Consider the following 60,972-nt stretch of genomic DNA (forward strand, 5'->3'; position numbering starts at 1 on the left):
TGATAATGGCAGGTATTCAAACCCAGCTAATCCTTGCTCAGCATAATGGTAACCATCGAGCTATCATGATGGGTAAAAAGTTTGGAGCAAGGATGTTTATCTTGAAGCTGGACTTTAGGCATCCATATAATTCGGTCGATGTCCTTCAGTATGTTCTCTAATTTAAATAATGAAATAATAATCATCTCCTCTTCCTTTATTTCTGTATGTTTTCCTTTTTTACCTTTTCTACATCAAATATATATGCTGTACTTTTGAATGAAAACACTTAATTGCTACTCAACACCATTCTAGTTTTTGTGACTGATTCCCTTCCTTGTGATGTTAAGGGCTGTCATGTCTTACATAAATATGCGTGATTCTAGATTACAGAAATTCACATTTGGCACTTACCTGTTGTGCCATGTGTGCCGTCTATGCAGAGGCGGTCACTGCCAAGCTTTTGGAGCAGCTCGTGCTGCGGTTTTGTCATTAAAACAAGCATGAAGTCGTCATCCTTAAGCAAGTCAGTCGTGTGACGCTGCAGCCTTGTAGCACTGTCACTCATTCCTTGCTGTTTGAAAAATACAGGATTATCACCCTGCATTTTCATTTTCTCCACCCACAGCAGGACACTTGTGTAGTCGTCATTATGTAGGCGCTCATTGCAGTTGATCTTGAAAGCCCCTTGAATGTTGTACAAGTCCTGCCTTGTCAGCAAATGCAGGCGCTTCCATGACCCATCCACACTGTCCGTAATCGAATTCATTATTGCTCCCATCGCTGTGCCAGCTTTCAGTTTGCCTGAATAAGAAAATGAAGGTGACCAATGTATTATGTCACAATCAGTGCTTCTGCAATAGTGGGTAACAATAGTGTGGCAATTGCATATCAGAAATATTTTTAATTTGTGCATATACACTAATTTGTTGAAGTGACGTAAAGATGACAGATATCTCTGCAATATTTCAACATGCGGTGTTTCATTTCTAAACCATTTCCAGCCATCTCCTGCAAAGTTTTCTGGTCCAGTCATCCCTTTTTCATTTTCCGGATGAATTAATAACTGGCTTTTTAGTGCAATGGACGTAGCTTGAAAAAGTATGTGTTACAATTGATAATTGCCTGTTGACTTATTCTAAACGGCCCACCACTCTTGGTGTCGGTAAGATTGTAAGCTAGAGCACTGCATAGGCCTCATTTTTCGGCCCGGGCGTTCATCTCCAAGCTTAGCCAGGGCCTGTGTGTGCATGGCCAGGCTTTTCCCGGCACGATGGAAGAAAAGGTGATCAAACGAAAAGTCCGGTGCACATGCATTGAAATGATGCTTAGTTATATGTTGACGGTTACCCAACTCCTTCAACGATGCATGATTTTGCCTTAGCCTTAGACAAACACTGTCAATTATTATCTTTTTCGGACTTCCAGAAGGTATTTGATCGTTTCTCCCGTCAAAAGCTTCCAATAAAATTCAATCCATACTAAAAATAATTCACTGTTGTCATGGTAAAGGCATATTTATCATCTAGGAGCCAATGTGTATAGATCACAAACTCGTCACACCCGACACAAGTGAAGTCAAGCATTCCACAGGGGTCGGTCCTTGGGCCATTATTCTTTTTTATTCATCAATGACATTGGGAAAGAAATACCTGTACAAATCAAATTGCTTGCAGATTATTGCATCCTTTACCAGGAGGTAAATAATCTTAATGACCGGAGATTATTGAGTAGTGCTCTAGACAAACTCCAGATTTGTGTGAAAAATGGCATATAAGCATCAATACACAAAGAACTGTTTCTATGACAATATCAAGAAAAAAAGGTGCCACTGACCTTTCCATGTTCATTTATTGGTTGCCGTCTTATTGCTGTAAATCATTATAAATACCTGGTCGTAATAATCACTTCTGACCTCCGGCGGAATGACCACGTCACTTTTGTAGAAAGAGTCATGAGACAACTTGGATACCTAAATAGATCCCTACGCCAGACAACCCAGGAAATAAATTTATTGGCTGATAAAAGCTATATTCGTCCAGTTTTGGAATATGCCTCCGTGGTTTGGGATGTGTGCACTAAGAAAAATATTGAGAAACTTCAGAAGGTACGAAGAAAATCCGCTCGTTTGATCTTTCCCTCGTACAATCACCATACTTGATTTAGTGCCCTTCTTCAGATAGCGAACTTGGAATCCTTGCAACTATGATGATGCCATGAAAGATTAAAATACCTGTACTTGCTCTATCATGATGAACTTGGCATGAGTGCATAGGTAGAAAATGTTACGCAACGGTCCACGTGGGCGTATTATAAAAAATACAGATTTTTCTTTTAGGACTAACACCTACAAGGATTCTTTTTTCCTGTGAACTGTATGCAATGGAATGGTCTCCCGGGAGATGTTGTGGATGCATAAACAGTGCCTTCATTTTTAGCGCAGCTGAAAAATTTCAACAATTTTTTTGCCACTGTATCTGTTCTTATCCTTTTTTGTTGTTTGGATTTTAGTACGTCTTTCAATATATGTTTTGCATTGTGCAATTTTATTTGTATGTTGAATTTCACCAATTATGTTCCCAATTGTGTGTTCAGAGTATTTTTGTAACACTTCTGTATGATATTACAGTGTGCTATAATGTATTTTGGTCAATCAAAGAGACATAGTCTCGCTGTCTACTCTTGCTTACGGCCTTATTTTAAGGCCAGCAGGTACCTTGTAAATAAATGATAGCACTAGCTCGTCAAACAATGCCATAATGGGCACATGGAAAAAATTAAGTCGCCCAAAAATTTCAATTAATTTATTTGTGTAGCTCACATTCGCCCCTGAAGCTTAGCATCTGCTTGGCTAATGCATCACTCATTATTGAGCCTGCGCATCAGAACACATTTAAAGTAAAAACATCATATGCCCCATTACGCGAAAATCCTCAGTGACCGAAAGATGGTATCGAAAATGGCTGATGACGCAAAGGGTGAAAACACATAAAAAATGCTCAGAGTGACGTCAAATTTCTCGGGGAGGTTCCTGTAAGCAAAGCAAATTAATGTCTTTCAAAAGATTAGGTACATTTCGGTCTGGGTGGGAATCGAACTCGGCCGAGCCCTTGGGGTGCGAGACAAGCACACTTCCTTGACAGAGTGTGCTGGGTGATTAAAGGTGTGCCTAATGCGTATGTTGACGCCCATGGAAAGATTGACACTATACGAATGCAGCCAACCCATCAGCAACAATCCTATCACATCTGCTCTCTACTTACATTTAACCAAAATGACTATAATGCTTTCGCATTTTCACCCGTAAGGAGTCTTCGCCGAAATTTTCACCCCGTTTTGCTAAGGGGGCAGGGAGTAGCGTTTCTATAACAAGTGCTATGGGTCCTATTTAGGGCAGTGTATGAAGACCAACATTATTCAGTGCAGAACTGAAAAGTGACACTTGTTTATACAAATTTTCTTCTTGTTAAAAACCCAGGAAGAGGGTCAATTGTTTCCCGCCATGAAAGAGCAGTAATGTGTTCGTCACATTACATTCACCAGAAATTGAGATATGTTTTGATCCGGTTGGACTGAACTGAGGCGCGATTGGAGACATTTGTTCGAAACTCGTTCTGTTCAGTTGCGTCAACGTCACAAAATGGCAGCATGCAAAATTTGGGAGAACGGGAGGGAGATAGCAGTGAACCATTCCGTAGCCGCACCCACCGTTTTGAACCAATCCACTCCACCAGACGTGCCATGCGAAGCCGGTCTCGTAGCGAGCGGACAACCGCTCGAACTTCACAACTCGTGTCGCGTTCTGCTCCTAGCATACGACGTGTTCGTAATCAAAATGATTGACAGGAGCGTGTCGTCATTTCGATGTCGCCGAAAACGACTAACTACCCGGACGAAAAACGTCCAGGGAGTTCACCGCTTGCCAATTGGCTGCTCTCTCCCTCCCGTTGACACAGATTTTACATACTGCCACTTTGTGACGTTGCAGCAACTGAACAGAATGCGATACCAACAAAGATATCCGATCGCGTCCCTGGTTGTGACACCTCTATTGCTAGTCAGGGCGTTTCATGAAGTGTGGCTGCACTCTTACCCGCAACGACTGCTGGAATTTTTCTCTACTGATGCTATAAAATGCTAGTTCAAAAAATTTGCCGCGTATCTGCGTGCTTCGCTGCAAATGTCGTCGAAAGACGATAGTCTTCTGCCGGCCGTACTACATGAGTGCTGGTCTGATCCGCGGCCACCCGTGCCATTCTCGTACCATTTCCGTCCTGGCATGAAGGTTTGTTTGAACAGATTTCCTTTTACCGCATTATTTCATCAAGCGGCCATTTATGTTTTGCCCTGCCTCAGACAGCGCTTCCTTTATGTTGAATCGGCCGCATCTGGCTGGCATTGATAAAATTGAGGAGGCGCTGCGTGAGACATGGACGCCATCTGGCAATACATCGGGAAACATGAGCTTGTGCAGAGGGTTTCCTTCCTCCATGGCAGAGGGCGCTCGTCGGCGCGCAGTCGGGGAACGTCGTTCGTCGGCGCGCATAGCATGGCATTTTCAGCGCAGCTTAAGAAACTAGGGTCGTTAGAGTTACGTATCTATGTATTTTCTATTAAAGGAACACACCTCCTAATACTTACCTAGTGATGTTGCGCCTCAGATATGCGTAATATTTACTTTGTGATCGATAACGTTCGCAAGTATGAACAGCCGTACCAGTTTAAGTAGTGTGGGCAGTAAGCAAGTGGTCCAACTTTGGCCGGGTGGCTGAATCGGGTGACAGACAGACAGACAGACCAAATTTTCAGCGTTTAAGTTCCGCAAGAAAGATTATCGTCTTTAATATTTCAATACTTATAGGAATTATGGAATTATACGAATTATGGGAAGGAACTTGCTGCGGAGCTGCAGCACTCGCCGAGCTGCGGGACAGCAATATCCGTGAGAAAATTGCAGCCCCGATGGAGTCGCCGTATCCCGCCGCAATGTGCTCGGCGCGAGTGTAATTTTCTGCGGAGGAAACGATAGCGTTTCTAGCAATCATAGGTGAAATGAGAATAGGAGAGTTGCTGGATTCTCGGCGTCAACGCAACCAAGTCCATTTTGTCCGCCTGGAAGAAGAAATGCGCCGCCTAGGCTACACTTGGACGTGGCAACAGTTTAGGACGCATTGGAAAAATTTGAAGGGGAAGTACAACAAAGTAAGTGTATCTGTTTATTTCTTCTTTACCCAGTTCGTTGAGCTCGCAGACGACGTCGCCTGCTTAGTAGCCGTGCTTCAGATATTGGTATTTTGTGTATACTACAGGAAGTGGAGTTGCAGAAGCTGAGTGGCGCGGCGCCGTCAAAGTGCCTCTGGTACAGTGAAATGAGTGCTATCCTTTCCCACCGTTCTATGGTTGAAGCCCAGGAATACGGCGTGGATAGCGACGCACTCAGCGAAGCTCAGAAGAGCCAAACACCAAGTAAGAAATCATTTCAAAAACTGCTAGGCTGTTACACATTCCGCAACGGCAGCGACAGTGGCTGCACTGACAGCGCACTGGCGCTCTCGTTTCATTAGCGCTTGCGCCCGCGCGACGGCCAAATGACTTCGAGTAATATTGTAGTATGCGAGGATGCCGCAACATCTTGGCGCGACGCAGCAGGTGCCGCAGTGTTGTTGCAGGCGTCGCACGTCGATGGTGAACGAGCTGAGAGTAGCTCGAGAGCGTCGGGCGTGCAGGAAACGCGCCAAGCGTTGTCCTTATCTAAATACATGTAAAAGAAGAATTCGTTTTTCTCGCCAACTAATACATCAAATTTGACGACGTTTGTTGCATTTAAAGAAAACCTAAAATGTATTGATTGTTGGTTTCGAATTTTTGTTTGGGTCGTCAATTTTTATTAAGAACTGACAAAAATCACAAGTTTTATGCAAACGAAACTATCAAGTTTGCAACTCTAACTCGCAAATGAAAAACTATATCAAAATTCTGTGAAATGCATGTAATAGTACATCTAAAGCGGACAAAAAAGATAAGTTACACATGAATCTAAAAAAAATTGTAACATGGAAGTACAGGTTTTGCAGAACCATTGTATCTACGTAACAAATTCACGTAAGATATTAATTGACATATCGAATTAGCCCGCTTTGAATGATCTAATAGATGCCGTTCACATAACCGCGCTATCGATTCTTGATGGAGAGCTATTAATTTGTAAACTTCGTGCGTCTATTTTTTACCTTTTGAATTTTGAAAATTCTTTTGAAAACTTCAGGCCCTAAATTGATATTCCGCTTCCAACAGTCATTAGAATTTAAAATTTCTCTCTCAAACGCAATACATGTCATTAAAATCGGTCCAATAGTTATCTGCCGGTTATTATTCTACATTTGATCGCAGTTTCCCTCTTAGCAAAGTGTATCTGAAGATTTGTAGCAGTAAAATTTACTGCACTCCAACAATGTTTGTCACTGGTTGCTAACATAATTTTATGCTGCATTGCAGAAAGAAGTGATGCCGACAACTGGCAGCCTGCATCTGAAGGCAGAGCCCAGTCACCTGACGACACAACTCAGTCGACTGAACGCATTAGCGGCCACTCGCCTCAAGGCAGTTCAACTTGTAAGCTGGGATTGTTCAATTATTTTTTAATATGAAACCTGTGCGTATAAGATAAACACAATGGCAGGTTTGATAGCTGTCCTTGGGTTACATTACATTTAGTTTCTCTTGTAGAACCTGCAGTCCACTGCAATAGTGTGTTTTGCTGTATGCCTGCAAATTAGTATGCTTACACAGTAGAAAGTTTGGAATATCAAGTGTACCGCTAGCCAAGGGCAGTGTATGACTGTCATGCACCTGCAACCAGACTAGATACATACATGACATGATAATATCTTATAAACTTGGTATGCACTCCTCACCTCTTTTTGTTGCGTACATATTGACATGAAAAAAAGTTATTTCATTTGTACAATCCAGAAGCAAAATTTCCTACAATTTCTCCCAGAAGCTTACGTCATTCACTATTTTTTATTATGTACAGCAAGCAATGATTGGACCAGTTCTGCGCCACCAGCAAAGCGGCCCAGACGGGGAAAGTTAACGGAGCTTGCTGAGCTCATGCAAGAACAGCACAGCACAAATGCCGACATGCTTATGGACCGTGCTGAACTTATGTTCGAGCAGCAAAAGGAGTTGATGAAAGAAAGCAATTATTCTTTCAAAGAAACAATGACAGGAATAACTGCATCGTTCCTGCAAGGAACACAAGATATGTTAGCACAGCTAATCAGTCAGCCTCCACAGGTATCTGTGCAGCTATCGCCAGCGTTTACGATTCCCCCGGTGTTTCAGAATCCCACATGGGCTTTTGGACAAGTACAAAACCAATATAATCAGCCTGCGCAGTGAAGCAACGCCACAGCAAGTGTTCGGACAATCTGAAGAAGCTTTACACCCGTTGAGCGTGCAAGGTCATCCCGGAGTGGTTACAAACGTGGAAGTTTCCAGCGACACCCACACAGGAAAGGACCAGCCAAAGAAAATTTTCATATGATGACATAATTTTTGTTTTATAGCACGAACAGTGGGTTCAGGCTTGTGAACCGACTAGCAAAGGGGATGCTGTATGTACGTCGCCGCCAAGTAAACTTGTTCTTCAGTGTACATCTCTTAATTATACGCTGGTGAATATACCAATAAGATTCACCACGATGCAGATCGCAGTGGAACATGTTGTGCTAAGTAATCACACAAAAAGTTTCGCGCTCCACAAGCAGACCTTGTGTTGACAGGTTTCGTTGAAGGCTGCTGAAATAGATTTTGCTCAGTCTCTCTCACATCTGCCATCCAAACATCAGTAACAGTGTCCCCCCCTCTCTTCACAAAAATTGTGCAATATGCACGCTGTATGACTTTAGGCATAAACTTGTAGTGGATATCGGCTTGCTTCAAGGTCACACGCCAGCGCCCTTTCAACCTTCCAGAATCGTGTTCCACAACATTGCGTCCCTTACTGTGATACACATTAAACGATTCCTGTTCTCTAGACAGCTGTCCCTCGGAGGAGGTGTACCCTTTAAGTATCCATGGCAGAGAAGGATACGCCGGATCCCCTAGCAGCATGAAGGGAAGTGTTCTGCCTTGGAAAACCTTTTCTTCTTTTGGTAGCAGTTGGTCGCTCTTCTGGTACACAGAGGATGCCCTAAGTACGGTGGCATCGGCAGCACTACCTGGCACTGCATGTTACACTGCGAAATCTGAAAAAAAAACAGAAGCTCATTAATTACGACTGTTACGATACTGTAGTTATCCTAATCTCGTAACGTCTTACACTACTACAAAGCAAGACATGCATAGTAATTATGACGCTTAACTAAGAACTAGCTTCTTCTAGAATGAGCTTAAAGGGTTCAAAATGGTTCAAATTACACCGAAATTACACCTACCTTCCTCGATCGTCCACTACTGCTTGCATATTATACGACATCCACATCTTCATATTCACGAAGTCACGCTAACCCTTCTTGGGTGCCTTAATTGGAATATTTGAGCAATCAATGGTCCCGAATATCTGTGGCAGATGGCATCTCATTTCGAAATTTCTTGCTATAGCTTCCGCTTCTTCTTTGGAAGGCAGCCTTATGAATTCTTTGAGGTAACGATCCACAAGAGTACGGCATAACATATAAACATTTTTTTACACTGCTCTTATGAACACCGAACAAATTTGCAACGACTCGGTATTCGCAACAGCTCGCCATTTTATACAAAGCTATTGCCACTCTTTTTTCCAATGGAATTGGTTGTCGCACACAGTACTGCTTAGGCGACAAATGGCGCCATCAGTGCGACTAGGTGGTTGAATGAAGCACGACTCGTCCTGAAGTTTTCTTTCCAATCAGCATCGGTGAACTCTTTTGCAACTATTCGATCCCACCAGTCTGCATAACGCGTCTTCATCCACACAATTTTCTTCTTCTTTTCCATTTGCGGTGAAATTCCTGCTAAATAAACAAGCCATTATGGTATACCTTTTGTACTGGAACCAGCACTACTGCAATATCGAACCAGCACATTTTAAGAATAAAACTTAAGTTACTCTTCGAGCTGCTTATCAAGTGTAAAACCTCATTGTAAAACACTCATAACAGCAGGCATTCAACAAAGTCAAACGAATGCACCACAGACCAAAATAATGATTGCCCAAAGCCATTTATTCTTATTTCAAAAGGAAAACAAATAGGAATGAAATGTACAGTCGCGATCGAAAGTTTGGGGACCACGGCACCAGCAAAAAAATTAATATATATTCAAGCGCAGCTACGCGGCCTGTAATTGGTTGAATACATTGTATTGGCCAAACGCGCGTGCGTACGCTTTCGCACTTGATTTCAGCCGAAATGGCCTGGCTGCGAAACAAAAATGAAAAATCGTGGCACCTTTGGTCCCCAAACGTTTGATCACGGCTGTGCATGCATGGCACCACGCATGCTTCAAGCAAGAAATTAATAACCGTGATGCGCCTTACAAAACCTGTATCGAAAAACTCAGACATCACTTCGACCCATAATAACAAAATCCACTCGCCAGAGCTATTAACAATAGATTTCGCGAGGCAAGCTACTTTTAAGCTACCTAAAACAACACGCTTGACCACCGAACCCGCGAAGACTGAGTTGTGAAGCTACAACAATTGAATTGAGCTTATTAAAAACACACTTTCTTCGTAGCTCTACGAGCGCAAAGATACGTTCGCATTTTGCATAAGAGCCCACTGGTTGACGACCGAACTCGGCGCAACTCCCGCTGCGTGCAAGCCATAGGCGGGAAGTTTTCATTTTTCCGGGGGGGGGGGGCGACCAGCTTTCTGAAACCTACCCACATTATATATACCCTCTGCTACAAGTTTTCTATTTCTAGCTTTATGGCGAGCGCACTTATATCGACACTTAAGCCAAATTGTCGCGGTTGTCGTCGCCGTGATGCCATATACATGAGCGACCCATACCCTGTGCCCCGCAGGGGCGTCTGCGTAAGCAGGCGTTTGGTGTGTTGCGACACCACGGACCCGAGCACATGAGGGTCGGACCCTCTCGCGTTTAACTGTACGTGGCTTAGCCGTGTCCGGGGAAAAGGGGAACCTGGAGGTTGAGCCGAAGCCGGGTGTTTGGACCTTTAAGGCCCCTCGGCGGAGGCAACACACCCCTTTGGCCTCGGCTTCACGTAAACGGCACCCCCGGACTGACCCACCCGGGGGAAATCGGTAGTTGCCTTTTCCTGTCCTCCTCTTCAATCTTCGTCTTCCTCACTTTCAATCTATCCTGTCTTCTGTTCACTTCCTTTACTTCCAATTTCCCAGGCAGCTAGGGTTAACCTTGTGTGGGTAGCCAACCTCGGATACTCCATATTTGGTTATAGTGGTGACGTACAGCTGGCGTCTGTAGGTCTTGTGTTTACAGAACCTCCAGCGTCCCCTTGTTGGGCTCCATGGTGGGTGGCTGGCGTTGCTGCCGAAAAATCATATATACCTATGGCAAGTTCATTCCCTCCACTCCGTGATCGCCGTCTGAAACGAGGGCGCACCGATGAAGTCTTCCAGTTTTTTGGCCACCAAAGAGAATCTTTTCCCCAATTCCACGTAATCCACTCAGAAAAGCAGACAAATCAGTACGAACAATCTCACCCTTCCTTGTGTCAAAGACTTTGACTGATATTTTTGGACCAGGCTATAAAGCATCCAGGATGGCAAGCGGGGATCTCCTCTTGGAGCTCCGTCATCTGAAACAATATGAGAAACTGCCTAACCTAGTGTCATTTGGAGAAGCTCAAGTAACAGTAACCCCGCACCGTACCATGAATACCACCCGTGACGTTGTATCAGATGATGATCTGTTGCAGCTGAGTGAGGCTGAACTCCTAGAGGGTTTCAGTGAGCAGAATGTAATCAATGTTAAGCGGATCAAGATGAGGCGCGACGGTAAGGAAATCCAGACCAAGCACTTGATACTTACTTTTAACTCAAGTGTTCTGCCAGAACAATCGAGGCCGGATACATCAAACTTCGTGTGAGGCCATACGTGCTAAATCCTCTCCCATGCTTCAAATGCCAGCGGTTCGGCCACAGTTCACAGAACTGCCGAGGCCGCCAAACTTGTGCGAGATGCAGTGCTCATGAACACTCCTCCGAGTCTTGTGAAAGCTCTCTACATTGTGTTAACTGTGATGGGGAGCACGCCGCATACTCGCGGCCGTGCCCATTCTGGAAAAAAGAAAAGGAAATAGTAACTATTAAAATAAAGGAAAACATAACTTTCAAGGAGGCACGCAGGCGGGTATCGTACCTGTCGAAAACCAGCTTTGCCGAGTGGTGCGTCAGGGGGCAGCGCCACAACGGCTTCCGGCGGCTGTCTGGCACACGCGTAGTGAGCCGGCGGTGACGCCATCCGCCCCCTCGGCGGCTGCAGCTAGCGCTGCTCCGCCATCTCAGAACAAGGGGCCATCGACCTCCGGGCTGGTGGCCTTCAAGGTCTCGTCCCTCGAGACGAGGCCTTCACATCAAACTAACCGCTCGCAAGAGCGCGTGTCCAGCGCCTCGCAAGATGCAATGGACACAACAACCGGCCAGACGGCACCACCAGCGCTTAAGGAGCGGCGCGATTCTATCGACCGCTCCAAAAAAGAAAAATATCGTGTCACGGCGCCTGGAAGAGGCCCGTGAGCCAACATTACATTCTTGAACATACAGCATAAAAACACTATTCAAATGGACACACAAATCCTACAATGGAATGTGAGAGGACTTGTCCATAACCTCGACGATATCACAGAACTTCTCTATAAATATAAGCCAAAATTGCTGTGTGTTCAGGAAACGCATTTAAAACCCCAACAAACAAACTTCCTCAGGCAATATGCTATCTTCCGGAGGGACCGTGACGACGCGGTCACCCCGTCCGGTGGAGTAGCAATAATAGTAGAAAAGTATGTTGCTTGTCAGAACCTTTCTCTTCAGACGTCCCTTGAGGCGGTATCTGTGCGAGCAATTCTCTTTAAAAAATTTGTAACAATCTGTTGCGTTTACATACCGCCTCATCACCAACTTAGCAAAACAGAGTTCTACAAGCTGACTGACCAGCTCCCGGAGCCCTATATTATAACTGGTGATTTTAACGCTCACAGTACTTTGTGGGGAGACTCCCGGTGTGATGCCAGGGGTCGACTTATTGAAAACTTTTTGGTAACATCTGGTGTGTGCCTCTTTAATAAAGGAGAGCCCACGTATTATAATATCCACAATAATTCATATTCTTCTATAGATTTAGCGATTGGCACTGCGAGCCTCCTTCCTTACATAGACTGGAATGTTGTCAAGAACCCATTTGGGAGCGACCACTTTCCTGTAATGCTTAACTTAATACAGGAACATGACAGTCCACCGTTGGAAAATACCGTCCGCTGATTGGAAAAGTTTTAAAGAGTCAACATACTTATCACAAGATTTTATGAACAAGTTTAGTATTGAAGACGCAGTAGCGTATTTACTGGTTTTATAATCGACGCAGCAGAAAAATTCATTCCACAAACAAAAGGTCTCTCAGGTAAAAGACAGGTCCCCTGGTGGAATGAGGAGTGCAGACTGGCACGAAAGAAACCGAACAGAGCGTGGGGTGTACTGCGTCGCTCCCCTACTGCGGAAAATCTCATAGAATTTAAACTGGCAAAATCACAGGGAAGACGGACGCGGCGACAAGCAAAGAGGGCTAGCTGGGAGAGTTTTCTGTCTGGCATAACATCTTACACACAAGAGTCTAAAGTATGGAATGGCCTTAGAAGGCTAAAGGGGCAGGAAACCCATCCATTACCGCTTGTCAATGAACAAGGGAACGGCTTGGAAGACCAGGCGAATGCTCTCGTTGAACACTTTCAGCGTGTGTTGAGCTCGACCCAGTACTCCGAATCATTTCTTAAACACAAACAGATAGCTGAACGCAAGGCACTCGACCGCAAGTGCACAAAGAACAACGCTTATAACCTTCCTTTTAGTATCGCTGAGTTAAAATCTTCTTTGAACATGTGTGTAAAAGCTCTGCCCCGAGGGCCGACAGAATCATGTATTACATGATTAAAAACCTCCACGCAGACGCATTAAGGAGGCTCCTAGTACTTTTTAATAAAATTTTTACTGCCGGGTACCTTCCAGCTGCATGGAAAGAAGCTGTTGTTATTCCAGTTCTAAAGCAGGGTAAAGATCCCTCCTGTTTAACAAGCTACCCCCCTATTGCGCTTACGAGTTGCCTTTGTAAGCTTTTCGAAAAGATGGTTAATCGCCGTCTTCTACATTTTCTGGAATCGAACAAACTGCTTGATGCGTGCCAGTGTGGTTTTAGGGAAGGCCGGTCGACGACTGACCATCTCGTACGCATTGACGACATTATTCGTGATGCCTTCATTCATAAACAATTCTTTCTATCGGTATTCCTCGATATGGAAAAAGCATACGATACTACCTGGCGTTATGAAATATTAAGAGACATTTCCGAAATGGGAATCCGTGGAAACATGTTTAGCTTAATGGAAAGCTACCTTTCTAACCGGACATTCCGTGTTAGAATTGGAAACATTTTGTCTAGGCAATTTGTGCAGGAAACTGGAGTACCTCAGGGTGGCGTCCTTAGTTGCATCCTTTTTATTGTCAAAATGAATTTATTGCGCTCTTGTATTCCGCGAAGTTTATTTTATTGCGCATATGTTGATGACGTGCAGATAAGATTCAAGTCATGTAACCTGTCCATCTGTGAGCGACAAGTTCAGCTAGGCCTGAACAAACTGTCTAAGTGGGCTAATGAGAATGGATTTAAGCTCCATCCCCAAAAGAGCTCCTGTGTCCTGTTTACACGAAAAAGATGCTTGGTCCCAGAGCCCATTATTGAACTCCATGGAGAACGGGTTCCTGTGAATGCAGAACACAAATTCTTAGGCATCATACTAGATTCAAAGCTTACCTTTATTTCTCACATAAAGCACATTAAAGGTAAATGCCTAAGAACGCTAAATATCCTTAAAATCCTATCGCACACATCGTGGGGTAGTGACAGGAAGTGCCTCATGACTCTGCACAAAAGCCTTATATGGTCGCGGTTAGACTACGGTGCTATAGTCTACCAATCCGCTTCACCCAGCGCTCTGCAGATGCTAGATCCTGTGCACCATCTAGGTATCCGCTTCGCGACCGGTGCCTTCAGAACAAGTCCCATACAGAGCCTGTATGTAGAATCAGATGTGTGGTCTCTTGAGCTGCAGAGGACATACTCTAGTTTCTTATACTTTCTGAAAGTGAGTTCCAACTGTGAGCATCCATGCTATTCAACAATAAACGATACATCTAGTATACTTTTTCGCAACCGACCTTCAGTGAGACAGCCCTTTTCACTGCGTGTAAGGAAACTGAGTGAGAACATGGGTATTCCGCTCCCTACACATGAAATAATGGCTCCAGCAAAGCCGCTTTGGCCATGGCTGTGGCAGGAGATAGTTTTTGACTTATCATTTGAGGAAATCACGAAACACGCTTCAGAAGTACACATTCGTATGCACTTCCTTGAGCTCCAGTGGAAGTATTGTCCACAATTCTACACAGACGCATCGAAGTCACACTCCGGCGTATCATATGCAGCTGCTGGTCCGTCGTTTTCAGAATCCGACGTCCTGCACCCGGAAACCAGCATCTTCACTGCAGAAGCTTATGCAGTGATGGCGGCTGTGAAACATTAGAAAAACAAATCTTACAAAAGCCGTTATATTCACAGACTCCTTAAGTGTAGTGAAAACTGTAAAATCAATACACAAACATAAAAATCCTATAATCAACGACCTTTATGCACTGCTATGCAGAACCTACATGTCAAACCAACATGTTGTATTATGCTGGGTGCCTGGGCACAGAGGCATCGAAGGAAATGTACTAGTAGATGAAATGGCTAAAGCCATGGTAACGAAAGCTAGCAATTTCTCCATAGCAGTCGTAGCCACAGACCTAAAGCCATTCCTTCGTAAAAAACTCAGGAGCCATTGGCAACACTTGTGGGATACCGAAACCTTGAATAAGCTGCACGCAATCAAACCCCAGGTAGGGAATTGGTCGCCACTATCAGTCACGGCGATGTGATGTGCTCTTTTGCCGACTGAGAATAGGGCACACCTATGGTACCCATTCTTATCTTTTAACTGGTGCTGAACCTCCTAGCTGTTGTAGATGTGGCGAGAGGCTGACTGTCCTCGACGTCCTGGTGGAGTGTCGGGAAGCTGAACCTGAACGGAAAAAGCATTTTCCTGAAGCTTACCAGCAGCGTATCCCCCTCCATCCCGCACTGTTTCTGGCTGCAGAACTATTCGTCGGGTCTAAAGCGGTGCTCAATTTTTTAAACGATGTGGTGTTCCACGTTATTAGCCCAAGGGATTCGTAGCACGCCCTCTTATAGAGGGTGCAGCTGCGATAGTAGTGCTGTAAGGCACAGGCCTCTGCGCCCTTGCTCTTAAGGGCTCTGGTGAGGCAGCTGTGCCATTATTGGCTTGCCACATTTGGTGTTATCCAGACATAGAATATGTTTTATGATCATAGCCCATATCACTTTTCATTCTCAATATTTTAGTGTCTATATATTTTACGTCATTTACAGCGTATGTTTTAGGCCTCTCTACAGCCCATGTGCAATCACCATCTGCCATTTACCACTTCATAGACTGCTTCATACTATCTTTCTTGGCGCTCTTTGGTCATCCCTGGCCCTTGCGCCAATAAAATCCATATATCATCATCATCATCATCATCATCCATACCCTGTGGGTGCGGGAAAAAGCAAGTAACAGGGAGCCGAAAAGGATTGCGGCTTGATGGGCATTATTTCCCACGCGCTCAATATTCGGGTTAGTTGTAGGTCACGTAATCACACGCGAATGGGAAGGAGAGCACGCGTCTTCTCCTGTAGCCCTGCCGCAGCTGCGAATGACTGTGAGCAGCTGACGCTTATAGGGCCCGCGTGCCGTATCTAATTGTTGGTAATCATTGGTGGGTGCAATGATAAAGGGCGACCAGGGATGGCTGCTAACTTCATGCATGCTGTCTTCCTTGCCAGGTTGTCTTTCTGCGCCCCTAGTGTTGCAGAGTTAAGAGACAGAGGTCATCGCACATCACTACAGAGGTCGTCAATAGTGGACATAAAAATAGGCAGATAATGATGATGAATCTAATTTTCAGAGTTGCGGTGAATCGCGCAGCTGTACGCACCGGTGCGTCCGCCTCCTCCCCGGCGTTCTTCACAATGCTTGCGTTGTGAAAGCGAGTGCTCGAGGTCATCCAGTGAGGTATTTACAGGTTTACATGGTCCGCGCATTGCACTATGCTTGCTATTTTAATTTTAGGTGAATGTTTACTACAATTTATATCGCCACTATAACTGACGCGATTTTGACGAGCCTTTCATGGAACCGGGTCATTTGACCTCATTTTTCCAACTACGAGTATAAAATCCGCAGTAAACCTCCGCGATAGCCTCCTCTCGACATCCAGTAATGACGCGCGAAACTACGCTGCGCGCGACAATTCGCTGTTGAGCCCGATCAGAATCAGCGCACGGAACGCGATTGCTTCTCGGTTGGATGTCTTTTTTTATATTGGCTATCAAGGTATGGGTGCGGCCCTTACGCGGATTTACACGGTAAGAATCTACCTTCGTGTAATTGTCTTCTACTTCGCTATCACGAATACTGCTTCGCCTTCCCGTCCAAACTGCACTCTTAATTTTTTTAGTAGTTTGAGTCCGTGTATAGGCGCTGCTGCGCATGACTTCTAGACTTCTATTTATTCTGATTTTGAGTGAATCCGGCTTGACATCATTTCGGTTACTGAGTGATTTCTAAATACAAGGTGTTTCAGCGAACAGTTTCCAAATTCTTTAAGGTGGCCTGTGGCAGATAGTACAATTCTAGTTCATGAGCTCGTCTACTCGAAGAGGCGGGCATTACTTGCACAAAAAATTGATATGCTTCATAATCGACTAATTAACAAAATTAACCAATTAAGTTTTTAGCTAATTACCTTATGGTCCATGTTGAAATTTACAAATTATAGCCGTGGAGTGTGGATCCACTTTGAACTAAATCTCAGGCTGACACCAGTGTCGAGATAATAATTCTCTAACTTTGCGGAGAAATGCATTGGCGTGACAGTAACTTTCTCAACAAAACGTCGTTTTATGCATGAAAGCACAAAAGTATGAAAAGAACAAATTATGGGATTTTACGTGCCAAAACCACGATCTGATTATGAGACACGCCGTAGTGGACGACTGGAATAATTTAGACCACCTGGTGTTCTTTAACGCGCACCTAAATCTAAGTATACGGGTGTTCTGGCATTTCGCCCCATCGAAATGCAACCGCTGTGGCCGTGATTTGATCCCGCGACCTCATGCTTAGCAGTCCAACACCATAGCCACTAAACAACCACGGCCCCCGCAGGGGCGTTTGCGTAAGCAGGCGTTTGGTGTGTTGCGACACCACGTACCCGAGCACACGAGGGTTGGACCCTCCCGCGTCTAACCTTGCGCGGCTTAGCCGTGTCCGGGGAAAGGAGGGTCCTGGGGGTTGAGCCAATGCTGAGTGCTTGGACCTTTATGGCCCCTTGGCGGAGGCAACACACCCCTTTGGCCTCGGCTTCACGTAGACGGCACCCCCGGACTGACCCACCCGGGGGAAATCGGTGGTCGCCTTTTCCTATCTCTCTCTACCCTCATCTTCGTCTTTCCCTTCCACTTATAATCTTTCCTGTCCTCTCATCTTTCCATTCACTTCGACTTTTCCTGGCGGCAAGGGTTAACCTGGTGTGGCTGTCCTACCTTGGGTATACCATATTAGGTTATAGTAACGGCATACTGCTGGCGCTGTGCAGACTTGCTTACATGTTCTGCCACGTCCCCTTGTTGGGCTCCGTGGTGGGTGGCAGACGCCGTTGCCGAATGAACCACTTCTTTTCATGGGATCCTCAAACCCCTTTTCTACCGATCGTGCCTCGAAAAGGGTACGCACCGACGCGACCTCGCTATTCTGTCCAAAAAACCAAGAAACTTTCCCGAAATTCCACGTCCTTCATTGTGAGCAATCATCTACAAAAGCTAGAATAATTTCACCATTTCTTGTTGCCAAGTGCCTAAACGAGACCATTGGAGCCGGTTATAAGGTAACAAAGATGGCAAGCGGAGATTTGCTCCTCGAACTAAAAGAAAAGGAACAGTACAACAAACTCGCACACCTCGTAGCCTTTGGTAACATCCCTGTTTCTGTGAGCGCACATCGAACTATGAACACAGTGAAAGGCGTAGTATCAGATGAAGACTTAATGACATTGAACGAAGAACTACTGGATGGATGGAAAGACCAAGGCGTAATGCACGTGCAGCGCATCAAAATCAGGCGGAATGACATTGAAATCCCAACAAAGCATTTAATACTTACCTTCAACTCAACTACCTTACCTGAGACTCTTGAAACCGGCTACATAAAACTTCATGTTCGACCTTATATCCCCAACCCACGACGTTGCTTCAAATGTCAGAGATTTGGTCACGCATCCCAGAGCTGCAGAGGGCAGCTTATGTGCGCAAAGTGCGGCACAACCGGTCACTCTTCTGACGATTGCAATAATGACGAGGTACACTGTGCGAACTGCGACGGCAGTCACCCTGCATACTCCAGAGCTTGTCCAGCCTGGAAGAAAGAAAAAGAAATAATTACTGTAAAAGTGAAGGAGAACATAACATTCCGTGAAGCACGACAACGTATCTCCTCGTTATTCTTGCTCAAAACATCTTTCGCCGAAGTGGTGCAACGGGGGGCGGCACCACAACGGCCTCTGGCGGCAGCCGGGACCACGCCTAGCGTGCCGAGGCTAACGCTACCCGCCCCTAAGGTGGGAGCAGCCAACGCTGCCCTGCCATCTCTCAAATTGTCCACACCAGTGGCCTCTACAAGCTCCGGCAGCAGCCAGGGCACCGCAGAGGCCACAGGGGTCCTGCCGACCTGCAGCCCGGTGGGGACGAAGACTTCATCGCTCGAGATGAAGTCTACGAGACGCACACATCACTCTCTGGAGCGGGTGTCCAGTGCCTCGCAAGAGGCTATGGACACCAGTCCAAGCCAGACGGCGCAGGTAGCGTCGAAGGAGCGGCGAGGTTCTCTTGACCGCTCCAAAAAAGACAAAATACCAATTACAGGGCCTAACAAAGGCTCTGTAAAGTAAGTCACACCTCGCTTTTGAGACACGCAGCACATTTTTTTCTCAACATGGACAACATCATACAGTGGAATACTAGAGGACTATTAAGAAACCTAGATGACGTCCAAGAAATTCTCTGTAAGTTTAATCCGAAAGTGATGTGTGTGCAAGAAACACACCTAACTTCCAAGCATACCAATTTCCTCCGACAATGCATGACTTTCCGAAAAGACCGCGAGGATGCTGTTGCGTCATCTGGCGGTGTAGCTATCATTGCTGATAGAAGTGTGGCGTGTCAGCATTTGAAGCTCCAAACGGCCCTTGAGGCAGTGGCCGTTCGAGCCGTTCTTTTAAATAAACTCATAACCATCTGCTCGTTGTATATACCACCACATTATCAGCTTCATAGACGCAACCTAGAATCATTAATAGATGAGCTCCCAGAGCCATATCTGATTCTTGGTGATTTTAATGCACACAGTAGTTTGTGGGGCGATTCACGCTGTGATGCGCGAGGTCGCGTTATTGAACAGCTCCTTTTTTCCTCTGGAGCATGTCTCTTGAATACGAAGCAGCCCACGTATTTTAACCTGGCTAACAAGTCATACTCTGCCATAGATCTTAGCATTTTATCGCCGACGCTTTTACCGTATTTTAAATGGAATGTGCTTAATAACCCGTATGGCAGTGACCGCTTCCCGATAATCCTGAGTACGCCGAAACAAGATCAGCTTCCCCCGCAGGTCCCTCGGTGGAAGGTTGACTCAGCCGATTGGGAACGCTACCGGACTCTTACTCACATGACGTGGGCTGAAATGTCCGGTCTAACCATAGATGATGCTGTCAAATATTTTACAGCTTTCATACTTGACGCTGCCTGTAAATGTATTACTCAAGCAAGCGGCATGGGCTCCAAGCGGCGTGTTCCCTGGTGGAACGATGCATGTAGGCAAGCACGGAGGAACCAGAACAAAGCGTGGGCGCTGCTTCGCGATTCTCCAACAGCAGAAAACCTGGAAAACTTTAAGCTTGTCAAATCGCAGGCAAGGAGAATGCGCCGACAAGCAAGACGAGAGAGTTGGGCAAAGTTTATATCAAGCATCAACTCGTACACAGACGAAAGGAAAGTATGGAATAGAGTGAAGAAAGTTAACGGGCAACAAACGTATTCCCTGCCTTTAGTAAACAGCCACGGAGAAAGCCTGGAAGATCAAGCAAACTTTCTTGATGCTCATTTTGAACACATATCGAGCTCATCACACTACTCCGAAACCTTCCTAAATTACAAAACGCGAATAGAACAACAAAAGCTAGAAAGAAAATGTACAGGAAGTGAGGCGTACAACAAACCATTCTGCATAGCAGAACTGCAGGCAGCACTGAACTGTTGTAATACATCCGCCCCAGGTTCAGACCGCATAATATATGATATGTTGAAACAACTACCCTCCGAAACACAAAAAACCCTCCTTTCCCTTTACAACGTTATATTGTTTTCCGGCGAGATCCCCTCTGTTTGGAAGGAGGCTATCATAATTCCAATTCTGAAGCACGGAAAGGATCCTTCCTCTGTATCAAGTTACAGACCTATAGCGTTAACAAGCTGCCTCTGCAAAGTATTTGAAAAAAATGATTAACTGTCGCTTACTACACTTCCTCGAATCAAACAAATTGCTCGACCCATACCAGTGCGGATTTCGGGAGGGCCGATCCACTAGTGACCACCTCATACGTATCGAGGCACGTATCCGTGAAGCTTTTGTTCATAAGCAGTTTTTCTTATCTGTATTCTTTGATATGGAGAAAGCCTATGATACTACGTGGCGGTTTGGGATATTGAGAGACCTCTCACACTTAGGCATACGCGGTAATATGTTCAATGTTATCGAAAGTTATCTGTCTAATCGCGCATTCCGTGTTCGAGTGGGCAACGTGTTGTCATGGAAATTTGTACAGGAAACTGGAGTGCAGCAGGGCGGGGTGCTCAGCTGCACGCTCTTTATAGTAAAAATGAATTCTCTTCGCCTATACATACCACGTAACATCTTCTATTCAACATACGTTGACGATGTGCAGATCGGATTTCAATCATGTTCTCTCGCAATGTGTGAGCGACAGGTCCAGCTTGGTCTCAACAAGGTGTCCAAATGGGCTGATGAGAACGGGTTCAGACTGAACCCACAAAAAAGCACCTGTGTAGCTTTCTCTAGAAAAAGAGGCCTGCACCCTGATCCTGAAATTGTGTTGCGTGGTGAGCGTCTGCCTGTGAACAGGGAACATAAATTTTTAGGCATAATTTTGGACGCAAAATTAACCTTTGTACAGCACATAAAGTATCTTAAAAACAAATATATGAAAACAATGAATATCTTAAAGGTGCTGTCAAGCACAACCTGGGGTAGTGATCGAAACTGTCTTACGAACTTGTACAAAAGCCTCGTACGCACACGACTAGACTATGGAGCCATAGTTTACCAGTCGGCTACTCCAACTGCTCTGAAGATGCTGGACCCTGTCCACCACTTAGGCATTCGCCTGTCCACAGGCGCCTTCAGAACAAGCCCAGTGGAAAGCCTTTACGTTGAATCGGATGAGTGGTCACTTCATCTGCAGAGAACGTATTCGTCTTTCATGTATTTTCTGAGAGTGAACGTAAACAGCGAGCAGCCCGCGTATTCCGTCATAAATGATTTGTCCAGTTCTCAACTATTCTGCAACCGGCCCAGAGTGGCACAGCCTTTCTCACTGCGTGTTAGAGACATAGCTGAAGAAACAAGGGTTCCACTGTTTGAATACCACCTTATGCCCCCTGCTACACGGCCCCCGCCGTGGCAGTGGCAACTTATACACTGTGACACATCTTTTGTAGCTATTACAAAGCGTGCACCTGTCGCGCATATCCGAATGTACTTCCTCGAACTGCAGCACAAATACTCCTCTCCTGAATTTTTTACAGATGCATCGAAGTGTAATTCCGGCGTGTCTTATGCAGCGGTCGGTCCATCATTTTCGGATGCCGGTGTTCTGCACCCTAACACAAGTATTTTCACAGCAGAGGCCCACGCGATATTGGCCGCCGTTAAACACATTAAAGAATTTAATATCCCAAGGGCAGTTATATACACAGACTCTTTGAGCGTCGTAAACGCTTTGAAAACTGTCAAAAAATATAAAAATCCTGGAATTGCATCCCTTTACTCAGTACTATGCACCACGTATGCGTCCAAGCAACATATCGTGGTATGCTGGGTGCCGGGGCACCGAGAGATTGAAGGAAACGTATTGGCTGACCAGCTAGCCAAATCCGTCCACGCGAACGTTGTCAACTCTTCCACGAATGTCCCTGTAATGGACCTCAAGCCCGCCCTAAAGAAAAAGCTCAGGGCTTACTGGCAGCGGTTGTGGGATAGAGAAACAGAAAATAAACTACACGTTATCAAACCGTATCTTGGCAACTGGCCGCCGGTATCCAAGAACCGCCGCACAGAAGTAACACTTTGCAGACTTAGGATAGGACACACATACAGTACACACGCTTACCTCTTGTCCGGTGGTGATCCACCCACGTGTGATGAATGTGGTGAGCGACTTACCGTGCTTCACGTCCTCCTGCAATGCACTGAATTAAACGCTAATAGGTAAAAGCACTTTCCATTACCACAACGACAGCAAATTCCACTTCACCCTCAAATGATCTTAGGTATAGAACCTCTCTTTAATTACCAATCCTTGTTCGAATTTTTAAAAGATGTACACGGGTTTCATGTTATAGCCCCAGGAAATCCGTAGCACGGCCTCCTAACAGAGGTTTCTGCTGCGGTAGCTGCATTAAAGAAAGCACCTGCCTCCCAGCCTTTCGGCTCAAAGGCCTTAAGGAGGCATACGTCCTATTTCCATATTCTTGCATTTTAGCCTCATGATCACTTGTCATTCGTACTGTACCCATAGACCACTCCACATATCACTGTCATAATTTTATACTATATATCATTTTACGCTTCTACGATAGCGATTGATTTTAGGCCACTTTACAGTCATGTTACATCCTATCATCGCAACTAATCAATCAGCGCTTAACACAGCATTATCAGTCATGGCGGTCTTTGGCCATACCTGGCCCTTGCGCCACAAAAAAACCACATATCATCATCATCAACAACCACGGCGGGTAAGCGCAAAAGTAACTGGAACGCCAATGCATTTCTCCGCAATGTTCAGGAATTTATATCTCGAAACTGGTGCCATGCTGAGAATTAGTTCCTAATGCATCCGCCTTGCGAATTCCACGGCTAGAATTTGTAAATTGCAACACGGGCCATAAGTTATTGTTAAAAACCTAATTGGTTGATTTTTTAATTAGTCGATTATGCATTTCAATTTTGTGTGCAAGTAATGTCCACCTCTTCTGTGTAGACCAGCTCATGAACTAGAATTGTGCTATCTTCCACAGGCAACCTTTAAAAATTTTTTGAAAGTGTTTGCTGAAACACCCCGCATTTGTGGCCTCTGCATGCAAGAGGCGATATTTCCATCCCTAATGCGTAAATGTTGTAAATAATTAGAATAGCTTTTTTCATATATTTTATAGCCAATCGTTAGCATTGCCTACTGAAAAGAGAATCAGTATTGAGCCACACATCACTCAAGCGCTTTTCACACGCTGTTGATAGAAGACTCTGCCGAAGGGATCACTGAAGGCAGGTTTTTTTCGGGGTCATAAAAGCACGCAAAGTAATTTGAAGTGAGGTGAACATACATCAACATATTCATTCTCTAGGTATAGTTGGCTATCTCCTACTATTTAAAAATATAATAAACCTTGTCCTTTGTATATACATTGTGTTTGTGCATTGTGTTCTCATCGGAAATTTTTAAAAAATGCTCATGAGAGAAAACGGGGATGAGGTAGCCGCCACTAGTGCTTCGAATGCGCTTGTCCTCCTATTGTCAGCATTTGCCGAAATAAAGCGAAAGTGTGTAAATTAAAAGCCGTGCACGTCCGCGCCAACAATGGTGCCGTAAGCTTTTAGCCACAACAAAAGTGAAAATGTGGAGGCAACGCACAAGAGTCCTCACATTATTTGGGTAACAGAACTCCGGTAATGACATTTTAGGGGTTGGAGTGTAGGCTACGGGTCTCCGGGGGGGGGGGGGGGCAGCCCCCCCGGGAAAATTCTGGAGGGGGCTCGAGCCCGGGAGCCCCCCCGTAGTCGGCGCCTATGGTGCAAGCACTCTGCGGTGAGATAACCACATCTGGCGGCGACGCTGCTGATGCTGTATGCAAGCGACAGTGTAGAGAAGGACGTGAACGTTCGTCCACGTCGACAACAAGAGCAAGACATGCAAACGCAATGTTGCATTTAAAAACATCTTGTTCGGAAATGCGACGTCAATGCATGCCGTCACCGAGCCAAGAAAAAAAATAGAAAGCAGGCCTGCGCGGGATACGCAGCACAGTCACAGCGTAAGCTAGACGAGCACTTCGACAGTACCACTATACTCGCGGACAACTTTTTGTGGCAATGAAGTGAAAGCCACGGGCGCGTGGATGCTGCACATGTGTTACCGCGCCAAGTAGTCCGGCAGCGTTTGACAGTGCTTTTGGCTGCTCGGAACGGACGCTGAATCGACGCAGCTTCCACGTGCGACGGTTTCGCGTTTCCCCAGACGCGGAAGAGAAAAGCCGCAAAATAAGTAAACGTTTACACTCTGTGGTGTGTTCTGTCTTATGTAACTGTTGTTAATAAGCTGTTTATGTTTTCTCTTCCCCAGCCTAAACCAACGTCGATTAAAACGCGGGATTCTTTTCAGAAGTGCTGTCAGTTCTGCGTGCTTTGCCTCCGTAGCTTTCCCTTCATTGCCACAGAAAGTTGTCCGCGAGTATAGTACACTCTAGTACTACCTAGTAATTTGAGTGAATGCGTCAGGAAGGCGCTTGGGACGCCGTCGCGCGTGCAAGCCGACGCGTTCCATCGCCGATGGCTAGCGCCATTCGGCCCAGCCAAGCGGCCGACAATGCAACTACGGCTGTCACATTCGCGCCCATTGCAACGCGCCCGACGCGGCCTGCTCGGGACGCCGTCACGCGAGCAGGCCGACGCATTCCATCGCCGAAGGCTAGCGCCGTTCGGCCGAGCGAAGCAGCCGACAATGCAACTACGGCTGTCACATTCGCTCCCATTGCAACGCGCCCAATCTAGCGCAATCAACGTTATCCCGAGCGTCACTCGGTGTGTGAGCGCCATCTAGTTAAGGCGGCAGCAAAATTTACAGTGTCTGAAAGGTTGCGTTTGCCGGCGCCTTAAATAGATGGAGCCACCATACCGGCGGAGGCTTGGGACCGCGTCTGAATCGCATCTCGTCGTCTGCGTCGACAAGCGCAGGATAATGACACGGAGGAAATCGCCGACCGCATCAACCGCCGCCTGTAGGTGCCCACGCATCTCCGCCATGGCCGACGGAGGGCCACGAACGAAGAGTGCCACGTCGTCCGCGTAGACCACGGCGCGCACAGGAAGGTGCCCACTGCTGCGCACGCATTCGCTGATGGGCGCAAGTGCGAGGTTGAACAGATAGGGGCTAAGCACACTCCCCTGAGGCACGCCGCACGTCTCCGAACGAGGCGAGCTGATGGCCTGCCCTACACGGACAGCAGGTGTTCTGTCGGTGAGGAATGCTCGGATGTATGCGAGAAGTCTGCCTTCCACACCAAGAGCGCGCGCAGCCGAGATGATGGTTGCATGGGGGAGGGAATCGAAGCGCTCTGGACGTCCAGCAGCAGCAGGTAGGCGGCGTGGCCGTCGCGACTCGCCTGTGCTATAGTGCCTGGAATATACTTACTATACCTGTGCCAGGGTGCCCACGACGGCGGCAAGGCAGTCGGCCGCGGAATCCACACTGTTCGGGCGGAAAAGTGCCTCGGATGTCGGCAATCCACTGTAGCCTCGACCGAGCCATCGCCTCCAACGTCTTGCCATGGACTGACGTGAGGGAGATGGGTCTGTACGAAGCGAGGTTGTGGGAGGGGGGGCTTGCCACGCTTGAGTACGGGCACCACGAGGGCGCAGCGCCAGGACTCTGGGAGGCACCCACTGCACAGGACATCGTTGCATGCATTGAGCAGGAGGCGGCGCTGGTCGTCATCCAAGTTGCGCAGCATTTGATGCGTGACTCCGTCCTGCCCGGGCGCACTGCGGCGCCGCACACGGCAGAGGACGCGCTGGAGTTCGTGGAAAGTTAAGTCCTCCTCGCACAGATTTGTGATTGCCTGCGCGTGGGACGACTGGTTGGTCCCCACCTCGCCCGAACACAGCCACGTAGAGCGCCTGCAGGTCGACTGCAGGGGCGCCGAGTGTGGGAGTGACAGCGGGGGCGGCAAAGGCGTCCGCCAGCTGTTCGGCGAGTGCAAGCTCGCTGATGCCGTGCGCCACCGCGATGGCGAGGACGGGGAAGCGTGGCGTCTTCGGGTTCAGGAGCGCAGTCAGGATGCGCCAGCCGCGGTGTTGGTTGCGCGGGTCTGCAAGGGAAGAGCAGAGGCCCGCCCAGCGCGTCGGCGCAGCTGCCTAGCGTGCGTCTGGACACCGCGTCGAGTCGGTTATACATGGTCCAGTCCGCGAAGGCACCGGAGCGGATAGCACGTCGCTGAACAGGCCGGCGAGCTGCGCGGATGCTGAGCAGCTTAATGTCAGGAAAGGGCGTGCCAGCAGGGACGATCGCGCGCGTGGTAGCACGGCTCGCGCATTCGGCGACGTTCGCGAAGGTCTAGCACACAGCTCTCGGAAAAGCGGTCACCGTACGACAGCGTAGATGCGCGTGGCACCGCGAATGGGCTTGGTAGGGCACAGGGAGATGGAGAAGTGGTCTGATCCGGCGGTGTCCGGAGGGCGCTGCCAGGTGCAAGAGCAGCGCTCGGATACCAGAGCTGGATCTAGCACTGTGGCGACCCCGTTCCGGCGAACAAACGTAGGCTCACCACTCTTGAGGACGGTGAGGCAAACAGTGGCGATGACTGACAAGGCCTTTCCCCGCACGTTGCCGCCCACCCCAGTCACGGTGATGGGCGTTGAAGTCGCCCCACATCACAGAGTCAGGCGAGAGCAGGGCAACGAGGCGCGTGAGGAAGGAGTAGTGAAAGCGGCATTTGCTCTCACGCACGTACACACTGGCCACCGACGTGTTGGTGCCGCGCATTCGCGCAGTCACAGCCACACACTCAGCCATGGCGGAGCACAGGTGGTCAGTGGGGACCCGCACATGGGGGAGGGCAGCTCGCACGTATACGGCGACACAGGGTTGGCCAGGCGGGTGTGAGTCGTTGGAGCACGGCGCAGCGTGACACTCGGGCAAGGCAGTCAGGCGCACTGCTGTAGCCGATGTAGCCCGGCAGCGAGACCTCTCTGCACGCGCATGTTTCCTGAAGAGCCAGGACATCGTAGTCGTGCAGAGGTATATAGGTGCTCTGCGAGCTCAGCGTGTCGGCGGCGCAGGGAGCTGCAGTTCCACTGCAGTATGCGCGGCTGGGAGGCGTCCTGGGGTCTAGCTGCCATTGCTGGCCAGTGCTCGGTGAGCGCCAAGGGCAGGGGCGCACAGTTGGCGTGCGGGGCTGTCCTGCTGCAACAACTCTGTCGCATACGCCAGTGCGGCAGACAGGAAGGCGATGACGGCATCGCGCGAGTCGGGGGACGTCACGGGCGAACGGGTCGCAGGTGTTGTGGTGTTGCCTGCGACGGGCGGCCTCGCCGGGCGGTCGGTCACCTGCGGCTTCGGAATAGATCCGGCCTGGTTGCACGCGGGACGAAACGCGGGAGGCGGCGAGTTGTAGCAGCACCTGTGAGGCGGGTTGTCGCATGGAACGCACGAGGTTGGCCGCTTGGCGACGAGAAGTTCGGAGGACGCGAGTGTCTAGGCGACTTTGCTTTCATGCTGCCATTTGGGGCAGTGTGCTCTGTAGCGACGAGAGGGCCGCAGCAGTTGATGCACTTGCCTTGTTTGACAGTGCACTCAGGCGTTACGTGTTCGCCGCCGCATCGGAGGCAGCGCCGGTGGGAAGTGGAAGCCGCGGTTACGTGGCCGTAAGCGCCACAGTGGTGGCACTGTCTAGGGCGGGGGCGTTTTGGGAGCACGCGCCGGCGGAGCTTTAAAGCGAGACCTCAGCAGGGAGGTTCCTGCCCGCGACACGGAGGACAACGTTGTTGCCCGCACGGGAGCACCTGAGGATGGCAACCCCCGACTCGATATTAGCAAGGAGTGTGTCGTTGCTGAGGGAAGAGCCAACGCCAAAACGTATCCCATGCAGGATTCGGCTGGGGCAGTCGTGGCGCGAACAGGGACGCCACAGATCGCTGTGACGGCTAGTAGCGGGTCCAGTGGGGCGTCAGGGGCAGCATCAGCAGCCACGATGCATTTAGGCGAAAGTTGACACGGACACGGTGAGCACCCGCAACGCGAGAGAGCTGTGCGGCGATCGCCTCCTGGGAGTGTGCAAGGAACTTTGCCTTCCCAGCGAGGGGGCGATAAAGCACAGTATCGCAGGGTTGCCGCCATGGCAGGAGGGCTGTGGCGCGACAGGAACGTTGTCTTCGGCGTCCGCAGCGGCGGTTACGTTTTGAAGGAGGTGGCGGGGCACCATCGGGGCCACGTGGGTGGGCAGGGCCGCTGGGCCGCGTCATCGCTGCGGTGGGTGAGTCACCCGGCCGCTTTCCATTGTGTGTGTGATTGATTCTTAGAAATAGGAGAAAAGTACAGCGCCGTAACTGCCTCTCGGGGGAGGGCACCTCAACAGCGCTGTACAGGGAAGGGGGTGAGGGAGATATAGTGACAGGGTAGAGAGAAAGTGGGGGGGGGGTAATAAAAAAAATGAAAGAGAGGAAAAAGACCGAGCGGCAAGGCCAGGAGGTGAAGGCGGCACGACTCACAGCCGAGCGCGCAGGTTGGCTTCCTCCAGATAAACAAGTAACGCCGAGAAGGCGTGCCTGGCAATGGAGGGGTGTGTGGCCGGGAACAGGAGCTGCTGCATAGTATCTGCGGGCAGCCCGGGGCGGCGGTATGTCGTAACAAGTGCGCCGCGCTCCGATGCACGTGCGGGGCACTGAAGGAGGGCGTGCTCAACCGTCTCAATGTCGGCGCACCCATCACAGGACGGTGAGCCCTCCCCCGACAGACGATGCAACCTTTCGGCCGTCCGGCCGCAGCCGATGCGGAGTCGCAGGATGAGAGCGCGGTCTCGCCGGCTCAGGCCCTTGCGGGGCAGCAACTTGGGCGGCACGCCGTCGGCGACGCGAGGGTCCGGATGCTGCGTGTTCAGATAGCCAGCCACGGAGTGGCAGGCGATGTCAAACCGTGTCACGAACCGCGACAGCGGGACCGGCGAGGAATGGGCCTCCTTTGCGAGCCGGTCTGCTTCCTCGTTTCACTGCAGGCCAACGTGAGAAGGTACCCACTGGAAGACGAAGTCGCATCCCCGCTCGCAAACGCCGTCAAGCTTGCACTGGAGCCGGCGGATGAGCGTGGGGCCGTGATCCTCCCTGGCCAGCATGCACAGCGCCGCCCGTGAGTCCGTCAGGACGGCAGCTCGCCGGACAGGAAGTTCGAGCAGCAGCTCGGCAGCCAGGTCAATGGCGGCCAGCTGCGCATGCGTTGACGACACCGCGCGCAGGACACGGCACTGGCTCTGCGCCGAGAGTTCGGGGGCAACGCAGGCCGCCGAAGCCGCGCCGTCTCGGAGCACAGAGCCGTCGGTGTACACAAGCACGCGGCCGGAGAGCTGCTCCTCGATCACCGCGGCCGTCTCCTGTCGCAGGTGGCGGTCTTGCGCTTTCCTCTGACGCCAGGCACGGTAGTAGTAGTAGTAGAGGTTTAGGGTGGGAAAAGATGCATATTTCTGCAGCTCTTATAGGGAGCACGGCTCAGCATCTGAGGGGAGGGGTATGGGGGGAGAAAGAGGAAAATAGTGGGAGAATGGGGAAGGGAGAGGGCAGTCGTCCTCGTCTCGGGCAGGGTGCCCCTACAGCCGGTCAGCCAGCATAGTGTCCGCAAGGTAGCCGAGGACCACCTTGAACACTTGGCTGGGGTTGCGGGCTGGATGCAGCAGGTCCGTGCTGGCAGCAGAAGGTAGTCCCAGCGGCGGAGTTGAGCCACCATGGTGTTGCGGTGTTGGTCGAGTGCGGGGCAGGAACATAGGAGGTGCTCCAGTGTTTCGTCTGCCCCGCACTGAGAGCAGGCTGGGGAGTCTGCTCTGCCCAGGCGGAAGCTTCGGGCGGCTGTCCAGCAGCAGCCAATCCGAAGGCGTAGTAGGAGGGATCTCTCCCTTCTGGTCAGTCCCCTGTCAGGCAGCCGTGTCGGAGGGCTCCGCCTTGCCACGCGTGCGTCGGGGTGGCAACTCAGCAGCAGTCGTTGAATGGTGCTCCTGGAGTAGTCCGACGACACGACCGCCTGGCTGGGGGCCGTGTCCGTGCCGTGTGCCTCCTTTGCCAAGGCATCTGCCTCTTCAATGCCTGGGATTCCCACGTGAGCAGGAACCCAGTGCAAAGAGACGTCAGTACCACTGGCGCGGAGAGCGTGGAGCTTCGTCACCAGGAGGGCTGCACTGAAGCCAGCCCTCTCCGGGAGGCACACAGCCTGGAGAGCAGCTCGCGAGTCGCTGGGCACTGCGGCCGGTACCCCAGGAGGCTCGGCTGCCAGCAGGTCTGCGGCCAGGTGGAGGCCCGCCATCTCAGCAGTGGTGGAGCTGGCCGAGAAGGGGAGTCGACAGGTCGATGCCCTGCCGAGCGCAGGGGCCACACAGGCCGCAGTGGCTGAGCCGCTGTCGGGGAGGACGGAGCCATCCGTGAAGACAAGCACTCTCCCCGCCAGCTCTTCCTCCAGCTTGGAGGTAGCCACCTGGAGGAGTACGCAGCTGGACGATCGGCGCTTGCTGTGTCCTTCAAGCGAGGTGGTGATGACCAGGGGCCTCTCTCTCGTGTGGTGGCGGGAGTCTTGGTGCTGGGGGTACCTGGCCGACCACTGCCTGGTATGTGTCGACGAGGCTCCCCATCCTGGAGGAGGGACGACTCGCCAGGCGGGCGAGCAGGCATTCTCCGTCAGGGGCGTGGGCCAGCCTGTCGATGTGCAGCAGGCCACGTTGCTGCAGCAGGAGGGACAGAGGCCACGCCCCCGCCTCTGCGAGCGTTGCTGCTATCTGATAGGTCCGGGGCAGCCCCAGCACGCTCCTGATGAAGCCTCTGTGTAGCTGCTCCAGACGTCTCAGCCGGGCTGCTGACAGCGTGACGAGTGGCCGGGCGTAGAGCAGCCTGGAGGTGGCGGCTGCAGAATGCAGACGCAGCGCCCAGGATGTCGAGCATCCTCGGCCCCTCAAGAAGATGCGGCTGACTGCTTTCTGGACCCTCTGGACCTGGTCCACGGCAGCCTTTACAGCGGGAGTCCAGGTCAGCAGGTGGTCTATCTGCAGTCCCAGGTACGTGACTGTCTTCTGCCATGGTATCCTGGTGCCTCCTACGCTGAGACAGGCAGCGCTCCGTCGGGTGGCCGAACGAGGATGCACCAAGAGAGCCTTAGTCTTGGCAGAGGACACCGTGAGGCCCACGGAAGCCAGGTGGCCCACCGAGGCGTCCAGGGCCTCCTGGAGGCAGGTCCGGACTGCAGGAAGGCTGCGTCGTGGTCCGCTGGTCCACAGGGCGATGTCGTCCGCATACACTGAGCAGTGCACTGGGAAGCGCCGGCCCTTCGGGATGGATGAGGGCAGGCGTGCCAGGGCCACGTTGAAAAGAAAGGGGCTCAGCACCGACCCCTGAGGCACGCCTGCCGTGACCGGTTGCGGGGAGCTCTGTGCGGTGCCCACGCGCACTCGGAACGAGCGACCAGTCAGGAAGGCACGCACGAATTGCTCCATGCGTCCCGACACTCCCAGTGCATCGAGGGCGTGTATCACCACCTGGTGGGGCAGGCCGTCGAAGGCACTCTGCACATCCAGGAGGACCAGCAGGGCTGCCTCACCTTCGCTCCTGGCCTGCTCCAGTGTTGACACGACGTCGCCTATGGAGTCAGCTGTGCAGCGGCGACTGCGGAAGGCAGTCTGCTGCTCCGGAAAGAACTCCAGCACCCTGGCTATCCACTGCAGGCGCACCAGGACCATGGTCTCCATGATCTTGCAGACCGCAGATGTAAGGGAGACAGGCCTGTAGGACGATGGAGCAGTGGCTGGCTTTCGTGCCTTCAGTATGGGCACGACTATGGCAGTGAGCCACGACTCGGGGAGCTGGCCGTTGTTCCAGACAGCATTGAGACAGTCCAGGAGCCGGGCCTTCTCAGCGTCCGCCAGGTTGCGGAGCATCTGGAAGGTTATCCCGTCTGCTCCCGGGGCGCTTCGCCGCCTGGAACGGTCGAGGGCCTTGGTCAGCTCATGGAGCTGGAAAGGTTCATTGCATAGGGCCGCCACGCACTCCATCGTCCAGTCCGGGTGGTGTGCATTGGTGCGGCTCTCACCATGCTGGCTGGATCAGGGGTCGGTACTGGTGGCCGGGTGGCAAAGTGGCTGGCCAGGAGGTCAGCCAGAGCCGTCTCTGTCATCCCCATAGATACAGCAACGGCCAGGATGGGTTGTCGGATGCTTGGGCCCTGCTGGAGTGCTCGTAGCAGACGCCACGCCGTTGAGCTGCTTGTGGCGGAGGAGATGGAGCTGCAGACTCCCGCCCAGCTCTGCCGACGGCGCTGGTTGGCGTGACGTCTGCATACAGCATCCAGCCTACGGTAGGTGGTCCAGTCTCCCTGGTCAGCCGTGCAGATGGCCCGGCGTTCTGCCCTCCTCCTTGCGGCCCAGAGGTTCAGCTGCCGGAGGTCAGGAACGGGACGTCCTGGCTGTACTCGTGACACTACGGTGGCGGCCGTGGCACTGTTCTTTATGTGGCTGAAGAAATCGCCATCCGCAGGATCGCCTGCGCAGCGTCACCTGAAGTGGGCCCAGTTCACCGTGGAGCAGACCCTGCTCCGGGGGGCCCGACCAGTGTCATGGCAGAGGGTCACAGGGAAGTGGTCGGACCCCCGTGTGTCAGGGCAGACTGTCCAGGTGTACGCACAGCGTTCAGTCGCAAGACTGAGGTCTATGGCCGTGCGCACACCTCGGCGAACGTAGGTTGCATCTCCGCTGTTGAGGATCAGGAGGCCTGCGCGAAGTCAGATGTCCGCGATGGCACGGCCACGAGTGCAGCACCGTCGTCCTCCCCAGGCTGTGTGGTGGGCGTTGACGTCTCCACACAGGAGGGAATCTTTCCCCAGGCGGCTTGCCAGCTGCAGGAGGCTGGTGGCATCCCAGGCGAGGCGGGGGCGGATGTATATGCTGGCCACGGTGGTGTCGCACGAGCCTATACGAACAGTGATCGCGCAGCACTCCATCGCGCCCCCGGCCAGGTCATCCACAGGAACTGCAGCGTGGGTGATGCTCGTACGCACGAACACGGCACATAAGCCCGCTCCCTGGTCGTGGCCGGCCGTCCGGCAGGGTGCCTCAGTGAACGTGTCGAGAGTGCAGGAAGTGGTGCTCAGGTGTTCCACGTAGCCTGGCAAGCGTAGGGTTCCTGCCGTCACGTACACCTCCTGCAGTGCGAGCACGTCGTACTCCTCCTGGAGGAGATGTAAGCACAGCTCCGCCTGCCGCCGCCGCAGTGAATTCGCGTTCCACTGCAGCACCCGTGGACGTCGACTGCTTCCTCGGTCTCTAGCCATGGTTGTCCTTGTTTGCCTGCAGTCCCCCAGCCTGGAGGCAGAGGGAGATTTCAGCAGGCTGCCCGCTGGGAGGAGCTCGCCCACCGCTCGGAGGGTGAGCTGCAGGGCGGCAATGATGGCGTCCCTGGGGTCAGCAGCAGGAGTCGCCGGGGGCCGGGTCGCCTTGGCTGCTGGTTGGGCAGCGGGAGTGGCTGGCTGCCCGCCGGGGGCCGTGGAAGACTGGGGTGCCTGGGGGGCTAGTCTCCGGTGGCCAGCAGCAACTTGGGCGTACGTGCTGACTGGTTTAGCCGCAGAGTTGCCCTCTCGCACCATTGTCCGGTCTGCATGTCTGGACAGTGGCACTGAGGAGGTAGCCAGGATGGTGGCCACCTTGCGTTCCTCCTGCCATCTGGGGCAGGCGGGAGTACAGGCAGGGTGGTTTCCTCCGCAGTTGGTGCAGCGGGCCTGGCTGCTGCAGGGTTCTGCAGCCGGGTGCGTGCGGCTGCAGTTCTTGCAGCTGTTGGGCCATCTGCACGCGGCTGCTACGTGGCCAAGGCGTCCGCACTGCTGGCACTGGAGTGAGCGAGGGCGGGCTGGCCGCACGGTGAAGCGAAGCCGGAAGATGCTGACACTCTCAGGAGGAAGAGGGCCGGCGAACCGGAGAACCACTGTGCTCTCCTGACGAGTGGCAGCCAGGATGGGGATGCTACTCTGGATTCCCTCCAGTAGCTCTGCATCGCTGTGGCTTCCATCAACTCCGTGGACAAACCCTGTGCTCCTCGTGCGGTCCGCGGGCAGGCGGGCAGCCACAGGGATGCCACGGAGCTCGGTGGTGGCCAGCAGCACATCGAGGCAGCTCTGCATTGCTGCATCTGCGGCGACCACGTTTCGTTTCGCGTTCACACGCACCGCCGTCACTCCCTCGATGGTCGCTAGGGCACTGGCCAGTGCAAGGCGCGATTCCTTTGCAAAGGAGCCGCCCTTCTCGGAGGGCCGGAACAGGGTCGTACCTGCCACGGCGGGATCTGCAGGCAGGGCCACGGTGGCTCTGTTGCGGCGGCGGGCAGCGCGGGACATCATCAGTCGGAAGTCGTCAGGAACCTCTGGGGTGCTGCCGGCAGGTTCACTGGCCCCCGCCAGGTTGGTCGAGGCTTCAGGGGTCCGCTGGCTGTGGCCAGCCTGCTGTGGGGGGGTTGCTGGGGCACCCTGCGACGAGCTGGAACGGGCCTGGGGGGCGCCAGCCGGTTGGGAGCGCTTGCCCTTGGCCGTTTTCTTCAGCTGCTTTTTAGTGGCCACATTAGTGGCTGGCCGCTGGCTCCTTTTCAGTAAGTCAGCGGCGGTCTGTGGCGGCGCCTTTCGGCGCGGCTCAGGCTCGTGTGAGGCTGCCGTCTTTTGAGAAGCAGCAACTCCAGGGGTGGTGGTGGCTGGCTGGCCAGGAGCAGCAGATGGAGAGGTCTTTTCTGCAGCGGGGTTGTGTCTGCGGGCCCCTCTGTACTGGTAGCCGCGGCCGGGACTGGTACGGTAGCAGCAGGGGTGGATGGAGGTGTCAAATGCTTCCGCTTAGAGTCAGAGTGGGCGCCGAGGCCCTTTGACTGTTTGGGGAGTTCCTCCTCGTCCTCGCTGTCTCGTCCGCGCTTCCGGGTGGTTGTTTCATCCATATCCTCCTCATCGGAGGTCACGGGGAGCTCTACCATGGTTGGCTCCATGGTATCCGAGGGCTGCAGTGCCGCGGGAGGTGGTGTGGCCGCGGGGAGATGGTCTGCGGCCTCTCCCGAAGGAGCCGGAACGTCGGCGGCAGTGTCGGTCGTGCCGGATTGGCACTGGGTGGCCGCGGCATGCTTGGCGATCCACTAGTCGACGATTTCCGCAGCCCTTGCCTGGGCGTCATAGCGTAGCTGAAGCTCCAGGCCCAAGGACTGCGGTAAAGGCGCCGTCGCACTGGCCGAGCGTCGGTGCCCCTTGCGGGGAGCTCGGGCGGAGGGGGACACGAAGTTCTCCATGGCGCGTGGGTACTTGCGGGCACAGGGACGGGCTATCGCTCGCGGCACAGACACTGCACAAGCACGCACACGTGGGGGAGGCTGGCGCTCACGTGGAGCTCAAAAAAAGAAAAAAAAACGTGGGCAGCACAGGATGGAAGCGCGGTGTGCACCCGCGAAGCGCAAACACGTGGCGCACGAAGCGCCCGCACAGTGAGGGACACGTGGCACGCGTGAACGGAAAAAAAGAAGAAAAACACTCGGGCGCATACGGGTCCAGCAGGCTGGGATTCGGCACACAAGCGGAGAAGGCCAAGCACAAGCTTGGAGATGGGGGGCTGTGGTCCTTGGTCCCGTGCAAGCCATGCACGGCACGACGGGGACGTCGGGAAGCACGCGGTTCATGCCGCACTCGCCGGAGCGAAGCGCACACACGTCCGCGCAGGTGGAGAAGTTGGACTCGACTGACGAGGCGAGGTCGTCGGAGCGGAGAGCTGCGTGACCTCTCACTTCAGCAGTCAGGGCGAACTCCTGGCACGGTGGTGCGGATGTCGAGCCGGCGGCGGCGATGTGGATGGGGCGGTAGCCACGCACACGACGGTCCCAGGCCGACAAGGCTGGCGAACTCGGTGACGCGGCGCCCCATGCCGGAGTTGGGCAGGGAGAAAAACCGGTCCACCAGCTGCCGCCCGTGTGGCGATCGGTGCAGTTGCAGTCGCTCTACGTGGCCGAACGCCCTTCCCACCAAGCGCAGAGAGACGGGGATCTCGCCAGCCTCGGCGAGGGTGGCGCCCACTGGTGACGTGTGTGGGAGGCACAGGAGTTGTCGCACGACGGCTCGGTGATCCGTGTCCAGTGCCTCCCACTTCGCTGGGCTGTGGTCAACGAGCGGCAGGCCGTACAGTACCCTCGCCGAGGCCACCGAGTTGTAGAGTCGCAGTGCCAAGGTGGGGGAGCAGCCCTGACCGCGGGCCAAGAGGGTGCGTGCGGCACTCGCCACCCGTTTGGTCCCCTTGCGCAGGGCAGCCACAGCCGGTTGCCACTTGCGCCGAGGTAGCGCACTTTCTTCCGCCACGGGAGGCTCTCACCGCGAAGAGAGACACGGAGCTGCTCGGTGGGCCCCGTAGCCTGGATGGACGAGCATCGCCTCGGTCTTTGCTGCCGACAGAGTGAGGCCGATGCCGCAAACGTACGCGTCAACTGCGTCGAGTGCGGACTGCACACACCCGCGCACTACCCTGCCCCTGCCGGTGGGGCCACTGGCGAACAGCGCGATGTCGTCCGCGTATACCGCGACACGGACCTCGTACTCCGGCAGCTGAGGGATGTAGTCACTGATGCGTGCGAGCGCGAGGTTGAAGAGGAAAGGGCTCAGTACACTGCCCTGTGGCACACCAGTCGAGACGGCGCGCGGCTGACTGAGCACTCCCCCCACGCGCACACGCATCGTACGGCCACTGAGGAACGCCCCCACATATGCGAGTAACCTCCCGGAGACCCCCATGGCACACAGAGCGTCGATAATCGTGGCGTGCATCAGCCGATCGAAGGCGCGCATGACCTCGAGGAGGACGGGTAGCTTGCGTCGCCGCGGTGCTTGGCCTCCTCGAGCGTCGTCACGACGTCAGCCAGGGAGTCGGCAGTGGCACGGAGACGGCGGAACCCACTCTGCTCTGCCGCCAAGATGTCGAGCACCGCTGCTATCCACTCGAGGCGCCGAAGAGCCATGGCCTCGAGCACCTTTCCCGCGGCAGACGTCAGCGACACCGGTCGGTACGAGGCGGGGTCGCGTGGTGGCTTGCCGTTTTTGAGCAACAGCACAACCACCGCCTCGCTCCACTCCTTCGGGATGACGCCCGATCTCCAGACGGCATTGAAGGCGTCCAGCAAGTGGTGGAGCTGGTCGCTGTCGAAATTCCGCAGCATCTGGTAAGTGATGCCGTCGGAACCGGGAGCCGAGCGACGCCTCCGTGACGCCAGCACCGTGCGCAGCTCACCGATGGTGAAGTCAGCCGCGCACAGCGCGGTGATCTCATCCAGGGTGCCGGCCGTCGGGAAATAGCGCTGGGGGGCCATGAGCTCGCGCCGGGGGTGGTGATGTGGCTGGAGGATGCCCATCGGCCTCGTCGACGCCGCGGGCGATGGGCAGAAGGTGGCCGCGAGCAGCTCTGCGAGCTGCGCGTTGGTGATGCCGCGTGCCACCGCGATGGAGAGTGCGGGGCAGCGTGGCACACGGGGCCGCAGGACCGCACCCAGGATGCGCCACGGGCGCGAGCGCGCGGGCGAATCGTCCAGCGAGTAGCACAGGCTGGACCAGCTCGCACTGCGGCGCTGCCTCGCATGGCGACGGCAGACTGCGTCCAAGCGGTTGTAACTGTCCAGTGCTCCCGCCTGCCGGTGCGCACGGCCCTGCGCTGCGGCGCAGCTTGCAGGTTCAGCTGCTTGATGTCTGGCACAGGCGTTCCAGCCGGCACCACACAGCGGGTCGTGGCCGCTCGCGCACACTCGGCGATGTGCCGAAAAAGGCCGCCCTCCGAGACTGGTACTGCAGCACACAGTTCCCGGGAACGCGGCCAATTCACAACACTGTAGGATCTCGTCGGGAGATCGGCGGTGACGCGAGGCACGAGGAAGATCAGGAAGTGGTCCGACCACCCCGTGTCGGGGTTGCGGCGCCAGGCGTAGTGGCACCGTTCCGACACCAGCGAGAGGTCGATTGCACTCCCCGCACAGCCACGACGCACGAAGGGTACCGCTCCGGTGTTGGCGATGAGCAGTCCAGCACGGAGCACACTGTCCAACAGACCACGGCCACTGCGGTCGATGCGGTTAGAGCCCCATGCCGTGTGATGTGTGTTGAAGTCTCCGCACACCACGAGGTCCCCCCCAACACGGTCAGACAGGCGGCACACGAACTCAGTGTCCCAGCGCCGACCGAACCGCACGTAGACGCTGGCAACACATGTGTCGGTGGCGCCGACGCGCACGGTCACCGCCACGCACTCCACATTCGCGCAAGGTAGGTCGTCCACGTTCACCACGGCCTGGGCAAGGCCAGCGCGCACGTAGAGAGAGGCACGCGATCGGCCGGCTGGGTGGGAGGGGCCGACACACGGGTTGGCCGCGCATGACGCCTGCTGGCAGCTAGTGGCACTGTGGTACGCCACAAAGCCCGGTAGGTTGAGCTCCCCCGCGCGCACGTACGTTTCTTGCAGGGCAAGCACGTCGCACTCGTTGAGGAGAGCCCCACCTGCGAGCTCAGTATGACGGCAGCGCATCGAACGTACGTTCCACTGAACGATGCGCGGCCGCTGTTCCCTGGGCGTACTAGCCATGCTGAACCAGGGCGTCATGCATTGCCAGCGCCGCCACACACATGTGACGCGCCGGCGAGACGGCGAGTACCAACTCGAGGAGGGAGCGAAGTGCCGAGGCGAGCGCCGTCACCACGAGCACGCTTGTAGCCGGTGTCGTCGCTCCGGGGGGCTGCACCGTGTTGGTGTCGGTGGGGGGCGGTTCACCCGCGCCGCGGCTGATGCTGCTGTCTGCTCGTGGGCCGCCAGTGAGGGCCGCAGAGTAGGAGAGCCCCGGCTGCCGGTGCGCCGAAAGTGGCCGCGTCGTGGTGGCCAGCTGGCCGGCGGGTCGCTGCTCGGAGGAACCGGTCGCCGCAGAGGTGCTGCTCCACGCGAGCTGCAGCGCTTGTTTACGCGTGATGCGCGGCTTGGAGCTCGCGAGAGAGGCAGCGACCTTCCTCTCAAGCTGCCACTGGGGACAGCGCGGCTCCGTGGCGGCGTGCGGGCCCCCGCAGTGGAGACAACGACGTCTGTCCGCAGTGCAGGAGTTCGTCGGGTGTCTGCCGGCACACTGCAGGCAGCGATGGTCACGCGAACACGTCACCGTCGCGTGGCCGAAGAGGCCGCAGCGGCCGCACTGAAGCGGGCGCGGCAGCCGAGGTCGCACGGCGCGCCGCCGACGAAACAGCAGCACCTCCTCGGGGACAACGTCGCCGGCGAACCGCAGCGTCACGGCGTCGCCGCTCCTCGCGACCGCGACCACCGGGACCGAGGATTCAAGACCCTCGAAGATGGTAGCCCCATCGAAGGTAGGGTCCACGTCAAAAAGTGTGCCTGTGCACGTGTTCAGTATGAGGGCTTTTGCCTCACGCGCACATCACATATGACGCGGACCGCTAGTAGGGCCGTGAGGTCCCCGCCCGGGAGCGTGTCGACAGCCACGACGTTCCTCCGGAGGTTGGGTCGGACCCGATGCGCACCAGGAACCCCGGACAGGAACGCAGCAATCGCGTCACTCGATGCCGCCAGGAAGTGCGACCTCCGGGCCACTGGTCTGTAGAGTACCGTGTACTCGCGGGTCGGGAGGTCGCCGTCATTCACTTGCGGTTGGAGAGGGGCCACGAACGGGACGAAACGTTGCCGCTTTTCCCTGCTCGGCCCTGCAGAGTGGGCGCCCTGTACCCCGTCACTGCCAGGAGGTTCAGAGGGCTTCGGGTGGTCCGCCAGGTCACCGGCAGATGCAGCCGGCTGCTCTCGAGTGCCCTTGTTCTTTCCCTTTTTATTTTTTTCCTTTTCTCTTGGCCGGGCGCGCCGCTGAGAGAAGAGAGGCGGGGCTCGGGGAGAGAGGGGCCGCGTGGAGAGGAGACCTCGTGCGCATGTGTAGCACCGCTCTCCTGCTCCCCGCTGCCCGCGGTGCTGTCGTCTGCTACCATTGGAGATTGTTGTGGAAAGGGGTGAAAAGTTGGGTTAAGTGCAACGCGATAACTGTCTCTCAATAGAGGACACCTCAACCGCGTTGCACAGAGGGGAAGTGGGATTGACAGTTAGAGGAGAGAAAGATCGCAGAGGCAGCAGCAGCAGGATCCGAGGCGCCGGAGGCGCGGGAAAAGGGAGGTCAAGGTTTAGACACGGTCAGTGAGGCCGGTGTCGTCAACGAAGCTCAGGAGGGCACGGTAGAGCTTCAGGTGGCTTGAAGAGCAGCCCGAGGGGTGCAGAATTTCGTCTGTTGTGGAACAAGGGAGGCCGTGCGCACGGTAAATGCGGGCGAGGGTGGCGCGCGCCGTGGAGAATGCAGGGCACTCGCAGAGGAGATGCTGCAGCGTTTCGGAAGCGCCGCAGTCTTGGCAGAGAGGCGACTCGCTCCGCGACAGCCGACCGGAGCAGACGTGTTGCGGATGGGCTCCTGCTCCACCCCGATAAGCTGCGAGTCGTCCTTCTCCGCCAACGCCGGTTGCTATCGCACCTCCGGCTGCCTTGGTCGCCTCATGCCGAACGGCCCGACGGGTTCGCCGCCGCCTGCGTGTAGATACTCCTACGCTTTCTGGCCCGCCGCTCCTGAGCCCAGCCGCTAAACCGGTTTCGAGTCGGACTCTGCCTGCGCGGCCCTGCCGCGTCAGGCTCTCCGACTGTCAACCGCCGCCCCGACTACTGAAATGGCCGCCGGAAATTCGCCCGATGATGCGGGCCCTTCCAGCGATCACCAACTGACACCATCGATGGTCAACCTCCCTGATGAAGACTCCGATATGGATTCGCGTGAATATTCCTCCCAAGATCCAGGCCTCCTGACATCGTCGTCCGATCCTGCTGCGAGCTCCCCTTCCCACGGGCCTGCGTGGGAATACTCTCTCAGCAAGCATCGGGCGAAGAAGCTCCGCAGGGCCGCCCGGGAAGCTCAGATCTCCTCATCATTGGGTGCAGCTAATTCCGTGAGTGGCACTCCGTCCAATGTCAACGTCCCGTCCCCAGACATAACCCGAAAGCCCGGTCCTCGTCGCCCTAGACTTCCACCCCTTCCAAAGGGAGATCTGAAGGTAGTTATCCGGCCGACAAGAGGCCTAGCCCTCAAACAATACCCCAACCACGCTATCTCGGCAGCAATTGTGATGTCCTGCCAGACCCCCGCCCGCGTGGAGGGGAAATACGTCGTGCGCCCCCACAAGGGCTCAAACATCCTGATAGTCAGCACCCCGCACGAGGAAACTGCTGACGAGATCTGCCAACTTACCCACCTGAAGCTGGCCAACCAAGCCCACCCGGTGAGAGCGTACGTGCCGTTCTCACCGCAAACCATCAGAGGTGTCATTTACGGACTCGACCCCAACAACACAAGAGAAACCCTCATGAAAGGACTGTGGGTGCGGGACACCCGCATCAAGATCCTGGACGCCCGCATCTTGGGCACATCTACAACGGCACTGCTCACCATAGACGGGCCCCACCTGCCAAGGCTGGTCTATCACGGTGGGTGTGAATACCCATGCCACCAGTTTAGGCCGGCCCGGCAGTTCTGCCAGATGTGTATGCAGTCGGGACATCGTCCGGACGTGTGCCCAAACCCCAACACACCGGTTTGCCGCCAGTGCGGCATGCAGAACCCACCCCCCACCCATGTCTGTGAGCCAAAATGCAGACTCTGCGGTGGTCAGCACGAAACCGGCACCAAGGAATGCCCCAAGAGACTGAAACCAGCAAGGATGCTTCAGCCGCCACCCGCCCGCAACAACGCAGAGAATAGGCCGTCTCGATTGGACGGCCTCCCCAAGATCTACAATAATCGCTGGTTCTACTCCGAGGACAGTGACTCAGCGAGCCGCAGCCAGTCCAGGAGCCGGTCTGGGTCCGGAACCCGAGCCCGGCAACAACAGGCACAACCACCACAAATTCGAACACCGCCCACACCGATGCCGAGGAAGAAGAAGCAGCAGCAACCCGCCCAAGACATAACGAAGCAGGTGAGCTGGGAAGGCAAGGGCAAGGACTCCCCTGCTCCTCAAACAGACCCCCGAATCCCTAAATTACAAGCTATTATAAAAGCGCAAAATGCTAAGATAGCAGAACAAGACGCGAAGCTCACAGCGCTTATAGCCAAACTTGAACAAGTAATTAAACACAACACCGCGCCGCCACCAGCCACACCCCCACAGCAACCCAATGAAGTAGTGACACACCAAACGGTACAGCGAACACTACAGGACATGGAGAAGACACTAGTCAGCTCTCTCATCGAAAATGTCACCCAACTATTCAGTGCGCTTCAAGCAAAAATCGAGAACGTAGCTGCCAACCTCACGCAGGTAACTGCTACACAGAACCAACACTCCAACTCCATACAGGCGCTCCAGACTCAACGCCGAAAACGCGCCTCGTCATGCGAACAAGGCCCCTCCCGCAATCCCAGCCGTGCCAGTTCCATCGGGAGCGATTCAAGCCCGCCAGCCCACCTAGTCACCCAATATGGCCCCAAACGATAAGCCAAACACTACTGAACACATTGAAGTATGGCAGTGGAACTGCAGAGGTTTCAGAAGAAAACAGGGTCTCCTGAAGCAATACCTCTGCACCACCCCTGTAAGACCTGACATCATCTGCCTGCAAGAGATAGGGGCCGACAAAACCCCTACGCTAGCCGGCTACTACACGATCCACCAACCCCACATGGCGAAGGTTGCAATCCTCGTCGCAAAAGACATCACTGTTATCGAGCACTCGTTGTCAGAACCGGAGGTTGAGCACTTAACCATAGAGATCGTGCCCAACAAACGGGGCCGAAAGAGCACGTTCGTGGTTAACACGTACAAGCCACCAAGGCCGGCGAAGGCCGATTTCACCAACCTCCTTTCCGAAGCCAGTCGACTGGCGCAAGCAAACCAGCTTATTGTAGTCGGGGACATTAATTCGCCTCACCGGGACTGGGGGTATCAGTCAAACTCAGCAAGAGGAGTGACAGTCGCGCGAGCAATAGAAGCCCTACGAATGGAACTCCTTACCGACCCCCTATATCCGACCAGGGAAGGCAACAGTGTCACCCGTGACTCCTGCCCCGACCTCACCCTGATCAAGAACGTCGCCGAGGCCACGTGGACGAACCTAGGAGAAACCCTGGGCAGCGACCACTGTATACTCAGCACGTCCATATTGCCACCTGTAGGTAGTGGGTCGAGGGCAAGAGTGGGTCGAGCGCAAGAGAAGAAGACCGCGCGCTCCTTCTCTGCTCGAGCCAGCCCCGACGGTCGCGTCTTCCAAGAGCCAGCTGCTCTACGTTTATTAAACCTTCAGGGCTACTTCTCGAGGCTCGTGACAAACTGGTGGAGGTGCGGGGTAAGCGTCTTCACGGATGTTGCAGACCCCTCCAAGGATCCGCGCTACGAATCCAGTGCCTGTCGACACTCCCGTGCATCGGGCCAGCCGCAGGATCAGGGGACTGTCTCCAGAAATCGTCAACGCTACAGTTCCCACCACATCAACCGGTATGACCAGCGCTTCTCTTCAAACCGCCCCAACCGGTACGGGAAGCACGATGTCGAACCGTTACACACTTGAGAGTCCACGGATCCCGAAGACGTTTCATGGCACAGTGTTCGAAGACGTCGAAAACTGGATGGTCGAATACGAGCGCGTGGCCTCCGTGAACGAATGGAACGACACGGAGAAACTCCGACACGACTACTTCTACCTGGAGGATGGCGCGCGTACGTGGTTTCAGAACCGCGAGGGGCAACTGACGTCGTGGCGCGAGTTTTGTCGTCAGCTTTTGGAGACATACACCAGTCCTGATCGCCACGAACGAGCGGAACGTGCGATTCAGGCCCGCGTCCAGTTGCCAAACGAAACTGTGACCACTTACGTCGAAGACATGACGCGCCTCTTCCGACGGGCCGATCCAAGAATGACGGAGGAGAAGAAGTTACGTCATCTGATGCGCGGGGTCAAGGAGCAACTCTTCGCTGGCCTCGTACGGAGCCCTCCGAAGACGGTCGCGGAGTTCTTGTCCGAGGCTGTGACTATGGAAAAGATGCTTCTGCATCGCTCGAACATGTATGAGCGGCAAGCGAACAGCATGTCTGCTGCTGACATTTTCACGGCCATAGGAAGCAACGGTGACTGTCTGCGAGAACTCATCCGCTCTGTCGTGCGTGAAGAGTTGCAAAAGGCCGCCGTAACACCGCACCCTACGGTAAGCTCCATAGCGAGCATTATCAAGGACGAAGTTCACCAGGCGCTCCGTGACACCTTGCCTCCTGCTAACGCTGCGGCAGTACCTGTTGAATATCCGCGTGCGACCTACGCGGAAGCCCTGAAGCGCCCTTCTCCCTCTCCGCCGCGGTTCGTTCGTGCTCCTCCTACGGTGTCAATTCAGTCGGCGCAGCCGATGTCGTACTACGACGCTGGGTATACACCGCCGCCGGTTGTTCATGCCGCTCCATTTGCCCACCATTCGGAGCAAGCGGTTCACTACGCCGACGACAGACGCCCGCCCCCTCGGAAGTCCGATGTTTGGCGCACACCCGATCATCGGCCTCTGTGCTTCCACTGCGGTGAAGCTGACCACCTGTACCGCCAGTGCCCATATCGGCGCCTTGGGATTCGCGGCTTTTCCGCATACTCGCCGCCACCCCGATACGGCCAGCGACCCCGGGACATTGAGGACTACCTCTCTCAGCAGCGCTTGCCACCGCCTGCCAGGCGGCAGTCGCGATCGCCGTCTCCCAGACGATTTTCACCTCCGCCCCAGCGCTATTCTCCCGAGCGGTCGACCAGTCCCCGCCGGGAAAACTAACTGAGGCGATCTTTGGGGGCGAGGTCGCTGACGGTCGAAGCGCTGAAGACCTCCGACGGACGCAGTTACGGAAACATACCGATCCGCCATCACCTGCAGCTGAACGAGACGACCGGCTTTCGCTCGACATACCAGTGACTATTGACGGTTATGCCTTGAGTGCTTTAGTGGACACCGGCGCAGACTACACGATACTAAGCAGTAAAATAGCAATGCAGCTGAAGAAAGTGATCACTCCCTGGCATAACTCGCAGATTCGGACGGCTGGCGGCCACGTCGTTACTCCGCTGGGCGCCTGCACCACTAGAGTTGAGATTCAAGGATCTACATTCGTTGCGAGCTGCCTTGTCTTACGCGAATGCTCCCGCGACGTTATTCTTGGGGTTGACTTCCTGCAGGAGTACGGCGCGATTATCGATCTGCAAGAGCGTCGTATCACTTTCTCTGCCGCACGAGCAATCGACGTGCAAGACGGCCAACGGCGCGACGACGTACTTCGTGTTTCGGCAGACAGTGTAACGCTTCCTCCACGAGCCAGTGTCCTCGTCGACGTTACATGCTGTGGCTTACGCGATGGCGAAGCGGTGGCCGAAAGTAACTTGGAACACCTACTGAAGCAAGGTGTTTGTGTGCCTCGAAGTGTTATACAGATTCGTGCTGGTCATTCGCAATTACTTGTTACCAACTTTAGCTACGAGCACCGACACCTGTTCCGCGGCACTTCGTTAGCGTTTGCTCACGCAGTAGCAAACGTTAACAACTGCTTCACGTCAGAAGTAGTGGAGACAGCAGACACGTCTCTGGGCCATCTCGACATCAATTCTGAACTGTCCACCGATAGCCAGACAGCACTGCCCAAGCTCTTGCTTAAATTCAGGACCTGCTTCGCACATTCTTCCAAGGTACGCCAGACTTCGATCACTAAACACAGGATCATCACGTACGAAGACGCACGCCCGATACACCAGCAGCCTTACCGCGTGTCGGCAAAAGAACGCGAAGCCATACGTACGCAAGTCCGCGAGATGCTTGACGATGGCGTCATCGAACCTTCTAACCGCCCGTGGTCGTCTCCGGTCGTTCTTGTCAAGAAGAAAGACGGAACGCTACGCTTCTGTGTCGACTACCGCAAGCTCAACAACGTGACTAAAAAGGACGTGTACCCGCTGCCGCGTATCGACAACTCGTTAGATAGACTACGGCGTGCCCACTATTTTTCTTCTCTCGATTTAAAAAGCGGGTACTGGCAAATCGAGGTAGACGAACGCGACCGCGAGAAAACAGCCTTTGTGACTCCAGATGGGCTCTATGAATTTCGAGTGCTTCCTTTTGGCTTGTGTTCAGCCCCGGCTACTTTCCAGCGAATGATGGACACTGTCCTTACTGGACTGAAGTGGCAGGCCTGTCTTGTGTACCTGGATGATGTGGTCATCTTCTCTCAAACGTTCGAGCAGCATCTTCACCGCCTACGGAGTGTGCTAGAAGCCATCCGATCGGCAGACCTCACACTTAAGCCCGAAAAGTGTCACTTTGGTTACAAAGAGCTCAAGTTCCTCGGGCATGTAGTAAGCGCCAAAGGGGTCCGACCCGATCCCGACAAGCTTGCCGCTGTGGCCGCGTTTCCAGCTCCTGCCGATAAGAAGGCCGTCCGGCGCTTCCTGGGTTTGTGCGCCTACTATCGCCGGTTTATTAAAGGCTTTTCGAAGATAGCGGAACCCCTGACACGCCTTACGAGGGACGATACGCCATTTGTGTGGCATAATGAGCAACAGGCGGCTTTTGCTGAATTACGACAGCGCCTGCAGTCAGCACCCGTTCTTGCACATTTTGACGATGATGCTGATACTGAGGTGCATACCGACGCCAGCAGCATTGGCCTTGGCGCAGTGCTCGTCCAGCTTCAAGATGGAGTGGAAGGAGTTATAGCGTATGCCAGCCGCTCGCTGTCCCGTGCCGAGGCGAATTATTCGACTACGGAGAAAGAGTGCCTCGCGGTCGTGTGGGCGATCATAAAGTTTCGCCCCTATCTCTATGGTCGTCCCTTCAAAGTAGTGACGGACCACCATGCCCTCTGTTGGTTGGCAAGCATGCGCGACCCTTCAGGACGACTGGCACGGTGGAGCTTGCGGCTACAGGAATTTGACATCACCATCGTTTATAAGTCTGGCCGTAAGCATGAAGACGCTGACACACTGTCCCGCGCACCCATTGATCCTGCCAGTCAGGAAACAGAGGATGATGACGGCTTCCTGGGCGCCATTAGTTCGTCGGACTTGAGCAGACGGCAGCGTGACGACGCTGAGATTAGACCGATCATTGATCATTTAGAGGGCCGCGACACAACCATACCACGCCATCTGTCCCGCTCGCTGACGTCCTTCTGTCTGCGAGACAATGTGCTTTATAAGAAGAATGCTCGTTCGACCAGCCGTGCTTACCTCCTGGTGGTTCCAAGGGACATGCGCGACGACATCCTCTTCGCTTGCCATGACGAACCGACATCTGGTCATTTAGGCTTTTCACGAACACTCGCTAGAGTAAGCGAAATGTACTATTGGCCCGGGCTTTCAGCAAGCGTCAAACAGTACGTTAAAGGCTGCCGTGAATGCCAGCGCCGCAAGACACCATCCGTTAAACCGGCTGGCTTACTTCAGCCAATTGAAGCACCTCACACGCCTTTCGACCAAGTCGGCATGGACATTCTCGGACCGTTTCCTCTCTCGGTCGACGGTAACAAATGGGTGATCGTCGCGACTGATTATCTAACACGCTATGCTGAGACGCAGGCGATCCCACGAGCCACGGCCTCAGAGGTAGCGCAGTTCTTCATGCGCCACATCGTCTTGCGCCACGGTGCTCCCTCCACTGTAATAACCGACAGAGGGACAGCTTTCACAGCGCAGCTTATGGACGAAGTTTTTGAATTGAGCAACACCAGGCATCGCAAGACGACCGCGTACCATCCGCAGACCAACGGACTTACCGAGCGACTGAATAAGACTGTCACAGACATGCTCGCAATGTACATCGACGTTCAACACAAAACATGGGATCGGATCTTGCCTTATGTGACCTTCGCGTATAACACCGCCGTGCAAGAGACGACGCGCTTCACGCCCTTTCGCCTTCTCTACGGTCGCGAAGTCCAGACGATGCTGGACGCTATGCTGCCGCGTCAAGACGCGGACCAATTGACAACTGACGCCGAGGAATTTGCAGAGCGTGCTGAGGAAGCTCGGCAGCTCGCGCGGCTGCATATCGGCCAGCAGCAGCAGGCAGACGCACGACGCTACAACATCCGCCACAGGGACGTGTCCTACAACCCCGGAGACCAAGTTTGGGTGTGGACCCCCGTTCGCCGTCGTGGCCTCTGTGAAAAGCTTCTGAGCCGGTATTTCGGTTCGTATAAAGTGCTCCGCCGCGTCAGTGACGTAAACTACGAAGTTCTTCCGGACACAACATCGCAGACACGGAGTAGGACACAAAGACAACCGACCTCAGACATAGTTCATGTTGTGCGCATGAAGCCGTACATTGCGCGTCCGTAATTTTTTTTTGTTTTCATTTTTTTTCTCTCATTCCCTTCTTTGTTTCTACTTTTCATTTATCTTTGGGAGCTTGCTTCTTCGTTCATTGACTGTGCCGGCGTGACGGCTACATTTTTTTTGTGTACTTTCGCTTTGACTGCCTTCCTCTTCTTTGTCTTCTACGCCTATTTTTTTAGCATCGAGGCGATGCTTTTGTTCGGAAGGGGGATATTGCCACCTGTAGGTAGTGGGTCGAGGGCAAGAGTGGGTCGAGCCCAAGAGAAGAAGACCGCGCGCTCCTTCTCTGCTCGAGCCAGCCCCGACGGTCGCGTCTTCCAAGAGCCAGCTGCTCTACGTTTATTAAACCTTCAGGGCTACTTCTCGAGGCTCGTGACAATATCATCTAGCAAAATTAGAAGACATCTGGGTGCCGCCCATATCACTGACTGGCCCAAATTCCGCAATGCACCCGTCCTGTCAGGTCCAATCCAGTCTATACACGTCTGGAGCGAGGACATCAGACAGGCCTACAAGACAGCGACAGAAACAATACACCGCACACCGGAAGCCCCAGAGGTAGACCGCCACCTTATCAAGCTATGGGAAAAGCGCAGCCGGCTCGTGGGAAGATGGAAAAGGCAACGGCTAAACAGATCCCTCCGCCTGCGGATTGCACAGCTCACAGAGGGCGCTCAGACATACGCCACCAACCTAGCACAGCAAAACTGGCAACAGTTTTGTGAGTCACTGCGGGGAACGCTGGGAACCTCCCGTACGTGGGCAATCCTGCGGAACCTCATCGACCCCTCTAAATCAAAATCTGAATCTACACGCACCCTGAAGCGTATTGCTCACCTCTTTCCGGGAGACAACGTAGCCCTACTTCTGGCTCTAAGGGACAAATACATCGGCACTAGCACCGCGCCACCCTGCTCTGCGACATATCAGGGTGAGGAAAATTCGGCACTCGACGCTCCCATCTCCGAAGCCGAGGTGTACGCCGCAGTACGATCGTGCACCCGAAATACTACGGCTGGAGCGGACAAAATTAACAACGCCATGATCCGCAACCTGAGCAAGGCACAGATCAGGGACCTCACCAAATACTTGAACGACTCGCTCTGGGAGAAGAATGAAATTCCCTCCGAGTGGAAACACTCGGAGATCATAGTAATCCCGAAACCGGGCAAGAAGCCGGCAGTGGAAGCTCTACGACCTATATCTCTCACATCGTGCCTGGGCAAGCTCTACGAGCGAGTCGTCCAGACGCGCCTTCAACACTACATAGAAGATAACGACCTTTTTCATCCATCCATGATTGGCTTCCGGTCGGGCCTGTCGACACAAGACGCCTTCCTTCTCCTGAAGGAGGAAGTACTCTCTAACATCCCGAGGGGTGGCGAACACCTCATTATGGCGCTGGATCTCAAAAGCGCGTTTGATAACGTGTCTCACGAGGCAATACTCTCCGAGCTTAGCAATCTCAACTGTGGCGAGCGCACCTTCCAATATGTCAAGACTTTTCTGTCCAACCGAACGGCAACAATAGGAATGGGTGACACGAGATCGGACCCTCAAGACATGCCCAACAAGGGCACACCACAGGGATCGATCATCTCCCCGCTCCTATTCAACGTCGCCATGATCGGCGTCGCAACGGCTCTGCAGCAGGTTCCGAACATCGGATACACCTTGTATGCGGACGACATTACGATCTGGACAAACACCGGCTCTCTAGCTGAGAAGGAAGACACACTCCAAGCGGCAGCAATCTGCGTCGAAACAGAGGCCATTCGATGCGGACTCCACTGCTCCCCCGACAAATCCGAAGTGATCCGCATACAGGGACATCACTACAAATCGCCAGGCAACCTAAACATCCTCCTACATGGGGTCCCAATCCAGGAGGTACCACTCATCCGGATCCTGGGCCTCTGGCTGCAGATCGACGGAAAGGCCAACCACACACTCCAACTGCTCAATACTACAACACAGCAGATCTCTAAGATGATCCGCCGGGTGGCCAGAAACAGAAAAGGCATGCGGGAGGAGGACACAATCCGTTTGGTGCAGGCACTGGTCATCAGCCGCCTTTCCTACGGGCTCCCTTACCTCACCCTGCTCCGAGCAGACTTCAACAAAGCCAATGCGATGATACGCGTAGCCTACAAGAACGCCCTCGGTCTCCCACCATACACATCCAACGTCAGCTTGGAAGCTTTGGGACTAAATAACACGTTCGAGGAAATTCAGGAGGCGGTCCTCCTGACCCAGAGAGAACGCCTTCTGTCCACAGCGACAGGCCGACACATCCTAAAGCGCATCGGCTACCCGGCGGACCTTGACGCCATCCAGTCGACCACAAACATTCCGACATCGTACCGGGCCAGAGTACACGTGGCCCCGCTCCCAAAAAACATGTCACAATCCCACAACGAAGGCAGAAGAAATGCCCAAGTGGACTACCTCAAACGCACAGTGGGACGGAGCCCGAGGACGGTGTACGTGGACGCCGCCCTATATAAGGATGCATCGAACGCAGCAGCAGCCGTGGGGGTGGACTCTTCTTACGAAGAAGTCTCCAGCATCTCCATCCCGCACTGCACCGTCACAGAAGCGGAAGCTGCGGCGATCGTGCTGGCCGTTCAGTACGGGGACGCGACCAACCGAGAACTTCAAGTAATAACCGACTCCCAAGCGGCGTGTCAGCTCCTTCTTGCAGGCAGAATACCTCAGAATTTAGCTAGATTCACGACTAATCTATTGGCTAGAAATTCATCGCTCAAACATCAGATCACGTGGGCTCCGGGGCACTCGGGGCTGGAGGGTAACGAGGCCGCGGACAGGCTAGCTCGAGGTCACACAAACCGAGCGCTCACAATCCTCGATCCCACTACTACCCTCCCCGTACCCGCGGCTTACGGCGCGCGACTTCAACACCTGCGCAAGCAACGTCAGCTTTACCCCCCACCACACAAGGGGCTAAATGCACAGGAAGCACGGGACTGGAGACAGCTCCAGACCAACACCTTCCCCAACTTACACAAATACAGCATTATCTTCTCAGAACACTACAAAGACGCATGCCCATGGTGCGACGAACGACCCACCGCCTACCACGTCACGTGGGGGTGTACAGGCCCCAAACCCCCAGACATACAAACACAACAACTGGAGGAGCAGTGGGAGGCCACTCTGTCCAGCCCCGACCTAGCGACCCAGCGCGAACTGGTAATCCAGGCGAGAGCGGCAGCCAAGGCCACTGGGGTCTTGAAATGAACACTCCATTCGATGTACATTTTCCTCCGTATTTATTTTCTGTGCGAATAAACGTTTTCTACTACTACTACTACTACTGGCAGAGAGGCGAGGGGGCCCCGCGGAGGCGATGTTTGCGCTCGGCAGGCCAGACGGAACCGGTCCGGAGGGCGAGGAGGAAAGCGCGCTCTCTTCTTGTGAAACCGGATTCCGGAAGAAGGCGTGGCGGGCGCTCTAGTGCGACGCGGCTGTCGGGGTGTCGCAGGGCAAGTTCCCGTCTGATATTAGAGAGTTTTAGCAGTGGTACGTTACGCTACGGTAAGTACGGTAATACCGTACCGGCCGATGAGTGCGCATGCGTGGACTTTACCGTACGGAAAGACTTTCCGTGCGGTATACTATACGGTAAGGAGTGTTCCGTATACGGTAACGGGCGCACCAAGTTTCGTCGAGCCAAGACGATTCAAGCCAAGACACAGCTAACCCCCAAAGCTGGTTCTAACACCTAACACTGAAAGATGGCGTCGACGACGGACAGGACACCGAGCCTGCCCGCTCCTCGCGTGCGTTTCACACGGGCGGACGACTTGATTTTGCTGCAAGTCGTCAACGAAATTCGCCCTGTGTGCGACCCGATGAGGTGGCAAGAAGTCGCCAAAATTGTCGAGGCTAAGACGTGCAAGTTGTGCTCAGCTCGCCGCGTGAGGGAGAGATTTGACCTCCTGCTGATACAGTTTCGCCGGAAGGACACTACCAACCGTGCCAAGTGAGTATACTCTTATGTACGTTACTTCAAAGACATTGTTTTGCCCCGGACCGTCGAACATTAAATTCTGTGCTTTTACATAGGTCTGGTGTGGAAGAAGCAGTTGGCGAGTGGGAGGAATTGCTGCAGCATATCTCCGACTTGGCCAGAGAATGGGTTTATAAGCCTCGCGCCGTGGACCGGCAAATGAGGGACCGAAAGCGTCCCCAAAGCGCCGCACAAAGCAACGCAACGAGTAGCACAGCTCACACGCGCTCTGCTACAGCCCAGTCGGTGCGAACTTTATGTGCAGCAGACATGAAGGCAAGGGCTATGAGAGCCTTCGCTGCGGCTTCGGCGGATGCCGACGGCGGCCAGTCCTCCATCGGTAAGGACCTATAGACGATTTCGCTCGCGCGATAACAGCAGCGATAGTGCGCTCCCAAGAAACTTCCGGTCACGGGCCTTATCAGTCTACTGTGCCGGATCACAAAGCGCACTCCTGCTAATCTGTATCACCGCCACTGCCTTTCTTGCTCGCTATAGTTAGCGGACTACGTCATTGAACCAAACCGGAAGCCGTCCAGGGCACATGCTTCTAAACAGCGAAAAGGTCTATACCCACATTTGGTGTTGCGTTGTATCGCTTTGCCCGACCTCTCATATAGGCTACGCTAACTCAAAGCGAAGTCCATAGTCGGTTTTGATGGGCAGCAGGAAAATTTCGGCTGTAGATAGTTAACCAAATTAATTACCTTTCAACCAAAATAGCATTTATTTTCGTTTTCTTTTCGTACTAATCTACCCACTATGGCCAGAAATAAAGATGAACACGTTGCTGCATGTTTCTTCATTGTGGAACTGTACTTGCACATTACAGATTCAAGAACAGCTTGTAGCAAATCAATGAACAATTGTGTGGCTTTAAGTCTTTTAATGACCTGAGCAAAACTGTAGTCACATTGAGTGCAATTTCAAAGGATAAATGCAGTCATGAGTGACATTTTACAGGATCACAAGCACAGATACTTTTTAATAACTCAATAGCACTCTAGGTACAGTGAGAGGTTGACAAGATACACACAGCACATTTATTTCACTGTTTAATAACAGTATTTCAGCAGTTATACCAACAAATCCCCGAAAAGCATACAATATGCTGGTACCAGCACAAGCCGAAGCTTAGCTCTAGTTTATGAATTAGCATCTGCGTTTGGCTGTGCTCAGGTGTTGATACTATTGTGACAATGTGTGACTATTTCATGAGTCTGAAGTCTTGTAAAACTCCAATGGAAGTAATGCTTCTGTCACGCTTTTGCCCCACATAATTTTGAACAACAGTGTATCTCTGTTATGCAGATGATGGCGCAGATGTGTCACCGGCACAGTCTATTCTGAATGGGCTGTACGGTGACGGGAATGCAGATCCGGGCATTGAGAATGAAGACCCGGGCATCCATGGGCTGTTGGAGGATTTCGAAACTTCCAGGCCCGACAGCTGTTTGAGTGCTGTTGCCGACGCAGCTGACCCTGACAATGGTGCTAGGGATAGAAGCCCTAGCACCATTTGTGGGCATGTCACCTGTGGCGGCAACAGCCCTCGAGCATCTTGTGTAGGTGAAGATGTCAATGAACGCATTGATAGAGGTATTGTTTTGCGTTTCATTTTAGATGTTGTACTTTGCTTTGCCACCATGCACATTAACAGATTGCTACAATTTGTGCAGTGACAAACTGCGAGGTGTCAGACACTAGGCACGCGTCAAGCAAAGTATTTTGTACTTATGCAAACCACACACCCGAAAGAACTTAATTCAAGTTAGTATGTGCAATGTGCATGCACGTCATTACCAATGCTACTCTCACTGCACAATGCTGCCCTCATCTCCACGAACTAATGCTATAATATTAACAATATAACCTTAGTGCTAGTGTGAACAATAGGAGATCCAACAGGCACTTAATTTTGCTAAAGTCATCTGAAGAAAACATAAAATAAGGCCGTGAGAAAGCATAGGGTAAATTTATTTAAGTCTATTTGGCATGCAGAAGTAAGCAAAGTGAAAGAGGACAAGAAGAAAGCTTGCTACAGGTGGGAGCAAAACAATTGCACTGCCGCAAGCGGATTCATTCTGAATTTCTTAAAGGGACTGGAACAACTTTGGTGGTTGTGTACAAGTGCTCTCAGTTGATGTCACTTGGGCGAGCCATGCATCGGCTTGCAACATGATGTCATCAAGAGTGCTTGAAACAAGCCACTCCATTAAGCTTATTTTAATAGCATTTGCTTGCATTTCACTGTGGGTGTGTGCACGGAATAAACTGCAACGACTGTACACTGTAGAAGATGTGAGCACAGCACGTAAACATTATTTTGAAGTTGCCGTCACCACAGTAATGATAAAAAGTGGAAGTACACAATGCATTTGTCACCACGTGTTGTGCCCAAGTACGCAAGACAACCCATGGCCACACTTGCAACGGTAGAGGGGGAATGCAGTGGCTTAAGAGAAGGGTAATGTTTAACCATTTGTAGCTGTTCATTACAATGCACCGACAAAACATTTTTCTAAAAAAGCATGCCTTGCGATATAGTACTCTGTGTCTAGGCAGTCTCTTAACCTAGACAAAGTCTGTTTCAAAGAGTCTTTATGCTGTCCCTTATCATACAACTGTTGTTATTCGATGTTGCAACGCTCAGCATTTCATCCTTTAATTTCATTTCTTATTAATTTCTTTTATGCTTTCTATTATGAGTTCAAGCGCAACTTTTGAGCCTCTAGATACACTTTCTTGGCAGCCACACACTTGGCGCTCTTTACGTCAGTTGACACGACCGCTTTTGCTCACATAAGCGAATTGGGCACACGTTGCTTGTTCTCCTACATGCATCCAAAATTCCCTGGGCTACAGAATTTATGCTCACTTGGTTGATAAACTTACACACTGCTTTTTTAAAACTTATTAAAGCCTCTCAACAACATTCATCAGAAATTTGTAGTTTGTACTCAACATATCACCACTACATTTTCTTTGCATTTTTGCATATATTACCTATTGCAAGAAACAGCTTAGGAACAGGCAACTTGACAGGAAACAGTTGTACGCTACCTCATAGCACAACACCGCCAGTCAAGTATTCTGTAAGAAGAACAAGGGGTTTGCAGGGGATTTTTTGTTAGTTACAAGGTGCAATATTATAGGCGTAAGACTCAAGGTGGCTCGGCATTGTATCCTGAATGGCATTGTAAAAAAAGTGAGTTACCAGCGTAAGTTGGCACACAACTTTGAAGGTCATAGAGGTCTGATGGAAAAAAAATTATTGATAAAAGCACCTGCAAGGTTGCCGACCCGGGCTCAGGCCACCCAGGCATTATCTGCGGTGAGACATAGCCTTTCCACCGCTGCCCGGGCCCACTGGATTGCCCATATTTTATCACACAGAACATCATTTCCCTTTTTCTATTTCATATATGCTGACACTTTCCCTTTGAACTGAGTGAAAACAAGAGCAGCAGCTATCTCTTCACAAAGAGAAATTCCAGCACATTTGGCATTCCCCTGGCTAGTTAAGTGGGAGAATCATATTGTAACATATAACAGTGTGCAACATGCACATGATAACACTTGTGCATTATCTATGCTGCTTTATATTTCATGGACGCGCAGTCACTACACACAGAAGTCCTCCACAGCCACAATTGGGGAGTGCTCAGCAGTCCACAGCCACACAGCCACCATTGAGAGGTGAGTGAACAAACAATGTTCTGAATAGGTATCAATAAATAGGTAGAAATATAAAAAATTGGAGGTATAAATTAAGTATATAAAAATATTACATTTATAGATATTGAAGCAATTTGACACACTGTCAATAACCAAGTACGAAGTGGCACCTCTCAAGGCGTCAACGAGAGAGGCCAGTGAGCGTGCGCTGTCGCACGTATTTGTGGATGCAAACCGCCATTCCTCGCTAGGCGCGTAGACGCGAGCTTGCACTTGTCCGCAAGCGTACGTGTGGTCTGGGCTTAAGTCTATGCATGGTTCTTGGATGTGTGTCACATCTGCTTACTATTAAGTGCCTGCATCACGTGCTGTGGTGCTATTTAGAGGTGTGCAGAGAGCACAACCCCTCTTGTTTTGTAGAAACTTGGACAAAAACAAATATAATGTGAAGTGAAGTTTTTTTTCTTGTTACAAAGAAGGAAGCCGAGGCTAAAGGCCCGATGAAGGCCTCCGCTGCCCTGTGCAGTCTGAAATCACTTAATGCATAACTGAATATACTGCAACATAAACTCAAAATCTCAGGTGCACTTACTGTGGCACACAGAAGCAAATAAGCAGGAAACATTATAAATGGCATTATACAAAACACAAGTCAGAATCAATTACGATCTGATTATGAGGCACGCCGTAGTGGGGGACTCCGGAAATTTGGACCACCTGGAGTTCTTTAACGTGCACCTAAATCTAAGTACACGGGTGTTTTCGCATTTCGCCCCCATCGAAATGCGGCCGCCGTGGCCGGGATTTGATCCCGCGACCTCGTGCTTAGCAGCCCAACACCATATCCACTGAGCAACCACGGCGGGTAAAACCCCATAATTTAATTAAAATTTAATTAGTCAATTAATTACGGTTGAGTTTTTTAGTATGCTTAAATATACACTCAAATTAACATTTGTTGACACCTGATTAAGTGTTGCAGTTACTTGAAAATTCATCTTTGACATAGTCGGTGTGTTTTAGGGTCCTGGTAGAATTGTGTACAAAAGTAGTATGTGTCATTAGACATAGGATTGTTTTGAATGTGGAATTTATTGCACATAGCTATAGCATTAGCACATAGCATAGCATTGTGTGTATTTTACATACAACTAACAACGTCTTGAAGGTGGCGGTTCTTTTTGGAATTGCTTATATATCTCTGAGCAGATATTTTCCTTGGCAACCTTGAAAGACGCTGCAGCCATCAATCTTAAGAAAGGACATGGGCCTTGGAGACAAAAAAATGAACTAAAAATTATTTCTAATCTACATATCACGGCACACGTGCTGGCTAAAAGCTACCCCAAAATGGTCAGCACTAATGGAGGCCCATGAGCGCATTGTAGAAATTGGATGTCCACTGCATTTGATAAACACTAGGGCAGCTTCTTGTCTCCTATCAAAGGTAGACGAAGTCCTTGTGGACTTTTTCTTCTTGTTTGAAAATAATTGACAAAAGAAAATGTGCACTTAAGCAGTTCAGTGGATTTCGCTGGGAAAATGCCTAGAGAGGCTCCTAAATGAATGTGTGCCTCAAATATGTTTTCCTTCTTGAAGTGAATAAGAAATGCCACAACAGGTCCCCCATTTCTGACCTACTACCACATCCACAAAATGCCAGTGGCGTCAGCACAAACGGAAGAAAGTTTGAACAAAACAAACAGATATCAGTTGGCTCTGTGCCTGTGAAAAGAGCGAAAACTACCGACGTGTGCAAGACTGGGTCAACTACATAACATGCGAGGAACGCTGTTCGTGTTCTTGAACTCCTGGTTCAGCAAATCTTGCTGTCTGCATTTTAAGAACATTATTCCTGCTTTTGCTACAGTAAGCTGCCGCCTGCAAGCACAAGCACTTCCAAGTACAGAAGGGACAGCCTTTACATCTTGGGCTTCTTTAGGACATTCTTTCACGGCTTGCGAGGCCAGTGTTGCTAAAGCAGCACAAGGACATCCGTTTGACTAAAAGAGCAGAGATGTTCAAAAGCACGATGAAGATTTGGTAATTGGGCAACAAGCTAGGTGCGTTGTTGACAAATTCAAGTCAAGTGAGAAAGAATATTTTGAGGCTGTTATAAAATACATGGTTACTGCCTGCGACTACATGTGCTGATTAGTGCACGAGTTGCGGGTATAGAAGCTATCAATACGATGTCATTTAAAGGTGTGATCTGGTGGATTATAATCCCAGCCTTATTGTAAACCTGCAGCCTTTCGAAATTCCTTCCAATGTGCTGCAAGAGGAATGGGTGAGCATGCAGTGGAGAACCATCTCGCTGCTTAGAGGTGCAGATGAACTTGTAAAATGCAGCCTTATCGCTCAAGTGATGCTGGGAATTCTCTCTGTACCGCATAGCAGTGGTGAATGGTGAATGCGAGCGGCAATTCAGTGAGGAAAACTTGCACCAAGGTCCAAGCTTCAATGTCTGACAAGACGCTTGGACAGGCAAGGACATGGCAACATAATGGCAAGGACCATGTTATTCGCAGGTCTATTCCAACGTCTATTGAAGAGGCCAAGTGTGCCACAACAAAAATTTGGCAGCAGTGGTCACTGCAGCTTACGACATGGCTTGGACTCTTGCAGTTACGTGTGCAGGCAAAAAACTGACTTGGTTTATCACTCCACTTCAAATATTACATATACATATATAATGCATTTGGAAAACTCCTTCCCCAGGTTCCTGTAATGATATTCGGATTATTTTAAGACTGCCCCCTCCCCGTTTAGATATTTATAGTGCCTTGTCTGTGAACCTGGCAGGTATTACAATGTTTCTAGCTGTACACAGGATAGTAGCTTAATCAATGAGAAAGTTACTACCCTGTGTACAGCTACAAACATGGTTCTTGAACTGCACGCAGGGCATGCTCTTAAAAGCCGATATCAAGAGCAAGTGCTCCAGACTATCTTTGATAATCTTTGCTTTCCAAACCTTCCTCTAATAATTTCGTGCCACAGAAGAAACGAACCTGCAACCATGAGCACATGCGGACCATGTGTGTTGCAGCGGCGGTAAAATGGTTATTTGGTCACATTTCTTGCTTTGCAATTCCAAAAGAAAATAAATTATGCATATATTTTTTTCAGATTACATCACTTCAGAGCAACAGACTTAAGTTTGGGAATTTTAAAGAAAAACGAGGATGGCCATTCAAAAAATATTTTTAAAGCACCGCAAACTAAACAATTGGCCTAAACATGAGTGCTTCTCGTAAATCTTTAGTACCATCTAGACCAAACATATTTGCCTCGAATTTCAACAATGGCAACACCCTGAAAAATTTTATAAACTGTTCCATTCGCAGGTACAGAGAACAAAATGAGACATGTTTCATGTGCATGGTTTTTTATTCTCATCTCAACGATCATACAATGCTTTGACACATACTCTATCACTAAATATTTTTAGAGCCGCAGCCAAAACACTTCTGTGCCAGGGAACTACTACTGACTGACTGGGAGCTTGTATATTTTTCTCTTGAAGACAAGGCACTTCTCACACAAAACTAAGATTGGTTTCATCTTTCTTGGCTCTACTCTATAGCCAAATATAGTTCTTTTGATTACCATTAAATGGCCACTGGTCATGCTCAGCTGAACTTATTGGACCACACCCTGCATGCATATTTAAAGGAATCGTCAATACAGTGTAATGTTTAAGTTATGCACTGCCATTGAGAGTAACAAATGGCACTATTTTTTCTTTCAAGAACTGCCAGTAATGGCAAATCAACAACAAAATTCAGGTGGCAGCACGAGGTCCTCCTGTATGCCTACGCCAACAAACACCAGGCGGACACCAATAAGAGGTAAATGACCAAACATGTTTGCATAACACAGTAGCTTGTGTTATGATACAGCTTGGGGAGCAACATCATCAGAGATGATGCACAGACCACAACAAGGAAGAAATGGTGACAGACATGGCACACGAACATATATGGAATTGCAAAGAGAACAAACAGCACACAGCACTGGGACATACAAGGACATACACGGCTTGGGGTGCAAGCTCACGACTCACGAGTGAGACATGATGCTTAGGGCAGAACAAGGAAGAAACAGTGACAGACATAGCGCACAAACATCTTAACACAACCACAGGTTGTGACATCTGTAGAGAAGACGATTTGTTCCTTTTCTTATGATGTAAAGTGCTTGGAATTCCGTGTGGAAACACAA

At 52.2% G+C, this 60,972-nt stretch overlaps 2 protein-coding genes and 1 pseudogene across 2 annotated transcripts; 2 read left to right on the forward strand and 1 right to left on the reverse strand.

Annotated features, from left to right (window-relative positions):
• The first annotated feature begins 4,870 nt into the window (after positions 1-4,870).
• Positions 4,871-7,395, forward strand: LOC125946989 (uncharacterized). The gene is made up of 4 exons (XM_049671269.1): positions 4,871-5,181; positions 5,289-5,445; positions 6,475-6,591; positions 7,016-7,395. Exons 1-4 carry the CDS (start codon positions 5,032-5,034, stop codon positions 7,381-7,383), a joined length of 792 nt encoding a protein of 263 aa, XP_049527226.1. The 5' UTR covers positions 4,871-5,031; the 3' UTR covers positions 7,384-7,395.
• A 20,383-nt stretch (positions 7,396-27,778) lies between these two features.
• LOC125947226 (uncharacterized) lies at positions 27,779-32,570 on the reverse strand (annotated as a pseudogene).
• A 10,797-nt stretch (positions 32,571-43,367) lies between these two features.
• Positions 43,368-52,295, forward strand: LOC119459216 (uncharacterized). Its single transcript, XM_037721036.1, has 3 exons — positions 43,368-43,863; positions 49,498-50,610; positions 50,755-52,295. Exons 1-3 carry the CDS (start codon positions 43,368-43,370, stop codon positions 52,293-52,295), a joined length of 3,150 nt encoding a protein of 1,049 aa, XP_037576964.1.
• Positions 52,296-60,972: the final 8,677 nt, after the last annotated feature.

The sequence above is a fragment of the Dermacentor silvarum genome, chromosome 7 (genome assembly GCF_013339745.2).
Source record: "Dermacentor silvarum isolate Dsil-2018 chromosome 7, BIME_Dsil_1.4, whole genome shotgun sequence".
Taxonomy (NCBI): Eukaryota; Metazoa; Arthropoda; class Arachnida; order Ixodida; family Ixodidae; genus Dermacentor; species Dermacentor silvarum.

What these genes read in the sequence shown, in the direction of transcription:
- LOC125946989 (XM_049671269.1), top strand. Translation starts at nt 5,032, where the DNA reads ATGAGAATAGGAGAGTTGCTGGATTCTCGGCGTCAACGCAACCAAGTC. An exon ending in TGAAGGGGAAGTACAACAAA is followed by an intron (nt 5,182 to 5,288) that starts GTAAGTGTATCT and finishes TGTATACTACAG; the next exon opens with GAAGTGGAGTTGCAGAAGCT. An exon ending in GCCTCAAGGCAGTTCAACTT is followed by an intron (nt 6,592 to 7,015) that starts GTAAGCTGGGAT and finishes TATTATGTACAG; the next exon opens with CAAGCAATGATTGGACCAGT.
- LOC119459216 (XM_037721036.1), top strand. Translation starts at nt 43,368, where the DNA reads ATGGCGAAGGTTGCAATCCTCGTCGCAAAAGACATCACTGTTATCGAG. An exon ending in CATATTGCCACCTGTAGGTA is followed by an intron (nt 43,864 to 49,497) that starts GTGGGTCGAGGG and finishes CCGTCCTGTCAG; the next exon opens with GTCCAATCCAGTCTATACAC. An exon ending in TCAAGACATGCCCAACAAGG is followed by an intron (nt 50,611 to 50,754) that starts GCACACCACAGG and finishes CCGGCTCTCTAG; the next exon opens with CTGAGAAGGAAGACACACTC.